The sequence below is a fragment of the Bidens hawaiensis genome, unplaced genomic scaffold (assembly GCF_021521415.1).
Source record: "Bidens hawaiensis isolate Kalapana, Puna unplaced genomic scaffold, B.hawaiensis_p1.1 tig00025779_1, whole genome shotgun sequence".
Taxonomy (NCBI): Eukaryota; Viridiplantae; Streptophyta; class Magnoliopsida; order Asterales; family Asteraceae; genus Bidens; species Bidens hawaiensis.
The window spans coordinates 816-72,904 of record NW_027494127.1 but is presented as its reverse complement, the minus strand read 5'-3'; the positions used below and the strand labels follow the sequence as shown (position 1 = coordinate 72,904).

General features: G+C 36.7%; 4 protein-coding genes across 4 annotated transcripts; 3 read left to right on the top strand and 1 right to left on the bottom strand.

Annotated features, from left to right (window-relative positions):
• Nucleotides 1-16,693: 16,693 nt before the first annotated feature.
• LOC143572222 (F-box protein At5g03100-like) lies at nucleotides 16,694-18,413 on the bottom strand. The gene is made up of 2 exons (XM_077057439.1): nucleotides 17,396-18,413; nucleotides 16,694-17,236 (listed from the first exon to the last, which is right to left on the bottom strand). Exons 1-2 carry the CDS (start codon nucleotides 18,147-18,149, stop codon nucleotides 16,839-16,841), a joined length of 1,152 nt encoding a protein of 383 aa, XP_076913554.1. The 5' UTR covers nucleotides 18,150-18,413; the 3' UTR covers nucleotides 16,694-16,838.
• Nucleotides 18,414-37,781: 19,368 nt separating this feature from the next.
• On the top strand, nucleotides 37,782-38,222 carry LOC143572230 (uncharacterized). The gene has a single exon (XM_077057448.1). The coding sequence runs from the start codon at nucleotides 37,782-37,784 to the stop codon at nucleotides 38,220-38,222; it is 441 nt and encodes a 146-aa protein (XP_076913563.1).
• A 710-nt stretch (nucleotides 38,223-38,932) lies between these two features.
• LOC143572229 (uncharacterized) lies at nucleotides 38,933-39,742 on the top strand. The gene has a single exon (XM_077057447.1). The coding sequence runs from the start codon at nucleotides 38,933-38,935 to the stop codon at nucleotides 39,740-39,742; it is 810 nt and encodes a 269-aa protein (XP_076913562.1).
• A 22,285-nt stretch (nucleotides 39,743-62,027) lies between these two features.
• LOC143572228 (uncharacterized) lies at nucleotides 62,028-65,903 on the top strand. The gene is made up of 2 exons (XM_077057446.1): nucleotides 62,028-62,112; nucleotides 64,795-65,903. Exons 1-2 carry the CDS (start codon nucleotides 62,028-62,030, stop codon nucleotides 65,721-65,723), a joined length of 1,014 nt encoding a protein of 337 aa, XP_076913561.1. The 3' UTR covers nucleotides 65,724-65,903.
• The last annotated feature ends 6,186 nt before the right edge of the window (nucleotides 65,904-72,089 follow it).

Here is a 72,089-nt window from a genome sequence, read left to right as displayed (position 1 = left end):
TAAGACTTGTTTAATCACCCCTATATTAAACTATATTGAAATAATTAATAAATAGTGCAAGAGTCATGTGCAATAAATATCTAATCTAACAATAAAAAAACAAACCATCAACTAAAACATTTCTCACCCTCTATATATACAACCAACCGTCGTAACAAACACCCTTGTGTCTGGTCATCTCTCCTCCACCTTAACCTTAACCTTAACCTTAACCTTAACCTTAGACTCCTTCAACTCACCATGAAACACGACCATATCCACCTAATATTCACCTTAATCCTAACCAACAAAATCACCATCTTATTCACAATAATCTCCATTATCATCCTTCACCGCATGCTCAAAACCCTCAACCACCGTCGCCAATTCCCCATATTCACCGCCACAAAACCCGTCTTTTGTACTGTCTGTCTTGACGATATCGATAAAGGACAACGGTACCGAAGGTTGCCGCAATGTCACCACTGTTTTCATGTTGGTTGTGTTGATACGTGGTTGCAGTTAAAAACTACGTGTCCGTTGTGTAGGAATGAGATCCCGGTTCATCTTTTGCCCAGGAAGCAAGAGAAGAAACCCGGGTTTTTGTATTTGTTCGTTTATTTTTCGATTAAAGCGGTTAGGACGAAGATTCGAAGTAAGATGATGATGGTTGATGCGGTTGAATTGTAGAAATGAATTTGTTATAAGAGTTAGTTCATGGTTTTGGTTTTCACTCAATTTGTAAATGATTTACGTGTTTATTTGAAAAGTTGTCGCGCTTTAAGTCATTTTCCGAGACTAGTGTTAGTATTTTTTGTTCGTTTATCTAAAGCGTGGTAACTTTTTATACAAAAGATTTTTTTTTAATTTACGTTAGTGTTCTGAAGTCATTTATAAGGAGAGAAATGAAGTGAAATATGACGGTGAAAAACTTTCATAGTTTTACGCTTTTTATAACAGAAATAATAGAAAAAATGAAATAAAATTGTTTAATAATTATTTTTTACATCAATGTTTCCTCATAACTTTCTTTAAAACTCTAGTTTTTATTTTTCTTTGATTCTTTCAATCAAACACAAACATGATGTTAAATTATATTAAAAATTTTCTATTTCCATCGCTTTTTTTTCTCTCCGTAGTTCTCTTTTGTTTGTTTTTTTTTTTAATTTTGGTTATTAAACTCAAGTGCTTACCGAACCTGCAGTTTTAGGTATTGCTTTTTTTTTTTTTTTGAAAAACCAATATAATAAAAGATGAAAAGGGACGACTTGTAAGTTACAAAGGCCAATACAAACAAAGAGACAACAAGAATAAGAAGAAACAAACATTTTTTTTTAGGTATTACTTAAATGACTATTTGTGTAGTTTAGTCTTTTTTTTTTTTTAAAAAAAAGTTGACTTAAACTTAATATTAATAAATTTTCCCAATTGCAAGACTAATTCTTATATATCTTTTAAAAATCTTCTAGAAAATATGTAATGATGTAATTGAACTTGGTAAACCTTCCAACGTAGACACTCAAAAGACTTCTAGAGAGGGTCAACGGTTGATTTTGACCATTAGTTTTCTACCAAAACATTAATTTGAAGCTGTTAATTTACACTTTGTAACTCCGTTGTGGAGGCTTGGAGAAGGCACCATACGCCATGTAACCATCCAAATTAAGCACCAATCCACAACGAAGGTAATAACAGTTAGGCGCCATCCTGATTTCCCCATCTAGCGCTATGGTGACAACGCGGTATCACAATAGAGGTGGGGTCCGTTCAACCGCTCCTTTTTTTCCTTTCTTTTTTTAAAAAAATCTCTTTAAACCTAATTAACTCGCAACGTTTAAATTAACGGATAACTATTATTGTCTAACCGCTTACGTGACAGTGACATGACGCGATAACTAGTTTTGCTAGTTATCCTACAGCAATCAGCCTAATAGAGAAATTGGGTGGTTTTGGCCAAAACTAATAGTATATTTGACCATGTGGAATTGTGGAATATGGTGTGACTGTGATCCGGACCCCATGTACTAATTAATTTATTAACGTTGTCTGTCCCTTATCAGCTCTGCATTGATTCAGATTTATCTCATCCGTCCATCGGCACATTTTTATATATGATCTCATACCAAGTGTCCTCAAATAATAGCAAGTAGTCTCTACCGAGACATATTTAATGTTGTCCACTATATATTCCTGCCCCTACGTATTCTTCAAGTTAGTACTTTGTATTCTTGTATATAAATATTTTATAATGAAATTTACAATGTCTTTGCATTAATATTCATGCCAGTTGCCATAGAATATTCATATTTCTGTATTGTTCTACACTTCTACGTGAAGATCTGTGCACAAAGATCTAAATATTTTATAAAAATAGACTTTTACGTTTTCTACAACTTTCATTATAATTTTTTCAGTCTAGATCTTGAAAGAGTGCTCTAAAGTATGAGTGTTTTTTAGGTTTTAAAGTTTTAAATCTAGACTCAAAACCCAACCTAAATCTCTCACGGTTTCTTCAGGTCGGGTAACTGGGTTCGGGTTTTTTCGGGTTGGATTAATCTAGTTTCAAGTATCATAGAAACAAAAACTACATTGTTAAATTTAATTGCAACACATTCTTCTTTACTCATAATATAAATAAACCAACAATAAAACAAAAATAAACCGATAAAACATCCTAAAAAGAGTAAAATTTAACAAAGTTCAACCATAATAAACAAGACCGACATAATCGTCTTCGGTATTGCGTGATTAGGGTGTTGGATTATAGTTGCTTTTTGTCATAAATTGAAATCTTAATAAACAATAACAATAAACAATCAATTTATAATAGGTTTAAGATCGGTTGATTTAGATCAAATTCTGATAACGTTAGCGGTTAAGACTAACCTATAATACCTAAAAAATATATATTGTTTTAAAACTAAATGTTTATTTGGGTTGACCCGAAACCTAGAATTTGGACACAAGAACCAACTCGAATTACTTCAGTTCGGGTTCGGGTTCAGGTTAGCCTTTTCTCGGGTTCGTGTTTCTCGGATCGGGTTAGTTTGGGTTCGGGTATGAGTTTTTTCGGGTTGGGTTTCAGGTAAAAATGACAGTCGTACTCTAAATTCTAAACTTCTCTTGGAGGCTTGATCTTCCAAAAATTGCCTAGAAAAATCCTAGATTATTAATAATGTGATCAGACGGGTCGTGCCATGCCATGTGACATGTCCCTCACCTAAATCCGCGTTGTCCATGTTTCTCTCCTTTTGGCAACTTTCTTGGTCAAGTCCTCCTTGTTTGCTCTTTCTTGGCCCATGCCCCGTACTCCGTGTGATTGCACTTCAGGATCACTTTAAGGACGATTTAAATGACTTTAGAGGGATGCAATATTATGTAACAAGAGAAAACTTTGTATTGATTTAGAGAATTTTACATGAGTTTTCCAAGAGTTTTTATAGTTGCACAAATTAACGCTTCTCTATCATACCAGCAGTTATGCTATCTAGAATGTTTGTTCATGATACATTCTACTTAAAGACCTATGCAAAACATCAAACATTTAAGTCTCTTTAAGGGTGGAAGGCTAAGGACTTGTAAGAGTTCTTTATTACTTTTCATGCCATCTTTAAGAGTTTACAAGGAACTTTAGATGTCCTTGCTATATGAAGAATCTTACACTTGAAAAGAAGATCGAGATCATAAGTTAAAATTTGTTCGAATGCGAAAGAAAAAGTGAAAGTGATGAATGTGAGTAACATCACCATCTGTTGGATGCCAAGAATCACCCCTAAAAGAAATGAGTGTAGTGCCTTCAAATAATGACAAATTGCATAGACTTTAAGCTTCATTTCTAGTTGTTATTTACTTCATAATTACTTAAATCGAGTTATCTTCCCTTTTTCTTCTTCCAAAGATTTAAATAGATAGAATATAATTAAAGCTATACAAACAAACATACTCACTATAATCTAACTCATAAGATAAAATATTAGTAGGGTCTGAAGAGAATGTGATGATAAGATATATTTGAATGTTTTTTTATTAAAAAAATCATTTATCTAAAATTTATATTAATTAATTAAATTACTAAAACCAAGGATTTAATTATTCACGTAATAACATAATTCTTATCATCCTTAACTAGCTATCAACTATCTATAAAACAAAAACAGACAAACATACCGAATATTATCTTGCTCAGTTTTTTTTTTTTTTTTTTTTTTTTTTTTTTTTTGAATGTCAATCTAACCCTAAGTTTTGTTCACGTTCACACATATTTTAGTTATTTATAAAAAAACAAAAAAAAATGGAATATTTTAATTATGTGTGATCATTCATCTTGTCTTCAAGAAAAGTAGTGTCACCTTCTAGATTAATGAATGGCTATCTTTTGTTACGTGAAGAAAAAGAGTGGTTTCCTTTTATTCTAACCTTACACTCGTCATTGACTTTGAGAAGATAGGTCTGCGTAAGCACCCAAATTTAAGTTATAAGTTAGTAAAAATAAGCAATCACAAACACCTCCTAAAACTAAAATATTTAAATACTTACATAACAACATAGTTCTTCTTTCTCATCTTTAACTCACTATATATAAAAAATAAAATAATAAAAAAAAAACCCTATTATTATTATAATAGCTTTTCTAATTAGTTCATTTAACACCTCTAACTTTTTATCAACATCCAAACAATTTTTATTTATAAAAAATTAAAAATTGAAATATTTGAATTATGTGTGACTGTGACCTTCTAGAACAATGAATACCTGACTTTTATGACGTGAAGAAAGTAGTGGTTTCCTTTTTTTCCAACCTACCACTACTCACTAACCCAAAGTAACTTAGTCCTCTTCTCTAGTCTTATCAATTTCATTATTCATAGACATATTATATTATTATTTATGAGAAACAAAACAAAACAAAACACGGGATCATGCAAAGAAGACAACCAAAGATGCTCAAATAGTTGAAGTAGACAAATGTCATTCATCTTGACATATAAATACACTAGGTTATAAACCCGTGTATTACACGGGTTTGAAAAATTAAATCTCATGCATTATCTTATTATATGATTCCGGCTCTTCAAATTACAATAATCATGTACAAAAACACATTAAAACTCTTGAAAAGTCATAAGAGCTGAAAAATGTAAAAAAGTTGTTTCTAATTATATTGTTGTGTTAGTTTCGACATATATTGTTACTGAACTTAAGTTGCAAGAGTTTTTATTGGTAAAAAAATTTACCGAAGGATTCAAATTGAGGTTTAATGATATTAAATTATTATTCATCCATAACCAACAAAAAATAAACTTTTGTGGCTGACTTCATATCTTTATTTCTAATCCATGCCTTAGGTTATAAAATTAGAAGCAAGAGCAACTGTATATTTGATAATATTGGCAAAGAAATTGTAATACTAATAAAGTTATAGGCATTTTATCACATTTTTTTCAATTTCAAACATGCCATGTTATTAACACATTTTACTCAATTACAACAACATACAAGAAACTAAACAGTTATAGTGAGTTTTATATCTATGTGTAAATGTAAAAAAAAGTGTAAAGAAAACATATTCGGAACCAAAACTAATAATTTTCTTAAAATAACCAATCATAACCCTAACTAGTACCGACAAAACCGGTTCTTGTGCATTGCGTTGAATGACACGAATCGTCCTTTTTGCCAGTTAATAGAGAACACAAGTATCAAATTTGACCAATTTAATTAAAAGGGTCAAATACAAGTTGAACTTGCCCGAAATGTTCTTAATCATACTAAAAGTGGGCATGTTTCAAATGAAACTTGTTGTGACCCTTTACATAAATCAGTGAAAAACAAAACCGTTGCAAAGATTTTATTCACAACAAATAAGTATCTCACTGAAAACCAAACCATCATTCCTCCCATATATCAAACAGTTTTGAGATTTTTGTATAGAATATAGAACACAAACAAATCATCAATAATAAACAACCAACTTAAAAGAAACAAATTAGTATCTCTAACACCATACTCGTGAACTTACTCTTTATAATGATTTTGTATAAAATCGGTTTGCAACGCCCATAATTACAACCATTTTCCTATCATTTATATTAGCCAATACACTTTATGGCCTTAACTTGTAAAATTTCAAAAAAAAGTGTGGTGTGCCTATAATAAACAACACAATGTCATCACCTGCGCCAGGATACTCTTCCGAGAACATATGAATTTTGTTTCACGAATATAAATGGATATCATCAAGGAAACAAAACTCACCATGACAATAGTGTATTTTAGGGATTAAAACAACTCATTTTCTATTTTAGTTTGGCCCGAAACTCTAGTTGATGCAAGTTTGTAACAATGAATAAGCACAATAAATATCACTATCAGTTAACATATGACAAAAAAATGCAAATAATTATTAGATCTGAAAGAAACAGTACCCGTATGCACTATCATCAATATATTATTCTCTTTCAGTACTGAATTATGTCACTTTAGCAAAAGTTGTCAATACGTATAAAAAGTTTATTATATAGAATTAATAGTAAAAAATAATCAAATGAGATGAACCATTTTCGTATTTCTTAGAGTAAAGATGAATCGTGACACATTCTGAATCGGTCACTAATAAACTCAAAACATATAACGCAAATTTACACACACTAAAATGAGTTTCAGAAGTTCTAATAGGTTATTTTATTTTTAATTTGTTTTTACTTTATTTACTACTATAAAATTATAGATAAATCATTAATATGCAATGTTTAAAATATTTATTAATTGTTTTAATTAGATAGTTATAACTTTTATTTTTAATTTATTTACTACTAGATATATATAGATAAATCATTAATATGGAATGTTTAAAACATTTATTAATTGTTTTAATTATATAGTTATTACTTTCAAAATTGAACAATAATGATGCCATTTGACAAAAATTTAGACAATTAGGTGTCATGTGGCATAATAATGATTTTTGTTTATTATAATAATAGATTAATCATGTAAGGTTTAAAATATATTGGTGTTGCATTTTCTTCGACAAATTTTTTTATGGTGGTTGACCCAAAACTTATTGACCGGGTTATAATAAAGTTAATTGAATTTTTTTATCGACTACAATAAAGTAACTTAATTTCATAAAAGATTGAACGAATTTAGTGGTAGGGTTAGTGGACCCTTTGGTTATGTTATATATATTATTGACAAAATGAGTTAAGCTGGCTATAATTTTGTATAAACCGTATATAATTATCTAAAGTCAAGTTATTCTAAAAAAAAGGTATAAAATGAGAAAAATGAGAATGATCTATAGCCACACAAAACCCCCTAAAAATAATAACTCAAAATTTAATAAAAAAAACAAAAACACAAAAATGTTTCTGCCGTCTACCTCGTTTTAAGAAAAAAGACATCATGTTGAGGGAAAAAGATCACTGTGTTTTTTGTGTATTTTCGTCATTGGTTGTTCTTTTTTTCCTTAACATTGCTTTTTTTGATATTATGTTATGTTACTCAACATTGTGTTATATTTTATTCGGCATTGTGTTAAATTTTACAATATATTGTATATTTTTTAGTTATAATTGCGTATTTTGTTCTTTTTCGTCATTGTGTCATTTTCATTGTTTTCTTGGAATGAGAATGACAGAGGAAATATTTGAGTTTTTAACTTGTTTTTCGTTTTTTGATTTATATTTTGAGTTATGATTTATTTTATTATTTTTTTTATTTTTCTTTTAAAAAGTTTTTTATGTAATTACAAATTCTTCTCACACTTCTCATTCTTGTCTTCTTTTATATTAAGCATTTCCCTTAAAGTCTAAGTATGTTTCTTTTAGTTTGAACTTTGTAAAGTGGGCATACATGGTTTATGACATTTGTGTGGTACATAATTGTTCCATTTTTGAAACACTAAACATCGAACCAGTAGCCATGGAACGTGCCATATGTAAACAATAGCTAGTGGAGAGCCCTACTCATTAACAAATAATTAAAAATTAGTTTTTGAGTCCATGGGATAATATTTCTAGTGTAGCAATACAACTCATAGATACAACATTTTGTGATATTTGTTAATATGTAATTCTCTTTATTAGGATTTCCATCCAAGAAAAGCCAACTCTCATTGTTGACAATTGACACCTTCTTAAGTTGAGGCCAACAATTAAAGCAAAAGCCTTTGTTTTTCTTTTATTTTTTTATTTAACAGCTAAAGTTTTTTGCCACCAATTTTACTTTATGTCTTAAAATGAGACTAGAACTCATAATTATTTTATTGTAATCCACCAATCTTTGCCAAGCTAGTGCTTGTCATTAGAAAAACTGCCCAAGACAATTAAGAGCCAATTTATATAAAAAAAAACCCAAGGTAATAATAATAATAATAATAATAATAATAATAATAAGTAGCTGAATATACAAATTTATTTATCTGAGCCAATTGTTTAATGTTACATGCATTTATCCTATTGTTACCTTCAAGTTCATGCTAACCACGTTGACACATTGTCACTTTTTACGGGGTCTCAAGTATCTAAACTCTTATCACTCTTGATTTAGTGTATAAATTTTAAAAGACGTTAAGCTAAAGGAGGAAAGGGTATAGATAGTTTAAAGAACTTTAACTTATTATATAAACATAAGTGAAGATTTGTTAATATTTATAATTCTTTGTGGGTGAAAGTCCTTAATAAAGCTATTTATGGGTTAAAACTTAATCAAGATGGCATGTCTCGGGTAATCAAAGGAAACGGAATTTGATCTCGAATAGCAAACTCAGTCAATAAACTTAATGATGAAGACTTGATTCTTGCTTCGGTCATTAGCAAAAAGTAGGAAATGGGAACAAAACTTTGTTTTTTTTGGAAAGATGTGTGGATTAGAGATACTAGCTTATGCTCATGGTTTCCTAGGTTCTTAAATTTGAAAGCGAACAAAATTGTTTAATGAAATAGGAGTTGATAAACTAAGTTTGGGAGTGGAACTCTTAAAGATGCCCTAGGGGTAGGGTGGAAGACATGTAACAAAATGAGATGATATCTCTTCTTGCTTCAGTTTCTTTGAGTGATTCAAATGATAAAGGATTTGAGATTTGGATCTCATGATGTGTTCTCGATCGAATGAGTCATATCTTACTTCGATCGTTAGGTTTAGCTAGAGGTCCCATTCCTACGAGATGTAACAAGCTTTTGCCAAGGAAGGTTAATATCATAATTTGGCGCTTGCTTTAGATTGTCTCTTGACTAGATTTAATTTAACTTTTAAAGGTTTCGATATTCTCTCCATCTTATGTATGAAATGTTTGAATTCGATGGCAATTTTGGATCATGTTTTTGAAGGGTATCACCTTGCTACAAAGATTTACAATGCTATCGGTCATTGATTAGAGGTGGTTTTTTAAGTTCATAAAGGGCCAAAGGTATTTTAGATTGTTTGGATTCGTCTGGATCGGTGAAAAAGAAAAATGATGTTATTGGCGCGAATGTCTATACTACGTGGTTGTTTATTTGGAGTGCCCGAATGAAACTATTTTTAATCAGCCCAATGCCAACCAATAAACTCTATTTGATTCGATAATTAGTTATTCTATAAAACACAATATTTCTAAAGAATATGTCCAACTTTATTTTTTCATTGTAAGTTTTGGAACCACTATTATGGACTATATACTCACTTGTTTTCATGTCAACGTCAACTCGTTCCACAATTTCAAATTCATGTCTAAAATTATCAACCAAAGAGGTTAGAAGAGTCACTATCTGAATTTGACTGGGTGAAAAGGTTCCATCCTTAATCTACTTCCTGAGTTCAATATGTTACATTAATTGTTATGCATGCTATGCCGCAGGATAAGATAAAGCATTATTGACTTTGAATGCATTGCATACAGTCTAACAAATTATATGTGAATTCAATATTCATGAATTATAAGAAAACTTATGTTATGTAATTTTATAAACTTACTAGCTTTTATCCCCCGTATTACAGGGTTGTTTTATATTATTCGTTTATAATATTTATATATTTTTTGGAATTTAAATTTATTTATTGTACAGAAGTTAATAATATACCTAGTATTTGATGATGAAATGGTTTCACATATAAATGAGATGTTATAACCCGGTTTAAAAGCTAGTTGAGTTTGGTAAGACCCATGACCTGCTTATAAAATTGTTTTTTTTATTTAACTTGTTTTTTAATTATAAATAATATATCTACTTTTTTTGAAGAAATAAAATAATAATTTTTAGTATATCATTATTTTATAGGATTTTCATATCAAATATCTGGTAAAATTAATTTTTTATTGAGTAAAGTGCCAAAACCGTCTCTGATGTTTGGTCAATTTTGCGACTTTCGTCCAAAAGAACTTAGTTTTTGCAACTGAACCATTGAGGTTTCCAACTTCTTGCTAATTACGTCCAAATCATTAACTCCATCTATTTTCACAGTTAAGTACAGGGGCAATTATGGAAAGTTAAGATTAATTTGAAACAAAAGTTAGCGGGACAAATTATAATATTTCAATGTAGAGGGGCTAGAAGGCAATATAAGTAAAACTCATTACATCTGCATCTGCGTCTGCGTCTCCTTCCAAATCTCTATCTTCCTGTGCCTAGTCCGGCCAAGTCTCCGGCTAACTCCAAAGCAAAACGAGACAACCAAATTAATGTTCTAGACCGACTCGTAACAGCTAAGGGAACAAGACCCACTTGTTTTCAAACTCTAATTCGTGCCATTAACTTCAATTAACCCGAACCAAAGATTGAGATGTTATAACTTGTTTTAAAAGCTACTTGGGTTTGGTGAGACCCAACACCCGTTTTTTAATATAAAATTGTTTTTTAATTATAAATAATTTTTTATTTAAATAAAAATCATGATATTAATTTTAAGTATATCCCTAATTTATAAGGATTTTTATATCAGATATTTGATGAGATTAATTGTTAGGGGGTGTTTGGGATTGCTTATTTTCACCAACTTATAACTTATAAACTTTTTGAAAAGTAATAAGGTGTTTGGGATTGCTTATATTGTGAGATGAAAAGTTCCATAAGTTACACTTTTGTAACTCATTATGTTATAACCCATTTAAGAACCATCTGGGCTTAGTAGGACCCATACCCGTGAATTCGGGTCAAATGTATGAGAAACATTCATTTACAAATAAAACAATCTGGTAGTTTGAAAGAATTTAGAAAGGTTTCGTTTATATATATATATATATATATATATATATATATATATATATTTAGATTTAAGATAGATATAGAAGATTATTATTTGTCAATCTGTTAAACGGCAACAAACAAAAAAGGTTGTAGGAAAAGGAAATAAGCTTGTTCACAATTTTTATCAGGCTATGCGTAGTGGAGATGCTATAAATTGGTGCGAATTGCGACACATGGCCCCCACTCAGCAAGGGTGGGAATTCGGTTTTGGGGTGTAATGGTGTAGGGGTTACAAATAGTATATATATATATATATATATATATATATATATATATATATATATATATATATATATATATACATAACACACACGCATAAGAATATAATATAATATTTCCTTTATTCCTTCCGGTGACAAAATCCTCGTGCCCCGCCCCATTTCGCCCCAAAATCGCCCCTAAATTTCGCCCATTACGAATGGCCTCACAACCCAACAAAAACCGTGTTGACATGTACTGAAGCAACAAGTTTCAACTCAATCTCGTTTTGACACTTGACACAAGATGGACACACAATTTTAGTCACGTCTACTCCATACGGTTTAACTAGCTTGATTGTTGAGAGTACCTACCAAGGATCTAGCCGCGTCGATACATCGATTATACAATACGAACATGAATACGTTAAATACGGTTTATTGATAAATAAGGATAAATACATTATGGAGAGAATATAATTTATACAAGGACCTCACGTCTCTCATATGTGTGATCTCACATAATTATGAACGGGAACAACCTATTTATAGGCCTTATGCTCCCATTCGTTAAGTTAAGTTTAATTCGGTATCTTCATAACGAACTAGGTTCCATTCGTTATGATTCCATAACGAATGATATTAACTTAACGAACTAGCCATTATTCGTTATGCCTTCATAACGAATGATGCCTTCATTCGTTATATTACATAACGAATGAGCTATATCTTAACGAACTAGTCTAGATAATAACGAACGGACCTCATTCGCTATACAAACCATAGCGAATGAGCCGTTTTACATTAAATAAACAACTTAAACTATATATAAGTTATTCGATCGCTATGGACACCAAAACTTTGCACTAACAATTGTCATTGATGGATAACATTTAGGATTGTAACTTTCAAAATCTAAAATGTGACTCAGAAGTGCTTTTCAAATCTATTTATTTATTTATTTTTATTGTTTAATTTCAAGAACGAACTGATATCTCACCAAAATGCCAACGAAAAATTTAATTTGAATAACTCTTAATCTAATATAACTAGAAAAATAAAACCAAAAAAATGATTACAAACTCATAAACCATAATCATAACTTTGATTTGGTTATCAGACAATTAGGTTATCACAACTCATAAATCTTGACTCAGTACGATTAGAGATTGACTCATACTCCTAATTAAATAATAAATAAAACCTATAGTTTATCTACTAATCTAACTAGCTATCATAAATTAAATATAAATTCTTTTAGTGTACCTTCGTTGATTTAATTAATTGACTCAATTTCAAATAACTAAATTATGTCCAACATAACTCATACAAGGTAATACACTAACACAATCTATAGACAATAATAGGGAATCTGTGACTGTGTGGACTCAAGAAGACCCATCAAAGAAATATTAAATGGGCCAATTGGGTCAAGTAGTTTAAGCCCCAGAAAAATGGGCTCTAAAGCCCTAAGCCTTATGGGTTTATCGCATTGGATAATTGGTGAAGTTTGTACGTACTGTTGTAATGCCTTGAGGTTTTAAGACAACTAGTAAACGTTCCTACGCTTTGCGCCGGGAGCGTTGATACAGGGTAGCCCGTGCCGTGAAGGTAACATTTATAAAACATAAAGTTAAGAGTTTGTTCGTGCATTACGGTGGCTCAGTTATAATAAAGTTTATATCGAAACATATGTAGAAACTATGTTGTCTTTGTAAAACACTAAGTTGCGGTGAAGAAAATAAAAATACATTATATCTGATACATGTGTTTTGGTCATGCATTGCATGAGCTCGCCATTGAATTAAATTTATATCAAGACATACATAGAAACATTGTCGTTTGTTTTAAATTTAAAGTAAAATTACGTTTTAAAAAATAAGTTAAGAATATATAATAGTTGACGACTGACATAGATCGATTTCGAACGAAGTAAGTCACATTACGTTGCGAAGAAAAGTTAAAAGATAAATATGCCAAAACAAATAAATATATAAATAAATCAGAATTTTAAAAATCTTATAAATATGGAGAGATTGTAACTACCCATTGAATCCAATAAAAAATTTTGCTTAGGTGTAAATAAGTAATTGGTTTATTATATAAATAGTAATTGTTGTGTGTTAACTAACATTTGGTTTTTAATATATATATAATTGTCCGTGGGCGTCCGTGGGGGTTGTCCTTGACATATGGTCTCACTATAACATTCGCTATGGAGTTCACCACTCGAAGTGCGCGCGGGACCAACTCACATCTATGGTACACAAGAGTTCGGTTGACTACACTAGAAGCTGTAGACGAGCGAACTACTATGTTTGATCTCAACGTCAATATTTCTCTATCTGCGCCTTATGGAATTTCTATTGATGATGATTTTCAATCGCTAACCCATCCAATGGGGAGGAACAAGGCTAATGCAAAGTCGAAGGCAAAATGAAAATCATCTCTCGAGAAAAATCAAAGCCGGGTTCAAAAATTAACCAACACGTTAAGACAAAATAAAATAAAAAAATGATTTGGAAATTTTGTAAAGCAAATGAAGGCTTTCGTGGAACTACAAGAAAATGAATTGCTTTTCATCGATACAAATGTGTGGATCTCGTCGCGCGCAGACAATGACGCTAAGTATAATGAAACATGAGTAGTTAGTCTTTGTGATTTCTTATTTATGTAATGTTAGTTGTCTGCAATTTCTAGTTTATGTAATGTTTTTCTGTAGCATTTGGCTAAATGTGTAATTTCCGGAAAATATATCAAATCTGTATGTTTAATTTCCGGACTAATGTATCAAATCCGTAACACATGTAAATCAGAAAGACCAATTGTGTAATTCGTTCTAAAACCGATTACAGTTAATATTTATAGGAAGATTAACTGGATTTAAAACCAAAGAAAAAAATTGTTTACATAATCACATATCCATACTACATTCACTTGCTAGTTTGTCTCCACATAATATAACAGCAAACAATGTTGGTCCACGATGAAATGACGAGTAACATAACAACAAAGTCGTGGGAGATTTGGGGGGGGGGGGGGTTGGTCATCAAGACTACATGAATATAAGCGAATGGGTCATATCTATAGTCGGGTTGAAAAAGTAATTAAGCCGTACGAATTTGGTGCTTAATTATAGTTACCCCAAACCGAAGGGGTGTAACGCCTAGAAGCGCTGTTTCATTATGCATTTAAGGGTCGATATGATTGAAAACATAAGCAATGTAATTGTGTTTTATATATTAGTGGCTGTTTCAATACATCTCATTCGCAATTATAAACCTGTGAATATATTGTATCAAGTTGAGCACGTAACTTGGTTTACATGGAATAAATTATTTGGTGAACAAGTCGAGCAAATGACTTGGACAACAAGAAATTTATTTATTAATTATTAATTAGATTTGTTTTTACCAATTAGTATTTGAATATGATTATGGTATTTGTATTCTAGTCTAGTTGGGTTTTGAAATCTAAATTAGTATATATACTCGAGCTTATTATGAGTTTTCAGTATGTAATTTTCGAGCTAATGAGAATTACAAAGCTCAAGCTTATGATCTAAAACTTTTTTTTTATCGATCCTGGTTACCAAACTTCAATTAAGACTACATGAATATAAGCGACATTAATGTATGGGTCATATCTATAGTCGGGTCGCAAAAGTAATTATGCAGTATGAATTTGGTGGTTAATTATAATTACACCAAACTGAAGGGGTGTAACGCCTAGACGTACTGCTTCATTATGCATTTAAGGGTCGATATGATTGAAAACATAAGCAATGTAATTGTGTTTTATATATTAGTGGCTGTTTATCATCCCGAATACATCTCATTCGCATTTATAAACCTGTGAATATATTGCTTTGTGATCCTTAAACCAATAATAATAATAATATCAAGCCGCTACTAGATCTGTGACAAAAAATTCTTCCACAAACAACATATGTAGCATTTATGGAAATAAAACGAGTACACAATAGCAACAAAGATAAGTTTTATGGGAAATCCAAACGACAACAGAAATCACTGTGCTAACAAGCATATCACAAAATGCAATACGACAACATAACTCTTGCCTAATCCGGCCATCCCGAGTGAGTTTGGGCCTGCCTCTACCCCTCCCCTCTACATTGAGGGTATCCACTGTTTTAACGGGCACCGTCTCCTAGTTCCTCTTCACATGCTCAAACCATCCCAATCTTCCATCCCTTATCCTCTATGATATGTTAGCCTCCCATAGCGTAAAAACCCCGTTTCTTATCCGGCCTAACTTTGTGTGCCCACACATTCAACTCAACATCCTCATCTTTGCTACCTCCATTTTGTGCGTTTGATGGCCCATCAGTTGCTCGAACTGCAACCCTATAAAATTTCCCATTTAGTTCAGTTGGAAAATTCTTGTCAAACAACACCCCTAAGGCCACCCTCCACCTACACCAGCTAAAGCCGATGTAATACGACATTATCTATACCCCCATCACTCTGAAGAAGTTATCCTAGATACTTGAACATGGTTGTTAGAAGAAATGATCCTAGATACATGAAGTTGGTTGTTTGCGGAATCACATGCCCCTCAATGGTGATTTGGATACTTCGACAATACCACTGAAATCGCAATGAAGATACTTCGTCTTGGAACGGCTAATCCTTGGACCATTTCCCTCTAAGAAGCCATGAATAAATTTCAAAGCAAGGGGTCATCACTATACACTGTATTCTTGTCCACAACATGGTTACCAGTCAGGTATCAAAATACCAAGTAGCCTGGAGAGAAAATTTATCCATGTAAAAAAGATAAAAGAACATATGAACTTAAATGAACTCGAGCTTATTATATTAAACGAGCCGAACTCAAGCTTAGCTTGTTTACATGTACCCATTACAGCTTATTGACGAAATTTATTTAGGTACACATAACATTTCAATTATTAAGTTTTGCGCTTGGTATTTTGTATTAGCTTCATGTCACCACAAAGTAGTCCGACCGAGATGTTATATAAATTATATAACCGAAAGGCCAGAAAAAAAAATCATTACTTGTATACATTTTCATTTAAATATAAATTTATTAAAATTGAATTTTTGAAAAAAAAAGTTGTCCACTAGTTCTTACAAAATATTTTGCAAGAACTAGTGTACATAGTTTTGTACATTGAACGAGCGCGCGCACACACACACATATATACAATTATATATACGTATATACACATATAGAAAATATAGAAAATACTTGGCACCTTGTTAGTCTCCCTGTTCCTTTATCTATTGCTACTAGCCTACTACAACTATCTCACCATTTTGTGTTATCAGTTGTCTAATGCTACTATTTTTTTGTACACTTTTGGTTTAGTAATAGCATAAAATATATTTATCAAGAATAAGCAGAAGAATTCAGATTGAGCTTACCAATATGCAGTCAAATGATGAAATCATCACAGCCAGATACGCCATGGTGTTGGGTCATGTTCAATGTGAATCTTTATATGTCTAGAGCTGCACATGAAATAATCGATAACCGAAGGAGACACTGTGGAGGGTAGAGGTAACTGCGATGAAAGCACAGTTAAACTTTGCAGCCTCGTGAATGGGCGATTTTGTAATCCATGCGATCTTAGGAATATGGAAAGAACCTCCAAGGTGTCTAAGTTTATAGCAAGAGACTCTGTATTGTGGAATTGATTGAAGGAGTTGATCATCAAATCAATAGCCTCGTTCGAAACAAATCTATCATAGATTGTCTGAAATTTTACTGTCTTCAAGGAAACAAGATTTTTTGCTGATAATGGGAAATGACACACGCCGCTATAGGTGAAAGATGAGAGCTTTGGTGCTGAGACCATAAACTTACATGATGGAGAATAAAGTTTTAAGGACAGAGTCTCTAACTCACTTGAGTTGATGATGAAGGTATCAATATTAAATAAGAAACAAGCATCCAAGGCAAGGGTTTTCAGATTTGGAAACTGGGAAAACAAATCAATAGACTTACTAGCATCATCCAATGTAATTTTAGCGCGGCTAATACTCAAGGTGGTCAGAGCTGGAAAATCCCATATCAGAGGAGGACGTACTTTGAGACCAAACCCAATGCGCAAAAAGAGTTGTTCAAGATGCTGGGATCTAAGCACAGATGAATCAAGTTCACCCCGTATGGTTTGCCTATCACCCGAGAATTCAATCCTTAACTTTCGGGTCTTATGCGACATTGCATAGCTAATGATCTCCCTAACAAGCAGAAAGCCAATGAAATTGGATCGGAAGTCAATGGTGGAAAGTTTTGCAACGGCATCACGCCTAGTTAGAAACTTGTGCACAAAATCTGGAAATTTAGAGCCACTTGCCCGATTGGGAGATCGAATGATCTCGGTGCTCAATTGGGACTGGGATTTCCAGGTATCTCTCCAGTTTCTTGACAGAGCACTAGATTGAACAACATGTTTAGTATCGATGAACGAGAAAATGTGTTGAATCAAATCATCTGGCAATCGGCTTAGTCGATCATCATCATTCAACGCTTCGCTACCCCTACGACTAATTTTCTTTGATTTTCTCTGCGCCATTTTTAGGGACAAGTGGACGGACCCTAGCGGAATTCTTTGTTCACCAAAAGAAGTGACGATAAAGGAATTGAAAGGAATCGATTTGGAGTGTGTGTGCCTTTGTGTTGGATAAAGGAATTGAAAGGAAGCGATTTGGAGTCCTAACTCTGTATAAGCCCTCGAGTTTTGATTTTGGGGATGCATATTGCCGCTTACCAAATTTATTTATTTGCGTTTATAGCTCTAGGTTCGCTGAACTTGGACAAATATGGATGCCGACAGAATTAATGCGGTATTCAACTGTTAATCAACACGCACATTAATGAATAATGTAACACGAAAAAGATTTTAAAGTGGGACTCTTATACAAAGATCACAACTTCTATAGAATGTAAAAAATGACATCCAATGTAAAAGATATACCTGATTTACATTACGATAGTGCAGCATGCTTTAAAGAGAATTTTGCTGACAACATTATAGTATCCTGAATTGATTTAGCAAAGCCAAAAGTGCAATTGTCATACACAATCTGAAAATGTTTTGGATGCATATTCAGAAAGTATACATGCCAATCAAGATTCAATCTTTTTTGTGCAAAGTAATGATCCCAAATGTAATTTTCAACTTGAAGTTCAGGGTATGCATAAACTCTTTGATATAAGATAGAAAACCAATCAAGATCCAATCTTTTTGTATGCATGCTCATGCCACCAATTGTAATTTTCAGTTCAAGATTCAAAATATTCAATTTTTTTCTTGAAATCCTAACATGGGTATGTATAATTCCTGAAAAGGAGGTCAAAAAACCAATCTAGCTTTCAACTGAAAAATCAAATTTCCCTATATTTTATCATGAAAATCTGATATGCATGTGTACAGTTGTTGTACATCATATCAAAATACCAACTAAGATTCAGTTTGTTTGGTTGCAGACTTGCAGTGTTATTGGACAGTTTCCAAACAGCAAGAACAATATAACAAATAATGGACATAATGGAAAGACTAATGGAGGAAGTGGCTCATGTGGATCACAAGGTGAACTGCAAGCAGTCACAGCTATATGTAACTGCATCCACATAGTCCCATCTTGGCCTTTGATGCCCCTGTTTCCAGTTTTCCAGGGTCAGCAAGTTATCCGGTCTTCAATATAAAATGCCACCATATGTGAATCCATGATCAAATTATTTTTTTAATATAAATAGCTGTAACAAACATATTCTCTAAGATGAAGATCACTCCATTGATATTTTGTGTGTATGTCAGCAGTGGCTGCAATTTATCTTCTTCACTAATAATCAGCCAAAGCTACAAGATCCATTCTTGAACAAATGAAAGCGTCAAATTAACCGATGCACATCTTTAACCAAAAACTCCCCTTGAACAATCGTACAAACCCGTAAATTATTTATTACCTGAGACAATGTTCTAGGTTTATCATTTTACAATCCAAATGAAATTGCAAGTCTTTCATTATGCCCACAAAAATATCTTTCTTTCTTTTTTTTTCATTTTCATTGACCTCATAAAACACAGATCTAAAGTTAGCAGCATACCCTTCTTTAGCTATTAAACCATAGAGAACCTCAAAAAATTTCTTAACCTCTTCATATTGTTCAAAAACCTTATATCTGCTACTAAAAGCATTAATATTTTTATCAATATCTACCCAACTTTTATGAGCATCTTTTCTTGTAGACAGAAATGACAATAAAATAAATCGAGTGGGACTGGCTGAACACTTGGCAGAAAATTAAAAAGCCCGTGGGACGAGCTCCAAATAGGATGCAAACTAAATTGGACAAATGGGTCAAATGGGTCAAAAGTGGCAAGCAGCCATCACCTGCATATCGGTTTATCATTTTTAAATGCGATAAACACGGGAAAGAGGAAATACATTTGAAACCCGCCAGGCTTAAAACAGTGGATTCCAACTTTTCTTTTAGGCCCGTTAATGCAAACGTCCAAGATGTCAAATCTTCATGCGCACTTTGACCAAATCATAGGCAATTGGAAGAGTAAAGTCACATAAATCAAATGATAAAATAAAAGAAAATTTTGCTATTGTGTCAGTATAGCAAGTTCTTTATCATCCATATATTAAACACCAATCTGACCAAATCAACTGATCATCATAAAACAATCTGTTATCAAAGAGTTTATGCACCCTACATAATTATATATCTTCTGGTAACTGTGAAAGTAATTCATTACCACCTTAGCAAGGGCGCTAAACTTTCAAATTCCATGACTCTAAATTCATTCCTAAATGACGTGGTGCGTATTTCAGTTAGCTATCAATAACTCTCTTCAAATTATTCATCAACGCTTGAAATTCAAAATTTCATATTCCTTCTCTAGTCATCAGCATATCTAGAGGTATACTGTTTTGATACGTCATCTAGTTTTGTTCTTAATCGAATTATATTAATTGCTTCCATCCACCAACACATGTGTCACGACTACGAACTCGTCATAATGTGAGAATCGTGGTCGACTTTTTCAGATCTTGTTCCTCCTTCAAATACCTGGACTTCTAAATGGGTTAACATTCCCATTCACTTGAATATTGATACACCTACGCGTCACGGATCATGAAAACTTTCTAACTTGAATTTATGAAGATTGATGATCGAGGGGTCAGAGTCGATACAAGATATGGAAAAATGTTGAATATCCCAATATTGATAGCCTTTGTGGACCTGATCATACATGCTATCAAAACCTTAAACTTCCTGAGATGGGTAATAATAATATGATCATAGGGATAGAAGCAACCTAGAAATCATTGAACATTAATACAGTTAAAGAATTCTAAAATAATTCAACTGGAAATCTAGGGGTTTGTAAGAATATTCGTCATACAATATGATGATTTAAAATCCAAATCAAACCAATTTTAGCTGGTATGGAACTATATCAACATCCAATTCTATAATCAAATTGTGGTCTTATTAAATACTTATGATCAGGGTGTTCATATCGGTTTATTGAGAGCTTGAATAAATCGAGCTTTCGTTTGTTAAACTTCATTAATATTTAAGAATCATTTTGATGATTTATGAGGGTCTAAATGTGAACTTTAGATATGGTTGCATGGAGTGCCAACGGGGTGGGCTCGGGCTTGGTCTCGGGACCGCGGGGAGCACCACCCCTGGATCCTCGGTACGTAAAAAAATTCCACCCGTGCGGCACAGTGAATCCGACATCCCGAAATGTTTGCTAAGAAAATGGAAAAATCAGAATAGATGCTTGGTTATACTTTTGGCATTGACCCAAAAACACCATTTCGAACCTCACGGTACTAACGCAAAACTTATCCCGAACCACCCCTTCCAGAATCACTCCCATCACCCTTAGGGGTTTCGAAAATGTTAAGTAATTTTGCGAGTTATCGCTAGAATTTAAACTATTGGGCATATCTTGATACTTTTTTTTTAGATAAATGCATCACCTTAGGTGTATATGAACTGTTAGAATTAATTTGACGTCTTTATGAAGACAAATTCAAGATTTCATTATATGGGCTTTGGAATTTTTGACCCAAATTGATGATTTTGGAAAGTTTAAGGTTAAACAAATTAGTGGGTGCGAAATGTCATGATTGTAAACATAAATGGGTGAGTTTCAGTGGATTGATCACCAAATGAATCAATGGGTCAAGAAAAGAGGGAAATGGTGATGAATGAGCTAATATTGGCGCTGAGGTGTTGATAATCAAGTTCTAGTAATGAACTTAAGTGATCATATGTTGTAGTAGTGTTTTATGCCTTTGAATTGCTTTTAAACATGTAAAAGTCAACAATTAGGGGAGATATTGTGCTATAAAAGGGTCATCAAGCAAATATGAGTGTTTACTCAATGCAAACATGCAATAAGAAAGTATTTTTGTTTAAAATATGTGGAATGGACCAATTTGTTTTCACTTGTGAAATGGGTGTGAATGTAGGTAAAAAAGATTTTGAACGATGATGACTATTCAAGATGTTTACCTAGAGCAGGTCATCTTATGATGGCTGTGAAACTAGGCAAATAATGTGCCATTGAGACTACGGATTCACAATAGGTATATGGTCTAACAGGGAATTTTGTTTCACAAGAGAGTTGTGGTAAATGGGTGAAATGTGTTCCACACGAATAGATCAACACAAAATTTAGCACCTGTGGGAGATGTGATTCGGGTCACATGGAAATGTGCCCCAACACTGAACATGAGAGAAGGGTATTGTACGCCTGTACGGTGATTGTTTATGGCATGGTGGGATGGCTTGAACTTAGTAAATTACTTAACATGTGTATGGTTGATGTGTGTGTACACACACAAATAAAGGTAGTGGTGGTGGTGTCGTGTGATGTTCGACAAAGAAGCCACGTGGGTTGGTGGTGGCGGTTATTTGGTTCTTGAGGACGGCACAAATAGACTTTGCCAGAGTATGTCCTCGCCATCGAATATCACAAAATAATCACTACTAAGTACTAACTGACAATTAATTCAGTCAGCTGCATGTTTTTTCAGGTTGCTAATAATGTTGTGCAGTAATGTAGCCGGCTTACTTGGTAGCACAAAGTCTTCCACGATTAACAAATATGCATTTCTGAAAAGAAAATAATGTGTAGACAATAACCAAGTAGAAATATTCACAACCCAGAGGGTCTTTGACCTAGTGGTAATAAGGCTTAACCTTTCCGAGCGGTGAGGGATCAAATCTCATGGGTGACATAGATATAAAAAAAACATTTAAAGAAAAAGGGAAAATCTTCCACAAGTAACAAATAGAGCATTTCTTTCTGAAAACAAAAAGAATATCTGCTAAAATGCATATCACAGTGCTGCAGTATTAAAAGTAATGCAAACTAATAAGCTAGCCAACATAAAAATATTCCACAAACAGAAAACTTAAAATATCTGAAAACTAAACATTGTGTGCAGACAATAACAAAGATAATTTTTAAGCAGGGGAACACCCTTGTATTCTTGTCCACAGTACGGCTTCATATCCGGTATCAAAATATTAAGCAACCTGGAAAATAAAAAAAATACATAAAAGAGTGGGTAAGTCCAAAATATGAACATATGAAATTGATCTATTAGTTTATACTCCCTACATCCATATTGGGAAAATTGCTACCATTTGGCATATTCTTGTATATGCGCATGTTCATAATATGTGTCGTAATCTATTGTGAAAAATACACTAGCTTACATTCTATGCAAATCACATGATCATAACATATTTTTTCTAAAATTTACAAGTCACTTTGTATCAGCTTCATGTCACTGGAAAATAGACCGGCCGAAATGTTATATAAATATTTTAATAGAGAGGATAGAAAACAGTCACGACAACTTTCCCTATACCAAACATTCAGTTACGTTGACATGTTGTACCTGTTCAAGAATATGTAAGTGAGAAAATATAGACCAAAAAACAGAGTGATTATTTCAAATACGAACAAATTTAGTGATTATTTTAAAAGCCAAGATCATAACAAATAATACGGCATGCTTACTCATAATAGACGACAATAGCAGTTGTAAGTTTAATAACAGTACAACCAATATTTAGCAAAAATAAAATAATTTATACTGAGCATACCAGACGATGATTTCTTCAAGCTGCAGGTAAATGATCAATAACTAGAATACAAATGATTCCTCCATCCATGGCGGTGTTAGTTGAGTTTTAACACGAAACTTTAAACCTGGAGAGCCGCGACAGAAATAATTGATGACAACAGCAAACTCAGCTGGGGAAATATGTACCCAGCGTGCAACAATAGTCATATTTTGCAGACTCGTGAAAGGGCAACTTTGTAATTCTGGGAACTCAGAAAGAACCCTCAAGGTGCCTGAGTTTAAAGTAAGAGAGTCTGCCTTATACAGTTGCCTGAAAGTTTTGATAATCATCTTAAGAACCTTTGGTTGCTTCTTAAGAGATCTACGATAGATTATCTGAAAGTTTACTGTCTTTAATGAAAGAAGATCATTGACAGATAATGAGAACTGAGCCATGCCAATATAGGTGAAATATGAGAGATTTGGTGTTGAGACCACAAACTCACATGAATTAGGAAGATTTATTAATGACAGACTCTCTAACACACTTGAATTGATGATAAAAGTATCAATATTAGCAGACATAATACAATTTTCCAAGATAAGAGTTTTTAGATTTGGAAACTGGGAAAACAAATCGATAGACTGTAACTCACTGGTATCATCCAATTTGAATGTGACGCGGCTGATACCCAAAGAGGTTAGAGCCGGAAGATCCCAAGTCGGAGGTGGACTTACTTTTAGCCCAAAGTCAATTCTCAAAAAGAGATGCTTGAGATGTTGAGAACTAAACAAAGTTGAGTCAATTCCACCACGTCTTGTTCGCTTCTCACCCGAGAATTCAATCATTAGCTTCCGGGTACTATGCGACATTGCATATATAATGATCTTTTTGAGAAGCGGAAGACTGATGGAATTTGATCGAAATTTTATGGTGGAAAGTTCGGGAACGTCGTCACGCTTAGATAGAAAACTGCGAACATATTTGGAAAATTTGGAGCCGCTTGCCTCATAGGAAGGTCGATTGATATCAAAGTTCAAATAGGGGTGGAATTTCCATATATTTCTCCACCTACTTGATAGGCGACCACTTTGAGCAATAGATCTGGTATCTAAGAAAGAGAAAATACGATGAACAACACCGTCTGGCAATTGGCTGATTCGATCATCGTCATTCACAATTTCCATAGCACAGCAGCTAACTCTTGATGATTGCTAGAGACAAATGAAAGGTACACAATGTAGAATGGGTTGGAGTTTCTGTTGGATAAAAGAATCGAAAGGAAGCGATCTGAAGCTTTAATACGGTATAAGCCCTAGAGTTTTGATTTTGGGGCTGCCTTTTAAGGATTAGCAATTTTGTTTACTGCACTTGTAGCCTAGGTTCATTGAACTTGGACAAATAAGGATACCGTCGGAAATGTGCATATACTCAATACACACGCTAAGAAGTTAATAGATCATCATATATATGAGGATGGTTAGCCTTTGCTTACTAATACATAACTCCTATGAATGATAATGAAGTAATGGACAGTAGATCAAACTTCAAAGAGAATCTTGGAGAGGTGAGAACCAATGTAATTAGCACTACAAAATAATCTGTCATGAATGCAGCACTACGAAACACAAAACTACCACAAATGACTATTTTAATTTAACAGAACACTACTTATGCATGTTCTTAATGAGGCAATATGCTAAGATCGACTAATGAATAATGTAAAAATATTTATAGTGGGATTATTCTTTTAAAAAAATTCCATAGAATGTAAACAGTCACTTCCAAAGAGAAAGAAATACCTAAATTTCATTAGCAAAATGCAGAGCATGCTTCAAAGAGAATTTTGACAATGGCAATATAAATATCCCGAAATGATTTGGCAACGTAGAAGGGCAACCACCTTCCACACCTGGAAGATTTTTTTGGTACTATGCTACATTACGGAATGCCATATCAAAAAACTTCAACTTGTGAATAAATATGACTATATAATGGTTTGAGATTGTTAAAAATAAAAAATGATTCAAAATACAATGGTTAATGAGCTGAAGATTACCAAGTAACAAGGATTGCTGAGTCTTGCTTCTTTTCAAGAGATACTTATTAATGCATCTTGATTGAGGTCGCTAATGATCTGTTCCATCTTTTTCCTGTGAAGCTGATGGGAACATTGCAATCTCATGAAGAGAGAATTAATAGTCGATTAACTAAAAAGCATGAAGGTGAAGGTGTTGTGAAGTTTGAAGGAAGTCATGTGGATCATAAATTCGTATCTGATGTTTATATGCCCCCACAACTAAAATATAATCTAAATTAGTGTCCGACAACAAACGAGGAAGGGGTATGCCCTGCAATTTGATAATGATGCTTGTGTGATTAAGAATAAACAAACATGTGTTGCACTTACGAAAATTTGGATTGGTGCTAAGAACATGTTCATGCATGTTTGATGCGTCCAAGCGCACCTGTATGCTCTAAGGCCCCGAGACAATTAATAAGAAAGAACAGAAGCACAAAACGCAAGATGCATTTGTCCTCGTAGCAAGATTTGAAACAATTCGATTGTTTTTGGCGATTACAGAACACACTGGTTTGATAGTGCATCAACTAGATGCTAAATCAGCATTTCTGAATGGAATGTTACAGGAAAAGATTTATGTTGAACAGCCACAGTGATATGAAGTTAAAGGAGAAGATGGTAAGGTCTATAAGCTAACAAAAGCCTTGTATGGGATTAAACAAGCCCTTCGGACTTGATATGCTAAGATTTACAGAAGTCAGAATGAACGAACGGCCAAAGGCTTATGCAAAAGAAATTATGAGTACGATAGCATTGCTATTGGTGGGATATACTGAGTACGATAGAGGTAAGGCTGTCTACATCTTACCCTCCTCAGACCCTACCATAGCATTGCTATTGGTGGGATATACTGAGTACGATGATGATGATGATGATGATGATGAGAATGAACGAACGGCCAAAGGCTTATGCAAATAAGTAAATTCTGAAATTATTTATGTATGCTTAATACGAATCATGTTAATATTGTTGCAGATTGATCAAGCTAATGGAAATCAAACTTGCAAGAACTATAGCAGAGGGTTGAATATATGATGAATGGTCAGTTGGTCACATATAAAGCATTAAAAAGATATATGATGGTCCGAGGTTTCTAATGTTCTGAACTACTTGTTTCTATATAAATTTGCAATTTGACCACATCACAGCTAATTGAAATTTAAAAGTGTAAAGTAACAGAAATCATTCAATACTAAAAAAAATGATTTTGCAGGTGTGTCAGTTAGGTCACATCTGTGGTTATCCATATATGATTCAAGTAGGTATCACTGCAAAATTAACAACAATCTTAGAAACACGAAACATTAAAATGCAGAAGAAATTATGAGTAATTTACAACTGACTGTGAAATCTGCAGTAAGATCATAGTTTTAGAATAAGATTAGCAATTCCGAGTCAAAAATGAAAACACAATGACCTCAACTGATTTCCTCACATCAACAGAGATATCGAACTCAATTTAGCTTCTGAAACCACACAGAGCAATGCAGTAAAAAGGATCCGAAAATAACATAACTGGAAACCTAGGGCTTATTAGAATTGTCATACAATCCTTATGATGATCTTAAATCCAAATCAAACCAGTCGATAAAAAAAACTTACTGGAACGAAGGTTGTTTCCGGAAAATGTTAATTGGCTGCGGTTAGGGTTAGTTATCTGTCATATCGGTTAATTAAACTTTAAATTGAAGATTCATTTCGATGATTTATGAGGGACTATAGGTGTTTAAGAATATATATGGGATGGAACTAGTAACTAGAAAATCACTTGCCCTTCTTAAGGCATCAACAAAGGCCATGTCCAAGATAAAAATGAGGGAATAAGATATCAAGGAGGATGATTGAAGGTTTTTAATAAAAGTAAATATGGAAATCAAAGAGCTAAGATGAATGAATCATCTTCAAGTGAAGAAAAGCTAGGTAAGTGATTTTCTAACTTAAAAGGCTAAGCGCGCGTCTGGATCATGGAATTCGATGAAAGTGAAATTTAAGTTCGTTTTCTTGATGTTTGGTTCGTAAAGTTCGTTGAAATTGGATTTCAGTTTCATTTTCAATGTGTTTAGTTCGTAAATAATTGGAATTTAAATTTAATTCCAGCGAATTCCTTCGGATTTCATAAATCCTTCCAACATGTTCATGATTACACCCAAAGTAAATGGGATCCCCTCCGATGCATATCAGCCTGGATACATTGGCAGCGATAAAAATAAGCGCCCAACTCCGGGAATGCGTTCGGCCCGGTAATGCGTTTGGCGCGTGTTAACACGTTTGGCATCCTTTACGCGTTCGGCACTGGTTACACGTCCAACACCAGTCTGGTTTCCCAGGCTGTTTCGTGTCTGGTGCTGGTAACGTGTCTGATGCCAGTTAACACTTAAGAAATCAGTTACACGTCCGACATAGGTTAAAGAAGCAAGCGTTCGTTGTTGATTACGCATCCGACACAGTACCTGTTTATGCGTTCGATACTGGTAACCGGTTAAGCGCCCAACACCGGTTTCACGTCTAACGTCAGTTACTCGTTCAACAATGGTAACGTGTCTAGCAACGGCCGGTTATGCACCCGGCGCCTGCCAGTTCCATGTCCAATAACAGTAACCGCCTACTCAACGTTAAGATAAATCAAACAGACTCAACCAGCCTAAAAATTAAAGACAGAAAACATTGAAATGCGGATGAGATGATATGAATAATTATTTTACAACTGAATCTGAAATCTGAAGTAAGATCATATTTCATAAACAAGATAGCAATTCTGAGTCTAAAATGAAAACACACTTACCTTCAATTGATTTCCTCACATCTATTTAGCTTATGAAACCTGCATACAGCAATACAGTTAAAAAGATCCTTATTGAAAATCTAGGGTTTGTAAGAATCGTCATACAATCATTTCAAATTCAAATAGAAACCACCATATAGAACAAAGAAAATAAAATCACAAGAAATTAGGTGGTTTGGCGGATGATATAATATAATATAATCTATATCTATATCTATAATATCTATCTATTCTAATAAAAGACTACTCATTCTTGCCACTTGTCAATCTCTTAGCCATCCTCACATTTTTTTCAACAATTTCAATATATGGTTATTAGCTTTTAAATCATTTCAATATATGAATTCAACTTTTATTAAATGTAAATCTTAACTCATTTATTCATTAACATTACTTGTGAAATAAGAAAATGAGAAAATATCAAAATTAAGGTTGTAAGCCTAATAGAATAAAAATTTTAAAGTCACAGGTAATTGCAAATTAAATAAAATAAAGGTGCATCATTGTCGAAGAATTCATATTTGTATGGAAACTACAAATTGTTTTTAAACTGAGATTCGGATCACAATGCATAAATTTTTTTATATAAGGTTGGTTTTAAATTTGGATTTAAAATTTTCTCATATGCATTTGAACTCTAGAATTTATGTATTTTTCTTAATTTTCTTCGAACATTTTGTATAAATATCGCAAACATGAAAATACCTATTATATATATCTTTAACATTATAATTATAATCCATATGTATAAAGATTAACTATATGAATGATTTGTCATTTATTTATATGATTTTTTTCGGTAGTATAAATGGTTTTAGCGATAAGAAGATCAATATTTAGTTTTCAATATTTTCTTCCATAACTCAGACCGAGATGCTTCAAAAATATATATTTTATGGTTTGATTAATACTTTTTTAATATATTTAATTTAATATGTCTTATAAGACAAATTAGTTAACAAAAAACATTTAAAATGTCAAACCAAAAAATTTGTTTCAATCTCATTCCACTGTTTTCGTTTGCCAACAGCAATTTATCATGGTTAATCAATTTCAAATTCTTAAGATTCTAAGGATGATTATCTCATCAAAGTTAAGGTAATGTGGCTTTTGAGATAATCATGATTTTTGGATAAATATGAGTAGATGATCTCGAATAACATCATATTAAATGATTAAAAGATATGATATTTTATGTGTGTGAATATTTTTTTATTAGTTTCATTTATTTATGGTTGGTATGTACTTGAAGAACCTTACTTATCACATGGAATAGTTATAAGCAGAGCTATATGTTACCTTATCTTACAAACAGACATGTACTAAAGATTTTGATTTTTAATAAACAATGTATATCGGCCAATACAATCACAAATGTAGTGTACAAAGAAGGTTTTACTTATTTGTAACATAATTGTATAATCTTAGTTATGTAAAATATTTCATTTTAATGTAAATTTTAATTTTATTAGCAATATATGATCATGTTGTTGATTGTATTTCACTTAATGGTTGACGTTTAAAATTTTCATTAATTACCCTACCCGTGTAATACACGGGCCTCAAACTAATATATAAATGACAACATAAAAATCATATGTGTCGCGATGTGGTCGCTCCCCTTTTTTTTTGTAGTCACCATATTTGCTTGACTTTTAATTGGAGGCTTCTCATGCATTTGACCCGAATTCACGGGTATGGGTCTCATCAAACCCAAATATTTCTTAAACGAGTTATAACATCCCATTAAACTAAAAACTAATCTCACCAAATATTTGATATAAAAATCCTATAAAGTAGTGATATACTAGAAAGTAATATATTTTCCCTTTACTGATGTATTATATATAATATAGATATGAATATTATATTGACATAATTACAAATTTTGTCCTTTAAAAAAAGCCAAAATTACGGTTCGTGTCCTTTTTTTTAGTTTTTTTGTAGGCGGTGTCCTATAAATATTTTTTTCCTACACGTTATGTCCTTTACGCTAACTAGGTTACAAAACCTCAATTATAAAACCCTCACGTGAGACGCATGTGAGGGCATATTGGTCTTTTCAAAACAAATTTATAAACTCATATTAATAATAATAAAATAAATTCACATACACAAACACACACACACACCACTCTCCCTATCCAAATCTTCTTCACCCTTCTCTTCTTCACATCCAATCTACCAAACAACAATAAGAACAACAAGATGACCAGAAGAACAATAATAATAATAATCGACCACCAATCACCGGAGAAGATAATGCCGGAAAAGAACCCACAAACCCAGATCCAAACGGCTACGGACCCACAAACCCAGATCCAAACTCCGACGGCGGAATCTAGTTTTTCGGTCAAACTCGCTGGAGAAGACCGAACGAAATCCGACGGCGGTCACGACCGGCTGAAGAGTGTGTGTGTGTGTGTGTGTGTGTGTTTGTGTTTGTGTTTGTGTATGGATAGGGAGAGTGGTGTTTGTGTGTGATGGAATTAGGGTTTGGAAACCATAATTCGGAAACTAGTGGTGGAAATTTTGGGGTTTTAGGTTTGATCTGGAAGATGGAATTGGGTTTTGGAGGGGAGGTTGGTGGGCGGAGGTGGTGGTTGCTTGAGGTTGAATGGTGGTGTGAAGGTGGGTGTTGATGGTGGGTTTGATGGTGGTGGATGAGTTCTGGAAGAAAGAGATAGTTTTATATAAACTTTTTGCAGGTGTAGACGAAAAGACCAGTATACCCTCACATGCGCCTCACGTGAGGGTATTTAACTGAGTTTTTCTAACCCAGTTAGCGTAAAAGGATATAACGTGTAGGAAAAAATGTTTAAAGGACACCACCTGCAAAAAAACTAAAAAAAGGACACGAACCGTAATTTGAATTTTTTTAAAGGACAAAATTTGTAATTCTTTCTATTATATTAACTATATTATGCTTTAAATGTAAACATATATTAGTAATTGTTGTTACAACAAGATATACAAGATATAATTGTTATACGTAACTATGAAAACCAAGATTGTATAAATTACTTGCAAATTCATATAATTTCATTATAAAATATTTTAATTTATAGTTTAGCTTTTATGTTTTTTTTATTATTATGTGTATCAATCTATTTTTCTTTGTTCACGAGTCATGTTTATGGTGATGAATTTTGACAATACAATAAACTGAAAATTTAATTAACTAACATCTACCTATACCGAACATTTGAATATATAAAGATTATTAATCTATCCATCTATAATATATATAAACGAAACCTTTAAAAGTTCTCTGCTTGCTCCTTAAATTCTCTTAAGCCATCAGATTGCATTATTTATATAAAACTAACGACTTGGTGTTTCCCACTTGTTATACGCAGAAGACACCCTTATTATTGACAAGTAAGGTGCTTAATTTGGGTCGTTTGTTAACTTAAGGTGTTTCATTTGGTCTTGGGACTTAAGGGGTGTTTGGGATTCCTTATTTTCATCAACTTATAACTTATAAACTTTTTGAAAAGTTAATAGAGTGTATAAGGTGTTTGGCAAACCATAAGGCCTTATGAATATTAACTTATGAAGAATGCAAAATAAAGGGGTTTTGAAAAGTTAGGAATCTCTAACTTATTAACTTAATGGTTTGATTTACCTATTACACCCCTATAACCCTTAAAAGTTAAAACCCATTACACTTCTTTTTAAAAAAATGTCATTTTGGTTTTCCCCAACACATAAACTAATCCAAACATATTTTTAAAAACTTCTTTTAAAAAATCATTAGTTAATAAGTACTTTTAACAAAAGTCCTTTTTTCACTTAAATAAGCAATCCTAAACACACACTTAATATCAATTTCAACAAGTCTAGTTTATTTTGTATAAAAGTGGGCCTTAAGTGTATTCTGCAGCAACGAACTCTATTGACGAACTCTATTGGTTGTTCTGTAGCCTCGTTGTTCAAATATCTCGATCTTATGGTAGGAGTCAATATGAACCGAACCAAACCTCGAATTGGGATGATATTTGGGATACGTTTGATGCTAGGCTTTCTGGATGGAAATCCTCTACTCGGTTGGGGTACGTAGCCTAACATTGTTGAAGTCGATTATGGAGACTCTTCCTACACACTTTTTCTCACTTTATAAGGCTCTATTAATATTATCAAGAAGTTGGAGGCTAATGGCATGAAGTATTATTATTATTATTATTATTATTATATATATTTTTTAAAGGGGGGGGGGGTGCGGAGAACAATAAATATACCTTGGGTAGTTGGAGTAAAATTACGACTTCGAACTAAGCTGATTTGTAGGTCTCGACACCAAATCCGAAAAACGAATGGATTTTGTTCTTAATAAACGATCAAGATGGGTGCGGTGAAATCAAACGAATGTTGGATAACATAGAGATAATATAGATAACGAATGATACCGTTATCGGTAAAATGGTTAAATATATTAAAGGAATACTGACCCCACCCAAGGTGAGCTCCAAGGTGAGCTCCCTTGGGTGGGTGATTAATTACACCATACAACACACACATACATATGACTATTTATAGCTAAACACAAATATTCCAACATTCCCTATTTATAGTTAAACACAAATATTCCAACATTCTAGAAGATCTCCTCCTCGTTGAAACTAAATGTGCGCACCAAAGCTCTCGTCTCGTATTAGGATGTCTCTCCCACTTTAATTGTTAATTTGACCATAAATATATTATGAGTTTCGCATTTTGATATCGCAAGTCAAAAATTATTGGCCTTACAATCACCCCTTGACTTGTAATATCAAAACTTTGTCAAATCGTATCTCGCATCTTCACAAATCACCCGATAAACAGAAGACTCTTCTTCTCAATTCACCCCTCAAGGTATGACCCGTCTAATTTCATCCATGAAGGAATTCTCGCTTATTTATCCATTCTCTTGAATCTTAAGCAATATAGGTTGAGATGGCTCGAATATCCACAAATCGTTCTCTAAATACCGGTTTCAATGGTCGAATGACAAAGCTTATTAATTTGTTTGAAGTTCACATTTTCCAACTTCTCAAACGTAATATAGAAATAGCAACCTTTGAACATAGTCAAACAATGACAAAACTCGAACAAGTTTAACTTTCTTCGGTTTGATCATCCCGAATAATAATTCTAAAAAAAGCATTTCACATAACTGGCCCAAGCTCTTAAATATTAGCTTTAGAAGAGAATCACATCATAGCCCATCATATTATATAGACCAGGTCCAATAAATAAAGAAAACTCATTCAACCCAAAATGGCACAAGCCCCAAAACAACCCAAAAATTATTACCCCGCTGGCCTAGATGTCGTGACAGCCTGGTTTGTTTCTCATTTGAAAGAAGCAAACCCTAGATTCCAGCAGCCAACATCATCATCACATCACACCAGAAAATCTGGTCACCGGCAGCCGTAAAGTCATTCACAAAAAAATTCCGGTTCTCAGCCCCCGTAACCTCCTCCTTCTTCCACCGTGGTTCATAACCACCAACAAACTGAAAAAAGAGTCGGGTCTTCGTGAAACAAACGTGCACCACCGTCACAGATTATCTGAACCAGGGGCAGATCTAGTATGTAAGTTTTGTGGGTTTACGGGAACCCACTGAGTTTCGGTTTTTTAGTAAAATGTCTATATAAAATATTGGTATAAAATGGTAAATAAAACAATTAACAAAGTGAGTTGTGGGTTAGTGGGAAAGACTCTTACTCCTTACAAATTGACAACCTGGGTTCGAAACCCCTCAGACACGTACGTGGTTATTTTTTTCCTTGTTTTCTTTTTTGTTTATCCATCAAGTCAGAGGTAATTAAATCCAAAACTCATATGCATTCTTTACCTTCCTATCTTTCACTATAATTCCTTCAAGTCATTAAGAAAAGGCTCGAACCATTCTTCTTTATCACTTTCATTTTCATCTATCAATTTTCTGTATTTCATATATATTGATTTGTACTCTGTTAATGAACTTTTTTTTTTCCAAATATTATGATTTTCATAGAAATTTGTTTACAAAAAATCGACAAAATTAACTTTAATTAGGGCGATTCAGCTATAATATTATTTTGGTTTTGATTTGAATCATTAGCGTATATGGTCAAATCATATGTAGTTTTTTTTAGTTCAAAAGAATCGATTTTATGTTATGTGTTTTTTTTTTATTTCTAATGACGATGTTTGTTTTTTTGTTATTGTATATTTATATTACGTGATGAACCTTACCCGACCCGAACCGTTGAACCAACGTGAAAATTTTTATGTCCGGTCATATAAAGTTAAAGCAACCAAAACATTGAACCCACTGAAAAAAAATTCTAGATCCGCCACTGATCTGAACCACCATTTCCGACAATCCATCCTTACCACTATAAAAACATTCTCCGGCTAGCTCACTATCCAACAACCGGTAACATCTCTCAACACCATCCAGACGTTACGCCACCGCCGTGTAATCATGACGCCACCTAATCACCTAGTCAGAACCGTGAAAAGAGATCTCCATACCGGAATCGTAGCATTGACACTCACAACAATCAGAGATATTGACACTCACCAAACGAATATCGGAGTTTGATTTGTAGATCCCCAATCTCTGTAATCGTCGCCGGAGAAGAACCCTAAGCTATCCGGGATTTTGGAGCATGATGGATGTGTATCCAACCACTTGTAGCTCCCGAAACACCGGATCTACAAAGACGAGCTTCTAGCACAATTATTTCCAACTTTATTTCCAAGTTCTTCAAACTTTATTTTCAAAACTTCAACGAGTCTTAAAAAAATTAACGTCTCGGTTAGGTTAATATCGGAATTAGAACCCGAATATCAAGAACAAAGTTGAATAAGTTGATTCGACCCGCTGCGATACCATTTGTAGGTCCCGTAATGTCAGATCCGACAAACAGTTTTTTTTTTTTTACGAAAAACCCGATTAACATTGACTTTCTTTGGTCGACCAAAAAAGATCATTTTCTGCCTAAAAATAACATCCCTCACAACTAGCAGAAATATCAACTCTAGGATATGTTGTCCAACAAAGTTAACAACCCAAAACTCATGGTCCATTACCCCATATCAGATCTAGATCATTTTTATGCCCAAACCGGATCTCATAAAGCCTAGTTGTGACCCAACATGTAATAACCAAAAATAAACCTAGGAGATGAAGAACACAAACCCTAACGGCATATGGATAGCCGCCACTCCAATCTGACCAGCTGGAACTAGTCGGAGTTCACAGCCGCTGATTCGACTCAAATTTCAAACTCAAATCTCCAGAAAGTACACTTTCCACCTTTCGTGTATGGAGCCTTTTCCAAACACTTTCTTACCCAAATTTCAACTTCCAACACCTTAAGAAACCCGGAGAACAACACAACACCCTTAAACACAACTTTTAACCACTTTGCAAGCTTGCACAAACACGTTGTAAACCCGAAACCCACTTACAACACTTGAATACTCTTTGTTTCATAAGAAACCACATAACGAACACTTAAATAAGATCAAAATCCAAGGTTGTGACCCAATAACCTCAACTAGCAGAGCCGAAATTGTAGGTCCCGACACCGGATCCGACAAACAAAAATATTTAGTTTTTGATAAGCGATCGATACGGGTGCAGTGAAATCAAACGATCGATGAATACTATAGAGATAATATATATATAAAAACGATCTCGTAATCGGTAAAATGGATATATATATATATATATATATATATATATATATATATATATATATTAGAGGAATACAAGGTGAGCTCACCTTGGTTGGGTGATTACACTATATAACACACAAATACATACGACTAGAAGTCCCTGTTTATAGCTAAACACAAATACTATAACATTCTAGAAGATCTCCTCCTCATTAAAGCTAAATGCATGCACCAAAGCTCTCGTCTCGTATCCGGATTTCTCGCCCACTTTAATTATTAACTTGACCATAAATATATTACGAGTTTCGCGTTTTGATATCGCAAGTCACAAATTATTGGCCTTACATGGTTTGATTGCTCACACCCTTATGGGATGCGGATATCTCCCTCCTTATATAAATGATTGTGTGGGTTTAAAATCGAGCAAACACATTATGGAAAATTCATTTAATTAGTGATACGTGGATCAAATCGAACTTGGCCTATTTTGCCTCATTCCAAGCGTCTCAATGTAGTTTGGGACACCGTTGTAAGTTGGAGAATTCTCTAGTTTTTAAAAGTTAAAATCTTTCAGTTAATCTCGCAATAGGTAAAAATGGAGATGGCTAAAACATCCAATTTCAGGCCGATTCTTGGATCTCACTACAACCTCTCAGAGTCCAGTTCCCGAATTTGTTTTCCATTTAATATTTTAACGTCATAAGAATATAATGGCTGCAAAGTATTTTAACTGGAAAAACCGACCATGGGTTTGGAAGTGCATGGAAAAGGCGAAACCTAATCATTATTGAAACCGCTGGATTCACATATTTGAAGAACCTTTTATCGCATGTGAAGCTATCGAAAAATAGTGACAAATGGGCTAGACTATGGTTATTCCGATTCCTTTGTATTGCCTTGGAACAATTGGGTGCCAAAATATTAGATATCTTCATTTGGAAGGTGGAAATGGATAGGTTGGCTGCTAAAGATGCCTTTTTCCCCATAAACATGCATGTTAATTTGACTAGTTATCGCTTATGTGGTGATAGTGTTGATACCTCATACCATCTCTTTACTGTGTGTCCCTTGCAATTGCGGTTCGGGATGCTATAAGGTTTTGCTGTCGGATACCCTGATCTATGCCTACTTTGTTCGAGACCTTCTTAATCTTTAGACCATGACCACATTGTGTTACAAAAAAGAAGAAAATGTTTTGCTCTATATCGTTGTCAGATCTTGTTGGCGCAATTTGAAGATAAGGAACAAGGTGGTTTTCTCCGGTATCTCAAATAATGTAAGGCCCTGTTTCCGATACCTTACTTTTGACGTTGGATTTACTCATAAACACAGTTCTAAATATCAGAGTTATTTAAAACTTTCACGGAATAATAATAATAGTCAACCATTTATTACAAACATTCGTATATTGTCTTTTTAAAACAAAAATAAAACATAGTATCAAAACATCATGACAAATTTTCAGATGCCAGCCTCTTCAATCATGCCATGTGTCCCGCTCAAACCAGCTGTCTCAGTCGATTAACCTGCGTGCATACTAAAAGTCAGCTACGCTCCATGTCTCGTCGACGTACTCAAGAATCACAAGGGACTCGCATATGGGCGTTCAATCATGCAACAAAACCGGGACTTTTTTGTAAATTGGATTATATCGAGTAGTAAACGACTCTTGTTTCCAAGATCCTTGTACATTGTCTCGTACTCTATGCCTTTTATTTTGAGGGCCTACACAACCCTTTGAGCATATGGGCTTGACCATGTCTTCTAAGACTCCCGAGTTTGTTGAATTGGATGATCTTCCTTCGGATCCCGCCGATAGAAAACCGATCTCTAGTTATAACGTGAATCAACGAGATGCAATAAGAAGAACATATCTACTAAGAGGACCATGTCAACCAAGCAGTGTGGCATTTCCATATAGAATGATCGGTAATGATTCAAGACGTTTTCCGGTTAGTTGGTATACTAATTTTAAGGGGTGGTTAGAGTATAGTATAAAAAACGATCGTGTTTATTGCTTACATTGCTACTTGTTCAAGGATCAAGTTAGAAATCTCCAAGAAGCTTTCATTAGCGAGGGGTTTAACGGTTGGACTAGACAAGATAAAGTTCAACGTCATCAAGGGGAGTTTAATAGTTTTCATAATAAAGCCTTTAAAATGGGTGAAGATTTGCTTAACCAAGATCAATCGCTATAAACTTTTGTTGATAAAAAGAGTGAGAAGGAAAAGTCCAATTATCGACTTAGATTAGGTGCTTCTAGTAGTCTTACAAAAAGACTAGTGAAGGCAGGGGCACCATTCCGTGGTCATGATGAATCAAAAGATTCATTAAATAAAGGGCTTTTCTTGGAAATTTAGAATTAATGGGAGAACAAAACGAAGAGCTTGGCAAGGTTATTTTAGGTAATGCGCCCGGGAATAGCCAAATGACAAGTCCAACAATTCAACAAGATCTTAAACATTGCTTTGCTCAAGAGGTATTAAAACAAATTTTTGAAGATCTTGGTGAAGATTATTTCTCTTTGTTAGTTGATGAATCATGTGATGTATCCAACAAGGAACAAATGTCCGTGGTTATTCGATACGTGGATAAATATGGGGTGGTTAAGGAAAGGCTTATTGGGCTTGTTCATGTCTTGGAGACGTCGCGTTAACTCTCAAATCCGCTATTGATGATTTATTTAGCCGACATGGACTTAGTTTGGGCAAGATTAGAGGCCAAGGTTATGATGGCGCAAGTAATATGTCGGGTGAGTTCAACGGGTTAAGGGCTTTAATTTTAAAAGAAAATGTTTCGGCTTTTCATATACATTGTTTTGCTCACCAACTTCAACTTGTTGTTGTGGGTGTTGCGAACAAACATAAGCCTATTTGGAGATTTTTTGAAATGGTTGCATCTATAGCAAATGTCGTTTGCGCATATAGCAAACGACAAGATAAGCTTCGAGAAAGTAAAAAAAAAACACTTGAGAGGTGTCTTGGTTACCGGAAGTGGGTTGAATCAAGAGCTATCTCTTACAAGGCCCGGAGATACACGTTGGAATTCCCACTATAAAACACTTGATCGTTTGGTTACTTTATATCCAATGATCATGGATGTGCTTAAATATGTTGAAGAAATGGGTAAGACGAAAGCTATCATGAGCCAAGCGCAAGGACTTCAATTGGAAATGAAAAAATACGACTTTGTATTTTACTTGCACTTGATGATGCATATTCTAGACGTCACAAACTCATTGTCTCAATGTCTTCAAAGAAAAGAACAAGATTTGGTGAACGCGAGTTCATTGGTTTCTTCAACCAAGCGGCAACTTGAAGACTTTAGGTTGGAGGGGTATAACAAGTTTGTGGAGAAGGTTAGCTCTTTTTGTGAAAAACATGATATTCTAGAGGTAAAGACGGATTATGACTACATTAACATACTAACGCCAAGAAAAAAGACAAACATGAAAAATCGCCACTATTATGAGTATGATTGCTTCAATGCGGTTCTAGATTTGCAAATCCAAGAGTTTGGGGACCGTTTTAACGAGGTAACATCCGACTTACTTCTTTCTTTGAGTTGTTTAACTTCTTGTGATAATTTTCGGGCATTTTCTATTCCAAAAATATTACAATTAGTCGAGTTATACCCATATGATTTTAATGAAAGTGATAAAAGAAGACTCCCGGTTGAACTCGCGACATACATCGATAATTTGAAAGGAGATAAATGATTTGAAAACTTGAATGGTTTAGCAAGTCTTGTTCAATTGATGGTTCAAACAAAGAAACACCATTCATTTGCATTGGTGTATCGTTTATTAAAGTTAGCTCTCGTATTACCCGTCGCAACCGCAACCGTTGAAAGATCCTTTTCGGAGATGAAGTATGTGAAGTCTGATTTGCATAATCGAATGGGTGATGAAAATTTAAGCGATAGTTGTATTTGTTAAATTGAGAAAGACTTGCTTATCAATGTTAAAGTCGATGATGTAATGGTTAGATTTCAAAAAATGAAAACTCGTAGAGAACAACTTTGATATATTTGTTATCTAATATTTTGTTTGGTAATCCTTTTTTTATATATATTTGACCCGACTCGACCCGACAGTTGTATTAGTACCGACCATAAAAATTCCCGACCCTTGTGAGAAAAATTCCTGGATCCGCCACTGGTTACACCGGGACAACTGGCAAAACCCCAATGTTGAAATTCAGCCGTTGGTAAACCCTAACATTACGACAATGAATCGACACGAATTCGGTCACGACCTGCTGCGTTCATTACGATATAAACACCATTGATAGAATTTGACGGTTAAAACTTAAAACCCAAAAAAATTAATTCTTCAATTAACATATAAGAAAGCAAAATATTTAAGACGGTGTTTATTTGTTTGGCAAACCCGTGCGGTGGTAAAACCAAGTGTTGTCGGTCCCGAGCGTTGAAGCGGTAACTTGACACGAATTCGATCGTTTTGATGACGTACCTTACGGTACCGGAGCTAAAAAACGAAAATAATATAAAAAATGAAGTAGACCAACGCCCAAGGGGGGGGGGGATCGCTAGCGTTGTCGTTCATGGGCTTTAAATAAGGCCACGGGTTTGCGCGAACTCGGTCGGATACCGGCTAGTTCAGTCAGATACCGGCTAAGCAACCTCTAAAGCAGTGGTTTCATTACATTTATTATGTTAACTTAACCAAAAAAAATCACCCACACGTTACCACCAAGTGACGTAATAGGCCACTTGCGACGCCAAACTTGTTAATTATATATAGTAGTGGTAGTAGTAATTGCCATGTATAATTCACACAAATGAAACGCTTTACACCATTATCCACCAAATATATAAAAAACTAAAAAACTACAAGTAAGCCGGACTCGAACTTGCGTTCCAATTAATTTGTAAGTAGTTACGATAACAGTATGACCACTTGACTTTCACAGAACATACGTTTAAAGTCAACAATAATATATAATACACCGAAAATTAAGTCCATAATTCTCTTGCTTTCAGCGGCGCCAACATTCACATTTACTATATATAGTGATTTACCCTCGTGTTGCGCGGTGAAATTGTCGGTTAATCCGGGTGTGATACCGAAGTGTCAACGCGAATTCAGTCGGTATTGGCAACATTAGTTACGATACCAGAACTAAACCTAAAAAATAAAATCGTCAAGTTAACATGTTTAAACTAAAAACAAAAAAAGAAATAGCGACACTTATATAGCGTATCAATTAGCATATTTATTCGGTCGATAAACCGGTCCGTTGGTTTCCTGGCATTGGTAAAATCCGAGTGTTATGACGGTGAGTCAACATGAATTCGGTCATCGTTCGTTGGTTACGTTCGTTATGGTATAGACGATGTTGGTAAATCCCAATCGTTGAAACCCAACTAAATTAATCAAATTAACATATAAGATTAACTATTTAAAACAACATCTGTTCGGTCGGTAAAACCGGGCGGTGGTAAAACCCAAGCTTTGTTGTTCCCGAGCGTCGAGGCGTAATTCTGCGTGAGTTCGTTCGGTTTCGGTTACGCTCGTTACGATATCGGAACTAAATCAAAAACAAAAAAAAGTATAGAAACTGAGGTGGACAAATGGGGTAACGTTGGTCGATATCCATCACGTTTGTCACAGTTTTGGTCGGTTTAAGTTACGTTAGTTACGATACTGAAACTAAAACAAAAGAAATAAAATTGGTGTTCGGTTGGTTACCATTACGTTTCTTATGGAATTAAAAAAAAATCACACAAATCAAAAAAAGAATTGTAAAAGACATTTACTTTTGCGAAGAAGAATCACACAAATCAAAAAAAGAAGAGACATTTACCTTTTTCCCAAGAAGAATCGAACCCGGGTCAATCAAAAGTAAACACCTATCAACTTCACAACAACCAACACAACACAACCAACTTAGTTGATTTTGTTGCACAAATATCTGTTATATATGGAAATGTTGGAACCCATTTTAGCACCAACTTTCTCTTTTACTCTATACTAGTTAATTACTCGCGCGTTGTGCGCCGAAATTAGCCGTTAAAACCTAAGCATAGTAGTTGATAAAACTCGAGCATTGAAACCGGGCATTGGTAAAACGTCATCATTGGTAAAACCCAAGCGTTACGACGGATAGTTGACGTGAATTTATTCGGTTTCGGTTACGTTCGTTATGGTATAAACAATGTTGGTTAAACCGAAAGTAAAAACCCAAAAATTTCGTCAAATTAAGTTTTAAAAAATAAAACTTTTAAATAGACGATTATTTGAACGATAAAACATGGGTGTGACGTTGTCGTGTTGGTAAAACAAAGCTTTGTGGTTCTTGGGTGCTGACATGTCAATTGGTTTTGATAACGTTTGTTACTTTTCGGGACTAAAATAGGAAAAAAAAAGTTTGAGATGACCAATGGGGTGACATCAGTCAATGATACTCGGGTGTTGGTAAAACCCGAGCATCATTGAGGCGATGAGGCTACGCGACATCGGTTAGTTGCCATACATTAGTTGTAGTGCTAGATCTAAAAAAACAGAAAATAGTGTTAGTGAAACCCGAGCATTTTCGGGCCAAGACATTAAGGATATTAGTTTACGTAACATCGATGGTAAAAAAAAAAATACAATCCCAAAGTCAAATTACAGAAATAGAAAAAGACAATAAAAAACCTTAAAATGATTTGTGGCATCGGATGTCTCATTTAATCAATATAAATAGATATATACGCAGAAAGTGAAAAAAACAATAAAAAGATCAATTTGAAAAAAAAAACAAAACAAACAATATAAAACTCAAAATTCTTCAGTGTGGCGCCGACACTCTCTCTTACTTATATTAGAAGATAGATAATAGATAATAGTTCTCTCTTACTTATATTAGAAGATAGATAATAGATAATATAATAACTAGTGATTAGTACCCGCGCGTTGCGCTGGATTTTTAAGAGTGTATTAAACAGTTTTTTCAACTCAAGCTATAAAAATACACGTTTCTACAAATGAACCGACAACGAAACCAAATCGGACGCGTTGTGGCGGATCAACTACATGAACAATATAACAGTTGATATATATCATAGGTTTATGCATCTTACAAAAGATAATTAAGTTGACATAGGTTTATGCCATTGGTCTCATAGTTACAAAATATTGGTTTGTGGGCATCAATCAACTCCACAGTTACAAAAAAAATGGCATTCAGTAATAAAAGAGGAATGCATTCTTGCTTTCCATTTCTTGTTTTAACATAAAAGAGGAATACATTCTTGCTTTCCATTTCTTGTTTAACCTTGTATGTTGACTTTTCTTGCAGGTTTTTTCATACCTGTATTTCGAACAAAACTTTACAATATAAGAGCAAAGAAAATATTTTGCACCAAAAGCAATAGCAAATTTACAATATAATAAACGCAGAGTTTTTGGTCGGCATAGGTAATCGATAATGATTTAAAAGGACACTAACACAAAATACAAATAGGAAAAAGAAACTTATTAATTTCATTTTTCCTTTTTCATTACAACTCTAGTGTCCCTTTTAATTGATCCAAACCACCCGACATGAACTCGATTACTGAGTCTGACACAAAGTTGAACTTGATTACTGAGTTTAACCCAAAGTCACATGAAACATGAGTACACAACACCTGAATTACCCTATTCAATAAGTGAACCCAATCTGAAGCAAACCAAAACTCAACTAAGCAAAACCCCACATACCCGAACCTGATTAAACACACCAAACTTATCCGATTCTTCAAATCCAGTCATCACAGTGTTCTCATTCTTTTTGAGAACGCAAGGCAACTAATTCGTAATCGGTTACGATTAAAAACTAAAACTGGTTAACTAAAAAAGTCACAAAGAATGTCATAGCTTGGGTTTGGGTCGGGCAGGTCAAAACTTTTATACTAAAGCTATTTTCTTTTTCCTTTTTTTAATATCGATTACCGGAAATGACCCGAATCCACCTGAACAAAAGAAATAAAACATGAAAATGATAATACCTTTCTGTAGGCCTTTTCAAAGGTTGCCACCATCTCCAAAACAGATGTTCCTCGACCGGCTCCCAAGTTCTAGACCTCACAACCCAAAAAATTACAGTAGGTGTAGCAAGGTGTGAATACCAGAAGAAGAAAACTTTGTTTCCTGCTCGACACGTCAAATTTTTAATGATATACTTTGGATTTAAATAAAGAAAAACCAATGAAAAACATACCCAAAAACACAACTTTGCTTTGTAAAGAAGTAAAGAAGGCAAAACGTAACGGAAGGAACTTGCTGCAGTTTTGGTTCCTTGCGCGTTGCGCCAGGGTTGAGCTAACAAAAAACAGAAACGTGATTATAAATAAAACACTCAGTTATGACATACAAATATAGCATATATTGCCATGTCATGACCTGTAGTATTATCATAGCGTCGCCAACTGTTACTGTAAATTCGTTATGTTGGCAGTGGCTCAGGTCCAGTATACGGCTGCAAACAAATTGCCACGCCATAAACTGGAATATCATCACAACCAAAGACCGAACACAATTCACTAATTAAACAATAGTTGTGGCTAAGAGGCAACCATGAGAGATATGAGCGACAATTAACGAAGCTAACTGTTGCGCATGGAGCCCCCAAGCCACAAAGAGAAGGAGGTTAACAAAGAGGTATTGTCACACATTCTTATGTCCGGGGAGGGGAGGCTCAGATATCACTCGTGAAGGTATGATCTACATTAATTATCATAATTAATGCCCCGCCAAGATACAACAAAGGGACAAACATATGTGTTCGTGTCAAGGCTGCATATAATACAAATTCAGATTTCCATATGATCATAGCCTCTATTAAAACAAACATGAAATTAGGCATAAATACGAAAGAGGATTCCAACAAAGGTGTCAAGGCCCCTAATATTTAAAACCACAACCGACTTTATGTAACCGTGATACCGATAAGCTCAATGCTCAGTCACAAAATCATTGCATCACAGACACAACTTATCTTTTGTCAAATGTAGTTTGCACCTTTCAGTTTGCTTGTTGTACCATCTGAATTGGACAGGGTACTCGTAAACAACCACAATCAACCAATTCAAAGGTCAAACTTGAAAGTCAAAGCAAAACAATATATATCAAACAAAAAGACATTAAAAATCACAACTATCATCCATACCTTGAACAATATTTGACAGCCAGCAACAAATTCGAAGGCAACAATGGTTATTAGGCGCAAAGTAATGACATCAACAACACCGATACCGCCGTCTCTTAGGATTCCAAAACGGAATCCGGCAACAACGGTGATTGCAAGAGAACTACAAATGCAAGATGAAGATGGTGGTGACACAAATGCAAGATGATCTGGGTGAGTCTTCTGATCATCTGATGAAAGAGAGTAAATGTTATCATAAGGAACCGAGACAGGTGTAAAGCAACATCACACGTGTAGAGATAACAAACAAAAGAATAATATACAATTGACTAAGCACGCAGTACACACCATTTTGTCTAGAAAAGTTCAAAATTAATATATATATATATATAAATACCACATGGTTATGTTGAATGTACTTTTTGATTTGTTTTTTTCCCTGAATGTATGATGAAGATCAGATGTTGCAAATGAGTTGGGTTGGGTTGGGTTGGGTTGGGTTGGGTTGAGTTAAATGGGTTATGGATTAAAACGAGTTACTTGTTGAAACGGGTTTGATTCAGAATGAGTTGGGTTAGAGCACATCAATTTAAGAAAATGTTGTTTTGGTTTGAGTCGTAACAGATTCGGGGGGTTTATTTATGGAACGAGAACAACGACGGAAACATTTTAGTTTTTTTAATGGTGAGTTTCCTCTTTGATAGTGTTCATGGACGAATAAGGTTTGCAGCGTCAAAATCAGTATAGACGGTTAACATGACGTCTCAAAAAAACTCACTCGAGTATATGAGATAGTTCCAGATGTTATTAAAAAACAGAGAGAGCCACATAATGTTTGGCCAACTCGAATACTAAATTATTCAAATACTACATAAAACACCAAGAGCTACATGCTTGTAAGGGAAAAAAGACTTAAAATCAAGAAAATTTTAACTTCATTCAAACAAAGAATATGACAACAATTACCAAATGCAAATGCACATTAGGATATAAAAAGGAACATAATGTGTATTGTAACAAATAAAGTTTTTAATTGTATTAGTAACTTTTTAATTGAAATAAAAGTATAAACATCAAAAGTAATCTTTTAAAACCACGAAGCAATGGAGGTACGATACATGTGAAAACCATACGCTTTACTTTTGAATCAGCACAAAATACGCAATTTTATTTTATACTGTCACACCCGGCCCTGACTGGCGGAAACAGCCGGGCGCGCGCGAGTGGGGATTGATAGTTAAGCATGGGTCATTACAAACCTTCAAAATAAAATTTCCATTGCGCATGAAATGTCTAGTACAAATACATTACATTGTTTAAAAATTACATAAAAACATCCAAGTATAAAATCGTTGAAGATTTCCGCGCCATATCCCCTTACGCGGCGAAGGGATAGAACTAAAATCTTCCAAAAAGCTAATTTTAGATGTTCTGCGTGAGGTGCTCTATATGTGACTCCTTGCGTTATCTAGTTGTCTCCTGAAAGACACGTAAAAGCATTTGAATCAGTATAAACTGAGTGAGTTCACAAGTTTTAGTAACTTGATAAAACCATACTGAAACATATTATTGATAACATCATTAAAACACATGCTTAGTGAAACCGTATTGAAACATAGTTCTGATGACATATTTCTGATAAAAACCGTTCCGCGTGTTACGCGCGAACATTTCTTGAAACCGTTCTCGTCTGTGTAAGTGGCGCTGCCACTACGAGCGAATAATGCCGTCCCGCGGGTTACGCGCGAACGTTGTGCCGGAAAACAAGGCGCTCGTCTGTGTAAGAGGCGCGACCTCTACGAGCGGGCTCAATCCCATAGTACTGCCCCATGACCATTCTAGGCACTCGTCTAAGCAAGGGGTGCGACCCCTACGAGCGGGTTGATCAAACACAGCAGTCCCTATCCTTAGAGTTCCAAGGGTAAAGTGATCACTTACTCGTTTCTAGCGCACTCATATCGAAAACCATAGTCAATCGTTTGCATTGCTCGAAAGTGTACCATGATAAAATATAATTTCAACACGTGTCCCTCGCCCCGAAAACAGTTAAAAAAAATGAAAATAGTGAAAATAGGGGCTGTGAGACTCACCTGTGGTTCTTGTCAAGGGATTAATCGAGATTTCGGGTTTCTTGGTGTTAGCCTCGGAATTGAGAGTCTAGTGATGGAAACGGAGATGAAAATTACAGATTTAAGGGAGTTTGGAGTGTGTTTTCTTGTGTGATATTTTTATTCAAGAATTGTTACATATTTATAGGCAAATTTAAGGGATCACAATCCCTTGATTTATGGGATTTAAATCTTATCTTATAGGATGTAATGATGACAAAGTATGGGATTTATTATTATTCATTTAGAAATGGGGGTGATAGTCCTAGGGAGTGGTTAAAGGATTCTGATTGATTTTGACAGGACATGCAGGACTGTGGTTGCTGGGAGTAGGTACGGCTGACAGTTGACTTTTCGTGTTGCAGTATACTTTTCCTGGTACTGTTGTCAGTGTGCACTCAAAAGGTAAAAATCTCTGAAACATGCAATTGGTTCCTTCTGGGCGGGGGCAATCCCCTTACACTTGAGAAATATACTAAGTGTTTGTGCGTGCAGCCTTGCGCGTATAGCCTTCTGTGTGTAGGCTTCTGCGTGTAGCCTTCTACGTGTAGGCTTCTGCGTGTAGGCTGTTTCTTTGCTGCGGGTAGGTGCTTAACCTTCTCGCAGCCAGGGACGTTGGGTTTCATTTGTAGATTCTCCATGAGGTCTTGGTATTTCAACATAGTGATCAGTTATGTTGAAGTCAATTCCATCTTGGAGCTTCAGACAAACTAGCTCTCAATGTTCCCGCCATGCGGGGAGGTTAGTTCCCTTTCCGCATGCGCATAAATGATTTGGGATGCACCCGCCTTAGCATCAAGCGGGGTGGTCAACCCATTAGACACGATATAAAGTTAAAGTTATGAAAACATTAGCCAAAACATTCGCGCAGGGCGCATATAACATATGCCCGCGCTGATTCTAATATAGCGCGCTCGCGCAGGGCGCATAATATTCACAATCACCTAATTATTAGGTTGATTACTTAGTTTATAGGATTGGGAAATTACCGGGTGTCACATTCTCCCCCTGTTAAGAGAATTTCGTCCCGAAATTTAGGAGACGTCGCTGGCAGGAGCCATGCTTTGAAAGAGGTGTGGGTATTTCTTGCGCATTTGGTCTTCTCTTTCCCAAGTGAATTCAGGCCCACGCCTCGAGTTCCATTGAACCTTTACTAACTTGATTCGACTTCTTCGCAACTTTTGTTCTTTCCAATCGGTTACAGCTAACGGTTCCTCCACTAAGTGTAGTTGTTTGTCGATATGGATCTCGTCCAATGGCAAAATCAACGTTTCATCAGATAAACACTTCTTGAGGTTGGACACATGAAACGTATCATGAACTCCACTAAGTTCGGCGGGTAATTGGAGTTTATAAGCAACCGGACCGATCCTTTCCAGGATCTCAAATGGTCCAATGTAGCGCGGATTTAACTTTCCTCGCTTGCCGAAACGGGGGACTCCTTTCCATGGCGAGACCTTCAAAAGCACTCTATCCCCTACTTGAAACTCCAACGGCTTCCTTCGCACATCTGCATAGCTTTTCTGTCTGTCGTGCGCTGCCTTAAGGCGATCCCGTATCTGAAAAATCTTGTCCGTTGTTTCTTGGATTAATTCTGGACCAGTCATTTGCTTGTCACCCACTTCAGCCCAACACAGTGGGGATCTACACTTGCGCCCATACAAAGCTTCAAACGGCGCAGCCTTGAGGCTTGTGTGATAACTGTTGTTGTAAGAGAATTCAACCAATGGGAGATGAGTATCCCAGCTACCTTCGAAATCGATTGCGCACGCGCGCAACATATCTTCTAATGTCTGAATTGTTCGCTCGCTTTGTCCATCCTTTTGGGGATGATAAGCCGTACTCATGTCAAAACGAGTACCTAAAGCCCCTTGTAACGATCTCCAAAACCTTGAGGTGAACCGACTATCTCTATCAGAAATGATGGACACCGGGACTCCATGTTTTGAAACTACTTCTCGGATATACAATCGGGCTAACTTTTCCATCTTATCGGTTTCCTTAATTGGCAGGAAGTGCGCTGACTTAGTTAGCCGGTCTACAATAACCCAGATCGTGTTGTAACCCCTAGGTGTCCTTGGCAATTTAGTGATGAAGTCCATGGAGATTTTTTCCCACTTCCACATGGGAATTTCTGGCTGTTGAAGCAACCCCGACGGTTTCTGGTATTCAGCCTTCACCTTCGAACATGTCATGCACTTACTGACATACGTCGCGATGGCGCCCTTAAGATTGGGCCACCAATACAGCGCTTTAACATCTTGGTACATCTTGTCTGCGCCAGGATGTATGGAATACCGCGTCTTGTGAGCTTCGTTTAATACTTGCTCGCGCAATCCTCCCTTGAGAGGGACCCATATGCGGTTAGCAAAATATCGAGTGTCGTTCTCCTTGAGCTCCAAACCCTTAATCATACCCCTAAGGGATTCGTCTTTGATAAACTCTGGTTTCAAGGCTTCTTGTTGAGCTTCTCGGATGCGGGTAGAGAGATCTGCGCGAATGGTCAACCTTAGCGCCTTGACTCGAAGCGTTTTTATTCGCTCTTTCCTACTTAGGGCGTCTGCTACTACATTCGCCTTTCCCGGATGATACTTTATTTCGCAATCATAATCATTCAACAACTCCACCCACCTTCGTTGCCTCATGTTTAAATCTTTTTGATCAAATATATGTTGAAGGCTCTTGTGATCCGTAAAGATTATACACTTTGTACCATAGAGATAATGGCGCCAAATCTTTAGCGCGAAGACAACTGCTCCAAGTTCCAGATCATGCGTTGTGTAGTTCTTTTCATTGGCCTTGAGTTGGCGTGAGGCATACGCTATGACTTTGTCTCGCTGCATAAGGACACATCCGAGTCCTTGATGCGAAGCGTCGCAGTAAACGAAGATGTCATCCGTCCCCTCGGGCAGAGACAAAATTGGCGCACTACATAACTTTTGCTTTAACATTTGAAACGCCGCTTCCTGGTTTGCGCCCCAAACAAACTTCTTGTCTTTCTGAGTTAGCGCGGTCAGAGGTAAAGCTATCTTGGAGAAGTTCTCAATGAAACGTCGATAGTAGCCAGCTAGTCCTAGGAATTGCCTCACCTCAGTTGGGGTTTTTGGCGCTTCCCAGTTTTCGATGGCCTTGACCTTGGAAGGATCGACGTGTATCCCTTTCTCGTTTACAACGTGACCGAGAAAGTGAACCTCTCTAAGCCAAAACTCACATTTGGAAAACTTCGCATACAACTTTTCTTTCCTCAGCAGTTCCAAAATCAATCTCAGGTGCTGCTCATGCTCAACTCCGGTTCGAGAGTAAATCAGAATATCATCTATAAACACAATCACAAACTTATCCAAGTATGGTTTGCACACACGGTTCATCAAATCCATGAATACAGCCGGCGCATTAGTTAGCCCGAAAGGCATCACTAAGAACTCATAATGGCCATATCTAGTTCGGAAGGCTGTCTTCGGCACGTCTTCCTCATGGACCCTAAGTTGGTGGTATCCTGACCGTAGATCTATCTTCGAATAATAGCTGGATCCCTGTAACTGGTCAAATAAGTCGTCAATCCTCGGTAAGGGGTACCGATTCTTGACTGTCAGCTTGTTCAGCTCCCTGTAGTCAATACACATTCTGAAAGAACCATCCTTCTTCTTTACAAACAGTACTAGAGCTCCCCAAGGTGAAAAGCTTGGGCGTATGAAACCCTTATCCAATAGTTCCTGTAACTGATTGGATAGCTCTTGCATCTCAGATGGAGCTAGTCGATAAGGCGCTCGAGCTACTGGCGCAGCTCCTGGGACCAAATCAATTCGAAACTCGACTTGTCGCGGCGGCGGTAATCCGGGCAAATCTTCAGGAAAAACTTCTTGAAATTCGCGCACTACTGGTAAGTCTTCAATCTTTCGTTCTTCTTTCTTCTCTACTACATGCGCCAGGAAGGCGTAGCATCCTTTCCTTAGGCACTTGCGCGCCTTAAGACACGAAATGAGTTTCGTCGCAACTCTACTTCTTTCCCCTTGAATTACCAAGATTTCTCCGTTCAACAGTGGGATCCGAACCTGCTTCTCATGGCAAATAACCTCCGCGTGGTTCTCGACTAACCAATCCATACCTACCACAATGTCAAAACTTCCCAAGTCTATTGGCAATAAGTTAATATTGAACCCGTGACCTCCCATGACTAATACACATTGCTCAGTTCTTTCGTTCGCGCATAACTGCCTACCATTGGCTAGTTCTATGGTATAAGGCGTGTCTAGCCTACTGGTCGCTAAGCCTAGGGAGTTTTTAAACTCAGCGGATATAAAACTTAGGTCAGCGCCAGTATCAAATAAGACAGATGCAAAATGGCCGTTAAGTAAAAACGTACCGGTTACCACATTCGGCTCTTCTTTCGCTTCGCCCGCGCCGATCACAAAAGCTCTCCCGCGAGCTTGGTTTCCCTTTTGCGGGCAATCCCGACTGAAATGCCCTGGCTTCCCGCATGCATAGCAGTTGTCGCTTGCTCCAGCTTCCTTAGCATGGCAATTCACCGTCTTGTGGCCTGGCCTGTTACATTTGGCGCACATGACGCTCGCGCATTCACCCTGGTGGTGAAACTTGCATCTGCTGCACCATGGGTAAGGCCCGCTGTAACCTTTTCGCGGTGGCTCCGCGGCTTGAATCGCGTAAGCCCTTGCGCCCTCTTGTCTTTTGAACGGTGGCTGCTTGGAGTCGGTCCCTCGGTGGTGAGAGTTCCATTTCCTCTTGGGATCAGAGGTTCGTTGCTCGTTTCCGCGCGCAGTCAACATGCCCGCACGGACCGTATCCCTGGTAAGGGTGATGGCCCGCGCTACCGCCTCATCAAAGGTTGTAGGCGCTGCGGCGTTGAGCGGAACCCTAACAACAGGAGGTAACCCAAAGATATACCTCTCGATCTTCTTTTCCTCCGTGTTTGCCATGTCTGGCACCAACTGGCAAAGCTCGTTGAACCGGTTGTTGTAGGCGTCGATATCCGTTCCTACCATGGTGTGGTTCCAAAATTCCTGCTGCAGACTCTGAATTTCGGCGCGAGAGCAGAACTTCTTCATCATCATTTCCTTCAGCTCCTCCCAAGTCTTGTGGAGAGCAACTTCTCGTCCCAAAGTCCTCACTTGAAGCTTCCACCAAGACGAAGCTGCTTCTTGGAACATGCAGGTTGCGTAAAGGACCTTCTGGTTCTCACTACATCCGCTAATGGAGAGAACTGTCTCCATCTTGTCAATCCAGTTGTAGAGCCCAATGGCCCCTTCTGTACCCTTGAATGGTCAAGGCTTACAGGCCATAAACGTTTTATAGGAGCATCCTTTATCCAAGGCTCCTGATTCGGGTTCTGGGGTCTCGTTTTCCTGACGGCCCTGACTTGATTCGGCCTTGCTGGCCTCATGCGTTGCGATCGCCTGCGCGATTATTTCCGCGAGTTCCTCGGGTGTCATGGTAATTCCCTTGGCTCTAGTTGGAGGCATTCTCGCTTTAAAAGAGTGAAAATATATCAAACTTAGCGCATGTACCCTGAGCACATAATGTTCTTATTCACTAGACATTGTGTGACCCGTGTTCCTAAGTGTGCGTGTAGTTTTCTTTGGAAAATATTTTATTTGAAAAATATTTCATGCGATTCCCCTAGGGTTATAGTCTAGGTTAAAACTTCTTTTCCTAGTTCGCTATAACCAGTGCTCTGATACCAATCTGTCACACCCGGCCCTGACTGGCAGAAACAGCCGGGCGCGCGCGAGTGGGGATTGATAGTTAAGCATGGGTCATTACAAACCTTCAAAATAAAATTTCCATTGCGCATGAAATGTCTAGTACAAATACATTACATTGTTTAAAAATTACATAAAAACATCCAAGTATAAAATCGTTGAAGATTTCCGCGCCATATCCCCTTACGCGGCGGGAACAACCGTGCGCGTCGAAGGGATAGAACTAAAATCTTCCAAAAAGCTAATTTTAGATGTTCTGCGTGAGGTGCTCTATATGTGACTCCTTGCGTTATCTAGTTGTCTCCTGAAAGACACGTAAAAGCATTTGAATCAGTATAAACTGAGTGAGTTCACAAGTTTTAGTAACTTGATAAAACCATACTGAAACATATTATTGATAACATCATTAAAACACATGCTTAGTGAAACCGTATTGAAACATAGTTCTGATGACATATTTCTGATAAAAACCGTTCCGCGGGTTACGCGCGAACATTTCTTGAAACCGTTCTCGTCTGTGTAAGTGGCGCTGCCACTACGAGCGAATAATGCCGTCCCGCGGGTTACGCGCGAACGTTGTGCCGGAAAACAAGGCGCTCGTCTGTGTAAGAGGCGCGACCTCTACGAGCGGGCTCAATCCCATAGTACTGCCCCATGACCATGCTAGGCACTCGTCTAAGCAAGGGGTGCGACCCCTACGAGCGGGTTGATCAAACACAGCAGTCCCTATCCTTAGAGTTCCAAGGGTAAAGTGATCACTTACTCGTTTCTAGCGCACTCATATCGAAAACCATAGTCAATCGTTTGCATTGCTCGAAAGTGTACCATGATAAAATATAATTTCAACACGTGTCCCTCACCCCGAAAACAGTTAAAAAAAAATGAAAATAGTGAAAATAGGGGCTGTGAGACTCACCTGTGGTTCTTGTTAAGGGATTAATCGAGATTTCGGGTTTCTTGGTGTTAGCCTCGGAATTGAGAGTCTAGTGATGGAAACGGAGATGAAAATTACAGATTTAAGGGAGTTTGGAGTGTGTTTTCTTGTGTGATATTTTTATTCAAGAATTGTTACATATTTATAGGCAAATTTAAGGGATCACAATCCCTTGATTTATGGGATTTAAATCTTATCTTATAGGGTGTAATGATGACAAAGTATGGGATTTATTATTATTCATTTAGAAATGGGGGTGATAGTCCTAGGGAGTGGTTAAAGGATTCTGATTGATTTTGACAGGACATGCAGGACTGTGGTTGGTGGGAGTAGGTACGGCTGACAGTTGACTTTTCGTGTTGCAGTATACTTTTCCTGGTACTGTTGTCAGTGTGCACTCAAAAGGTAAAAATCTCTGAAACATGCAATTGGTTCCTTCTGGGCGGGGGCAATCCCCTTACACTTGAGAAATATACTAAGTGTTTGTGTGTGCAGCCTTGCGCGTATAGCCTTCTGTGTGTAGGCTTCTGCGTGTAGCCTTCTACGTGTAGGCTTCTGCGTGTAGGCTGTTTTTTTGCTGCGGGTAGGTGCTTAACCTTCTCGCAGCCAGGGACGTTGGGTTTCATTTGTAGATTCTCCATGAGGTCTTGGTATTTCAACATAGTGATCAGTTATGTTGAAGTCAATTCCATCTTGGAGCTTCAGACAAACTAGCTCTCAATGTTCCCGCCATGCGGGGAGGTTAGTTCCCTTTCCGCATGCGCATAAATGATTTGGGATGCACCCACCTTAGCATCAAGCGGGGTGGTCAACCCATTAGACACGATATAAAGTTAAAGTTATGAAAACATTAGCCAAAACATTCGCGCAGGGCGCATATAACATATGCCCGCGCTGATTCTAATATAGCGCGCTCGCGCAGGGCGCATAATATTCACAATCACCTAATTATTAGGTTGATTACTTAGTTTATAGGATTGGAAAATTACCGGGTGTCACATATACTATGTAAACATTATGTGGTTTTAATTAAGGGGTTTCTAGATACACTATATGGTATTTTCAAAACACCCACTTAATTCGCCACGGATTGGTGAGGTGTTTTAGAAAAATATGTTTTTTTTGTCTTTTTTATTACTTTATTGTTCTTTTTGTCTTTTTGCTGTCTTTTATTTTCTTTTATTTCTTTTCTTTTGTTTGTTTTTTACTTTTGTATTAGTAATATTTTAAAAATACTACTTTTTAAATATTTTTCATTTTAAACCAAGTTTTGGGTAAAACCAAGGAAAGTCGAACTTCTCGTTTTAACGAGCTAGTCACTGTTCAAATCACCAAAAATATTTTCTAACATTTTTAAATTATGTTTCGTTTTATAATATTTAAATTTCTAAGTTTGTGGTATGTTAGAACAAAACTTGGTTTAATATCAAGATCGAGTGGATTTACATTCGCTTAAACCCGAGTTTGGTACTTTAATTAATAAAATTTCTCAAATTTGTTTAAGCTACTGATTTTATTGAAGTAATTCATAAATATAAATATAGAATTGTTTGACGAGCTGAATAACACGAGGATATAAAATGAATTAAACAAAATGAAATACTCATAAATACGAAAAATTGAAACGAAACAACATAAACAAAACAAAATTTATATATAATATTAAATAAATAACAACGAGTTCGAAAAAAAGAAACAAAACACAAAAACAAATCTAAACTGCAGCACTACCCGCGTCGTCGTCTCGTCTGCGTGTAGTGGGCTTATCCCCAACATCATCACCGTCGTCGTTCTACTGTCATTGTAACATCTCGGATTTTCGTATTTGTATTCGTTTATGTTAACCTGACTCGGAAATGTAATTCGGAACTTTCTTATTAATAAAAACTTGTATTTATGATTATTTAATTTTGTTTAATTCATTTTATATCCTCGTATTATTCAAACTCGTCAAACAATTCTATATAAATATATGAATTACTTCAATAAAATCAGTAGCTAAAAAAAGTTTGAGAAATTTTATTAATTAAAGTCCCAAACTCGAGTTTAAGCGAATGTTAATCCACTTGATAGTGGTATTAAACCAAGTTTGGTTCCAACACATCACAAACTTAGAAATTTAAATAATATAAAATGAAACACGAGTTAAAAATGTTAGGAAATATTTTTGGTGATTTGAACAATGACTAGCTCGTTAAAACGAGAATTTCGAATTTTACTCGGTTTTACCTGAAACATGGTTTAAAATGAAAAATATTTAAAACACATTTTTTTAAAGATTATTAATACAAAAGCAAAAACAAACAAAATAAAAGAAATAAAAGAAAAGAAATAAAATAAATGAAAAGAAAAAAAAACAAAAAAATAAAAAAAAGGACAACAAAAGGACAAAAAACACATTTTTCCAAAAGACCTCACCAATATGCCATGGATTGCCCAATCCGTGGCGGATTGGGTGGGTGTTTTAAATTTGGGGTGATGTCTCTAGTAAGACCCTTAATTAATAACACAGAATTTTTGCAAAAGCTAATACGGAGTACTTTCATGATATTAGTGTTGCATTGAGTGCGTAAAAGAGGCTATAGAAACCCAACATACCGTATTTTCTTGTTTTTTTAAACCTCGTGAGTAGTGAGACTTGAGGTGATGATGCATCATCCTTGTCAACCAAAAACAAAAACAAATTCGTTAGCTCTTCGTGGGCAGAGCGGACAATATTGGTGGTGCGAGGGGCCGGATATTACTGGTGGTATTAGATCTACTCTTGTGCCATTCGGGATGATGGGACACGCGTCATCGAGGACGATGACGGCAGTGAGTCAAAGTCAACGGTCGTCAACAAGTCAAAGTCAAAGTCAACGGGTTAAACTCAAACTCGATTAGTTTGAGTCAAACTCAAACTTGATCACTTTGACTCGATTATTTTGACAACACTTTGACTCGATTAATTTGACTCGAACACTTTGACTTGATCACTTTGACTCGATTACTTTGACTCTAACACTTTGACACGACACGACCACTTTGACTCGACTCGAACACTTTGACTCGACTCGATCACTTTGACTCGACTCGATCACATTGACTCGACTCGAACACTTTGACTCGATCACTTTGACTCAATTCGATGACTTTGACTCGACTCGAACACTTTGACTTGTTGAAGGGTATATCAAAGATGTAAAGCACTTCAAAACTAATGAGTAACAAGTAAAACAACCTCAAATCTACCAAAAACTAAGATCAAAACCTGAAAAGTTTGATCCGAAAACCACAAAAGTTGAGCCGAAAGCTCTGATACCAGTTGTAGGTCCTCTTTGGATGGATCTAACAACTTTACTCGGATCAATCCGTGCTGTTAGCTAGCGGAAATCACTAAGAACACTCGGATCTCGGATCTTAGTTTGTATGAACACAAAAGATGGAAAGATAAAGTTGGGTGTTTGGTCGAGAGAAAACTCTCTTTATTTCCAAGGTGTTGTTTATTTCAAATGAGATGTGTGGAGTTGGTTGTGGAGAAATGGGTTAAATGACCCTTTATATAGGGTCTCCATTTCTCCAACTTTTACATTTCGGTCCGTATAAAATAAACGTACTTAGGTACGTAATACACTGAATATTAGCAAATTTAAAGAAATACACAATCCTAATACTTATATAGAATATTAGCCCTACAAAACCCGACCCCACTAACCTCGTTAAGTTTGATTATTAAACCCATCAGCGTGCCATTTACGTGAGGTGCAATTTTGTCCTTTTCCCCCTCAAATACACCTCAGCCCCTCACGCGAGTGGTTTGTAAATTAGGGTTGGGTTTTATTTGGGTAGAAAAAGAACAAAGATGTCTCTCACGTGAGGGGCACACTGATGAGTTTAACGACCAGACTTGACGGGGTTAGTGTGGTCGGGTTTTAATTGCAAGTAAAATAAAACCACATGGACGAAAATCTCAGATTTAAAACTATTGGACTACTACCGTAGATTTGGACAAACTAAAACTACAGGGACGAAAACCGCAGTTTACTCAATTTTTAATACAACTACACTACTACACATGACAAAAAAAAGTACATTGACTGAATTTGCCACAGATTCAGTAGAGACGGTTTTGTGAACCACGTAGACTCGTATAAGAAAAGACAACCCAACCCCCTCCCCTATCTTATGAAACATACTCCAATAAGTCCATCCTCGCAATCAAGAACCGAACACCATGACCACCTTTTGTCTCCGTAACTTTACAAAAACTCATTACTTACTTATGACATGACATTCCCTCGTTGGTCTATTTCTTTTAATAATTTTCCATAATTCTTCATAAACCTGTTTAAATCTTAATAGTCTTAAGGTTTTTTTTCCCGAACTTTTAATAAAGCTATATACTATTTACACTTTACACCCTTGATCATAAACACATTTATTTTCGAAAGTAATAAATATTTCCACTCTTTTAACAAAATGAGAACGATGGTTTGGTCATATTTTCTAACCGAAGGAGTTACTCTCTGGTGAGTTAATCTACATTTTTCAAACTCTAGCTTTTGGCATCGATTATAGAACAATTAGATACTAATATTCTTGGCTTCCATTGGTTTGATTTGATTTGGAGTTGAATTCATCATATTGTATGTCGATTCTTACAAAACCCAGATTTCCAATTGGGTTATATTAGGATCCTTTTAACTGCATTGTTCTATGACTTCTGGATTGCTTCTAAAAGATAATCAGATTTGAGTCCAAATCTCAATTGTATTATTAATTGTTATGATTAACTTGGTTACAAATAACCCCTGTTTATAACCTTTTAAACTTTAACCCATACAATTCCTCGTTAGACTCACTACGTCAACTAGGTCTCCGTACTTACGCAAGATCACACTAACAACATATATCCAGATTATATTATTATTATTATTATTATTTATATACCAATAGGGCAGTACTCATCTCTGGAAGTTTAAGGTTTTGATAGCATGTATCAACTCCACATAGGCCATCAATATTGGGATATTCAACATTTTTCCATGTCTTGTATCAACCGACACTGTTGTGTTATGGGGTTTTAACACAATATGGAGTTAATAGAATAAGAAATTATCGGCTGCTTTATATTGGTTCAGTTTAAAATCAGATTACAGAGAGGCAGATGGGAAGAAGATCACACAGTCATATCATATTTGTTGCCCTTATTCTCTCTATTTGTCATATTAGACACGCGTTGGTGGATGACAGTGATTGTGTCTGGTTTCCACAGCTGCTATGAGACGAGGCTGATGCTTTTGTCAATACACCAGAGTTGATAAATCTAATATTTTCAGGGCTTTGGTATAAATCGATTAAGAACAAAAGTAGGTGACATATTAAAACAGTATGCCTCTAGATAAGCTTAATGTCTAGATGAATAAAAAAAGTTTTTGTTATCCAACTGAAATATGCGCCACGTCATTTGAGGATGTTTGAAAGAAGAACCGGCTACGTCAGGGCCAGAAGGGGGATTGCTTGACACCAAGCACTAGATTTCATCTTCAATTCGTGGACGTCAGAAGGGGGATGTATCTTGAGTCATGGAATTTGAAAGTTTAGTGAACTTGCTAAGGTGGTAGTGAATTACTTTCACTGTTAATAAGCTAATTTTACTAGTGTGATTTCAGTAATGATGAAGGGTGCATATACTCTTTGATAACAGATTGTTTTATAGTGAGTTATGTTGGTAATTCTTGGGCTTGAAAATTCCTGTATAACCAAACTGACATAATAGCAAAATATTATTTTCTTTTATAATTGATTTATGTGACTTTATCCTTCCAGTTGGCTACTATGGTCAAATTGCACAATTATAATAAAACAAGTAGTTCAGAACATCAAATAATAATAAAGGGGTGAATGAAATTTTTATGGACAAAACACAGTACCAAGAAGGCAAGAACATTAAAAGATAGTACGGCAGATCTGTTAGAAAGAACAGAGTTGCAATGTAGATTATCATAGTTGATAACAAAGATTCTACAAATGAGGGAATGCTTGCAAAATTGGTGTTTTTATAACTTCAAACACATGGGATTTATTTCACTAGGCACATGAAGTACTTGAACAATTGTATCAGTTAATCTAGGTGCAGGTTTTGGAGTACAATAAGCATGGTAGTTATCTCCTGATGTTTATGTAAGCTATATAAAACATTCTCATGTTCTATATTGTAAGTATTTTTGTTTGTGAAGTGTTCTGTTTGTGTTCATATATTTCTGACCAGTTCTTTATCATATGACTTTTTAATGCTTTATATGTGACCATTCAAGGTGATTATTAGTTTATATGCTGACTTGCACATAAACTGAAACTTTTGGGAGAAAATCTTTTTATACAGTTATCTCTTTGTTTGAATTCTGATTTTTAATCTTTTAGTATTTTATGTTTATCTCGTTTCTTAGTTTATCTTTTTCCTTGTTTAGTATAAACAGGATCCATGGTTGTTTGGTTTCTTCGTGTTTGATTAAGTTTGACATTGAACATTGTTCTTAGGACCGTTGGTTCGATTTATCGTCTTTGATTATCATGAGTTTCTTGAGCCATTGATTGCTTCTAAAACTGCATTAGAAGCAAGTTTAAAGTATTTGATATTATAGTATTATAGTATTTAAGGTTTATTAGTATTGGGCCCACGAGCCCGATTAATCTCTATATATTGTCATTTCTATTTACAAGTTGAAATATTTTGATATGGCATCCTATAATTTATTGTATAAGTTTTCTGAAATGCACACAATCTCACATATTAGAGTTTTAGTAATTTTATTCAAAAGATTTCACTTGAATTAGATGCCTTTGCCTTATATCATAGGCATTTTGAGTGTGCACAAGCCGTTGGAATCGGACAGGGGAGGCTCACAAGGTGCTTGCTGTTGCAAAATTGATTATATGAATATTTTTCGCATCAAGTAGTGCAAATCAGTTTCATTTGTTCAAGAATGGATCTTGTACCTGTGGTGAAGAAGTTGAAGTTGGATCTGTCAGAGAATTTGTTTGTTAGTTATTTTACTAAACAAATAAATTTATTATGTGTTTTTAGATGGTGGCTTTATATATTTAAGACCGGATAACTTGCTGATCCTGGAAACAGAGGCCAAGATGGTACTATATGGTATCAGCAGCATGGAAGCTAATACCTTGATTGGGTATGTATAATTCCTGAATATGGCATCCGTAAACGTCTCAGGATTTAGATGCTAGTTATCCTTTCTGCTTTGCCAAGTGTCATTTCAGGATATTTATAATGCTGCTGTCAAAATTCTCTTTTAACTCATGCTGTTAATGAAACTCAGCTGTTGTTTTTCTTTCTTTTTTTGCATTGGAAGTCACTGTTTACATGCTATGATAGTTGTGATCTTTAAATATCTTCTTCATGTTACATTATTAATTATAGGAAATTTCCTCAATGAGAACATGCATAAACAGGGTTCTGTTTGATTAATTTGTATCTCTGCATTCATGACTGATTATTTTGATTCTTTTTACTCAGAGCTATATTATTCGTTATTTACATAGATTTTTTGCCGTTACATCGCTTGATTCCTTTTAATAGCTAATTACATTGGAGGTGTATACACAATTGAATTTTTTCTTTCTTCTTCATTTGATTAAAAACTTGACTTCACTGTGATCTTACCTCTCTGAAATTCGATCTTCTGTACATTACATCATAATCATTCACAGGAGTTCTGAGTTATAGTTCAAGGAGTAATGAGTACAATAATACTTGCAAATTTAGTCAAGTAAAAACTAACGATCCTCGTATATTTGATGATGTATTGACCGCTTAGTGGCGTATTGAGTATCGACCGAATAGAACATTTCTGACGGTATCCGTATTTGTCCAAGTTCAATGAACCTAGAGCTACAAGCGCAAGCATATAAACCGCTAATCGTCAATACAAAGCCCCAAAATCACAACACTAGGGCTTATACAGATTTGGGGCTCCAATTCACTTCCTTTCAATTCCTTTATCCAACACAAAGGTACACACACTCCAAATCGCTTCCTTTCAATTCCTTTATCGCCACTTCTTTTGGTGAACAAAGAATTCCGTTAGGATTCATCCACTTGTCCCTAAAAATGGCTCAGAGAAAATCAAAGAAAATTAGGCGTAGGGCTAGCGAAGCATTGAATGATGACGATCGACTAAGCCGGTTGCCGGATGGTTTGATTCATCACATTTTCTCTTTCATGGATACTAGATATGCTGTTCAATCTAGTATTCTATCAAGAAACCGGAGAGATACTGTGACAATCGTCAATTTCAGGTTAACTCCGTTAACTCAACTCCGTCAATTCAAACTTTAGATCACTGAACCTATAACGCACACCTCATTACATTTAAACTAGGGTTTAAATGACGCTTGACACTTACTACATGTGTAGTCTTTCGGGAATTGCACCGAAACGCAAACGAGTTGACGCAAACAATTGGTGAATAAACGAAAAACGTCAAAACAATAATTATGTGATAATTATGTGTTAGACTTATGTGTTATGTGATAACATGTTATATAACGTTAACTCAATGTGCAAACTAAGTTAATTAAGCTAGAAAAGTAACATTTGGAAGTGGAGGGACCTAGATGTAACTTGATTATTATTAATAATATTATAAAACCCTAAACTCCTCTTCCTTTCTCTCACAAAAACCGACGGCAGCCCCTTGCTCCCCCTCTCCTCACAATCGGCTCACATACACACACATATCACTTGGTTTTGATCTTGGTTTTTCACAATTGAAGCATCCTACATCCGTTTCTAGCCATCTCCTACCTTCCTCTTGCTTGTATTGGTGTTTTGAAGGTATAAATTACAAACCCTAGGTCCGATTTTTCCTATGTATGGTGTTCATATGATTGTTGTTGATTTGATGGTGTATTAATGATGATTTGATAACTAGTTTTGATATTATTGCATGTTAATTGTTGTGTCTTTGAGTTTGAGATCAAATAAAACCCTAACTATGCATGTATGTTGTAATTGATATGCGTAGATAGTAGTTATGGTGTCTAGAATGTTATATGAATGATTTGTGGTCCATAAATAGTTAAATTGTTGAGTTTGGATGCAAACAGTTTCTGGACAGATTGTGTTGTTGATGTTTCATTGACTGTAACGGGGTGTAAAAGTAAAAATTGATTGAGATAATTGATACTACAGTAAACTAGGTTGAGTCTAGTTTCTAAATAATGTAAATTTGCAATTTTTGGACGTGTAAAAGTTAACCTTTATGATCTTACAAAAACGTTGTGCAAAGCTGAGTTGTTAGACCTGCTGTTGGGTTGTTTTGTAAATGTTATATCTCATGAACTACGAGACCAATTGGGTTGGTTCCACTTCTGGAAGTTGACTTATTGAGTTAGGAACCTAACCCAAGTGGTCTTGCATTTATTGGATTTTTCGTTTAACGGGAATTTCAAATAACATTCTATTGCGCATGAATTGACTGTTATGAGTTTGCTGTAATGATTTGATTATTGTGAGAAACCTATGTGGAATAAAAATATAATAAAATATTTTCTGGAAACCTAGGACATATATGCTTTTGTGATGATTTTTGGTAAATTAATTGTGATGCTATGATCGGTGGAATAGGACAATCTTTCAAGTATAATTTCTGTCTCGGTGAAACTAGCTGCTGAATTTTGTGAAAATGCATGAAACATGATAATTGCTAGTTGATTGCTATGTTTTGACCAAATTGACCATATGGGGAATAATTGCTAGTTAATTGTTATGTGTGACCAAATTGCCCTTACGGGGAGTAATTGCTAGTGATGTACATTTTTAATACATGACACGTAAATAATTGCTCACGCACGTATTGTATCACAAATGTACTTGTTAAGTCACACACGATTCACAAACAAACACGAAACGTATCTTGTGCTTAGGAATTATGTGCCGGGTCTAGAGACTCGATATTAGTTCCGATACTTAGAAAATCTCTTTGTTGTTTTAGAACGCTAGAGAGAGTTTTCTGCGACACGCAACACTTGGTGATTTATTTTTGGGAATACTTCGCAAACAGTGAGTTCACTTACCCCTTTTAAACTGTTTTCAAACTCTTTTCACTTGGGGAGATAACTCCGAAAAACGCATTTAAGATTTTGTTAGTATAAATTATATATCACGTGTAAAGACTAAGTGGCAAACGCGTTAACTAAAGTCCTTCATTCACATCGAACCGTTTAATATTGGATAATAGCGAGTCATTGTTGAGTAGTACTACTGGGTTTGACAAACCCCACCCAACGCTAAACTCGACTGGAGGTCGAGTGGGTGTAATCTTGGCTAAACACATACCATGGTCGGGATAGACCTGGTGGCAAGACAAATGATAAACAGTGAGCTTCGGTGTCGAACACTTAGTAATACTTGTTTATAGGCTAGCTACCTATAGATATATAATTGACATAACACTATCTGGTAACGCAAAACGCTTAACGCAAAACGCTGAACGCAAAACGCTTAACGCAAAACGCTGAACGCAAAACGCTGAACGCTGAACGCAAACGCTAAACGCTTTATTTTATATAAACTTGTGAACTCACCAACCCCGTGTTGACACTTTTAGTATGTTATTCTCAGGTAGCCGAGGCGGGCGCGCGGTTTAGGGTCATGCATTGCTTGAAACACTTTTAATTATGCAAACTTATTTTAAACTGTTATCATTGGGTTTTAAGTCGTCCTGCGTGACGCAACATTGGTTTCTATGGTTTTACGCTTCCGCATTTAATTACTCGTAAACGTTTTATGGTTTGATTATAACTAATGAATCCGATCCTGTTAGTTCACACCCTCTGACGGTAAACCCCGTTAGTGGGTTTTGAGGGTGTGACAGATACCTGGAAATCCCAGCCCCAATTGAGCACCGAGATCATTCGATCTCCCAATCGGGCAAGTGGCTCTAAATTTCCAGATTTTGTGCATAAGTTTCTATCTAGGCGTGAATTCCAATCCAATTTCATTGGCCTTCCGCTCCTCAGAGAGATCATTGTCTATGCAATGTCTCATAAGACCCGGAAGCTAAGGATTGAATTCTCAGGTGATAAGAAAACCAGACGGGGTGAACTGGATGCATCTTTATTTAGATCCCGGCATCTTGAACAACTCTTCTTGAGCATTAAATTCGATCTCAAACTTAGTCCTCCTCTGATAGTGGATTTTCCATCTCTAACCACTTTGAACATAAACCATGTTAACTTTATATTGAATGACGTTAGTAAGTCTAATGATTTTTGTTCCCAGTTTCCCAATCTAAAAACTCTTGCCTTGGATGGTTGTTGGTTATTTTTTGACACTTTCATCATCAAGTCTAGTAAGTTAGAGACTCTGTCCTTTATAAATCTTCATTATATATCATGTAAGTTCGTGGTCTCAGCACCAAAGCTCTCATCTTTCACCTATAAAGGCTTTGCTAAGTTCTCATTATCTGCAAAAGATCTTGTTTCCTTAAAGACAGTATGTTTTCAGACAATCAACGAACCACAGGTTACTGATTGGATGCACACCTTCAGTCAACTCTGTACGGCAGAGTCTCTTACATTAAACTTAAATGTCTTTAAGGGTCTTTCTGAGTTCCCCGAATTGCTCGAAACACGAAATTGTCCTTTCACGAGCCTGCAAAGTCTGACTTTGCTTTCAAGCCAGTTCCCTCTATCCTTGGCTGCATTTGATGGTGTTCTCAATTATTTCCGTCGCAGCTCTCCAGATTTAAAGATTCATATTGAACATGATCCAATACCACAGGGTCTCCTGTACACCTTGTGATCTAATCATTTGTCTGCAGCATGAATATATCATTGTGTGGTTGCTGGTAAGCTCAGTCTAAATTTTTCTACTCAGTCTTGATAAATATATATATATATATATTTTTGAGCTATTATTAAGTTTGCAACTGCTATTGTCGTCTACTATGAGTTTGCATGTTTTAAAATTTGAAATATCCACTATTTTTTATATTTTAATATTTTCTCACTTATATGTTTTATAATATATATACAGCATTTAACTGAATGTCTATAGTGAAAACTGTAGTTTGGGCTTTGGGAAATGGGCACCTAACTCAATATGAATATAAAAGAAGAGATTAAAAATCAAATTGGGTAAAGGTGTTAAAACACAGTTTTGGTTGGACTCGTGGGCTTGTGAGCAATAACGAGAAGTCGGCGGTTAATTTTCAATATTGGCAGAGATGGTTTTGCAGGTTAAGGCTAAAGAACTGCATATTTTGGAGTTTCTGGTTAGGCTAAAGATTATCAAGAAGAAGAGTGAAGCTGTTCAGGCAATTATGGGGGTGTGATTGTAACATCCCGATTTTTCGAAATCCTAAAATTTAATATCTTTAATTAGTTAATTAATTTGAAGAAGCTTAATATGTGACAATTGAAACCTATTTTATTGTGCACTGGGTTTAAGTTTCTTTTTTTACAGTTTACGATGATTAGCATAGTAAAAGGGTTGCTTTGGCTATTGTTAAAAGTTTAAACATAAACTTTGAAACTCCTTAAAAACTTAAGGGGGTGAAGAAACACTAGGTGACCCGGAACAGGTTACTGGTAACCTGGGGGTTAAGTAGATGTTTCCCACGAGGGGTTAGACCCAGCAAAGATGGTTCTTCTGATAACCTGCAAAACAGACACCGTGAGCTCGTCACTGAGAAGGGGGGGGGGGGTTCCTCCTTGTGACCACCCTCCGGCGTGAGAATCAGACTAGATTGCTCTTTAAATATAAATGTATATTAAGAGATTGCTAGAGCAGATATCAGGTATAATATGATGATATAAGATAGTATATGATGTGATAATAATATGTTGAGATGATCATACCATTGGGGTATTTATAGCCGAAGGTAGGTTTCCAAGGAGGTGTGGCCGGCTGAATAGTATTCCTGTTCTACCAACAGTGGACTATGCACAAGCCATGCTGGTTGGTGGATAGGTTACGGCCAACAGTAACCAAGTCGGTTGCACTATTCCACCAACTGTAGATTGTGCACGTCCCACCAACTGTGGACCATACGCAGGCCATGCTGGTTGGTGAGTAGGTTACGGCCAACAGTAACACTATTCCACCAACTGTAGGCTGCGCACGTCCTACAGTAAGGGTTGGTGAGTAGGCAGCGGCTAATAGTGACACAGTACAGGAGCATGCTGCTCGCCATACTGTATCAATGAGCTGTCGTATCTCTGATCAGATCTTTCGCCCATACCTCGTCAGATACAGTAAAAGATCCTTCAGTATACGGACTGGCTTTTGGGCGGGAGTATTCCCCCTCCCGCCTATGTGCGGGATTGTTCCCGGCTTTGCTCATTCCTTCAGGTGACACTGAGTGATGGAGAGTTAAGCCTTGTGCGTGTAGCCTTGCTGCGAGGGTGGCCTTCCCTGATGGCTTGTATCCGCAGCTGCGGGAACAGGCAGAGTCCTTCACCATAGGGAGGCATTTCCTGCGGGACCAGCTTGCGTACTGCGCGTAAGGACGTCACGTCTCTGAGCATGGTTGGTCCTGCGGATCCAGTTGGTTTCTGCGCAGACGTCCCTGTTTAAGGTGAGTCTTGCGGGTCCAACTGGGCTCTGCTGGGACCTACCTCTTCAAGTCCCCCAGTCCAATGTTCTTCTCATGCGTGTTTAATAAAGTGAGGTGAACTTTTGGACTTAAGCAAAGGGTTTTGAAAAGGGGTTTTTTAAGGTTTTCCATGGGGATTCTTCCCGCGGAAGTCCTTGTCACTTGCAGAAATTCCCGAGTTTCCTGCTTGGTCTTTGGGTATGATGCGGGTAGGTCTGTAACCTCCTCGCAAGTCAGGAGCGTTGAGTCCCACTTGTGTGGATTCTCCATGAGGTTTTGGTAGTTTTGAACATAGTGATCAATTATGTTAAAACCACCAATTCCATCCTGGAGCTTCAGACAACATAGTTCTCGACGTTCCCGCTATGCGGGGATGTTATTTCCGTTTCCGCAAGCATTGCCCAGAAGATCCTTCTTGGTTTCAATTCCCAGCGGAGCGCTAGGTATGTGAAGGGTTTTGCCTTAACACTGTACCAGCGCTCGTCTTACGGTTACTTTACTTCCAAGGTATTCCTGGCGTCAATTCCTTGCGGGTGCTAGGTATGTGAAGGGTTTTGCCTTTACACTGTACCCGCACCCGTCTTATAGTTACTTGGTTGCCGAGGAATATTTGGCTTCAATTCCCTGCGAGTGCTAGGTATGTGAAGGGTTTTGCCTTTACACTGTACCCGCATCCGTCTTACGGTTACTTGTTCGCCAAAGTTTACTTGGCTTCAATTCCCCGCGGGTGCTAGGTATGTGAAGGGTTTTGCCTTTACACTGTACCCGCATCCGTCTTACGGTTACTTGTTTGCCAAGGGGTAAGGGGTATTTTCCCGCTTACCTTTTGATATTTTTAAATTTTGAATTTTGAAATTTGAAGAGTTGGTGAAAGGATAAGAACAGTCCAAACCTCTGAAACGTCGTGCGACGGTTTCTTCTGTGTCAGGACATGCAGGAAGTTATGGCGACGTGACAGTACATGGTCATTCCAGTCGCTTTTTCAGGCGCGTGGGCGCGAGTTTTCGGGGCGCGTGGCCGCGAAATTACTGGCACGCGTCCTTTCAACAGCTGTTGCCAGCTTGCTTTTTGCCATGTGTCATATTTTCATTGCACCTTCGATTTCTCTCTCCTCCGCATTAAATTCATCGCATTAATTGCGATTAGTATATAAAGGGGGAGAGGCCTCTTTATAATCCACACTTTCACCCTTCTCTTCTTCTTCTTAGCGATTTCCGGCAAATACTCACCTTTTCAGGCAAGCATTTTCCCGAAATCGTTTTCTTCTTTCTGCAAGATGTCTTCACGTGATCTCGAGTCTACAGCCGAGGAGGCTGTGTATGCCGAGATCTCGTCGTCCGTTGCTGACAAGGACGACAAGAGCACGGCTGGTGAGTGCCAGTGTGCTCTTCCCTCCGATCTTTACCGGTACGTGGTCCGGAAGTTCATGCTCGAGTCTCTCGAGCCTGAGTTTCCGGAACCCCACCAAACCGTGTATGATGCCCCCAGAGGCAAGATCGGGGTGTATGCTGCATTCTTTGTCTACGGGAATCTTAGGTTCCCGTTGACAAAGTTTGTTTACCGTGTCCTTGAGAGGCACGGTGTGCACCTGACCGAGGTGCACCCGATGGCGATTGCCAAGGTCCGGCACTTCGAGTGGGTGTGCCGGATTCTGGGCATTGAGCCCTACGTTGACCGCCTGATGACCTTCTACACTTGGAGGTGCATCCAGGGGTGGTATACTCTTACAACCCGGATTAAGGGTTTAAAGATTTGTACCACCGAGCGGAGTCTTCGCTCATGGAGGCGGGAGTTCTTCTTCATATTAGCTCGCGCCATCCCCATTGCCATGAAGTTCAAGAATGGCCAAGCACTTCCGAGCCTTCACGCCTCCAACTACCAGGAGGCGGAATGGTTTTCGAGGATATCCCGGGTCCAATCTCCGGTTTACCGGTTTGCAGAGTCCGGGATGGTAATGTTGGGGATGAGTCGGGTATGGAAGGAGGCGGACGCGCGGAAGATCCCAATCGTCCTCGAATACGGTTCGAACTCTGTTCCCTACGGTATGCTACGTTTATTTTTGTTAATTCAAAATTTCTTCTAACTTTTTTCCTGTTTATTTCAGAGGGGAACGATTTGGAGTCGCTCCTGTCCCCGCGGGAAGCTGACGGTCCCGCGCGGATGGGTACTCGTGCTCTAGACGAGAACGAGTTGCCCATCCTGGAACAAATGGCGGATCTGTTCGTGGAGGTCTATCCCTTAGGCCACGAGATCCTGAGCGCCAGGCGGCCAGGTAAGGCGCTTTTTAATCCTCGCCCCCTCAATGTTGAAACCTCTGCTGGAATTCCTCTATTCATGTGTTCTGATGAGGAATCCGCAGATGGTCCTCCGTTGGTGCGGAAGAAGAAGGCCGCCGGCGGGAAAGGAAAGGAGAAGGTGGCCTCCACAGCCGATCCAGTGCTTCTGTCGGACTCTGAGGCAGAGAGCGAAGAGGTGGCGGGGAAGCCCGGTGGTGACAAGACCACTGCTCCGGAGGCTACTACTGTTACCTCCGGAGAGCTCATGAAGACGACGGTGACCGGCGTGAAGAGGCCGGCTCCATCGGGTTCATCCCCGCCCGTCCGTACGTTCAGGCTCAAGAAAACCCGTAAGTACAACTTTAACTTTTATCTTCATAGTTTAATATCATATAACATTTATCTTCTTTACGCAGGCGTGGATGTTGACGCATTCCAGGGTGGAGCTGGGTCGAGTACCTCCCCGCCAATGACGGGTCAGCCTACCTGAGGCGACGACCCAGGCGGCTGCTCCTGCGCCTGCATCCACTGGTTCAGTTGCTCACTCATTTGAGCCGACTGTTCCAGTTGTGATGACGTCATCGCCGGCGGTGAGTGCGATTTTTACAGCATCCTTCACCGAGCCGGCGGTTACAATTGCTGCGGATCTCGCGGCGGCGACCGCGGCGGCGACCACGGCGGCGACCACAACGGCTGCTACAATGCCCTCGCCACCGGCAACGACAGCCGGTCCATCAGGTACGCGCGGGGCTTCTCGCCAATCTTTGTCACCTTCCCATCTGCCTGACCTCTTGGACGGATTTCCTTTAGGTTCAGGTGATGGGTTTGGTGGCTATCGGCCTGTCATTGACCCTACAGGTGCGTAGGGTTCTTTTGGCCCTTATGTTTTTTATCATCTTTTCCTAACTGCTTTGTTTCTTTTGCAGTGTCAGATTCCAATGAAGTGTATGTTCCGCGATGGAACATCCGCCGAGGAACAACCCTTCGTACCCCTGTGGAGTGCGTGGAATGGGCTCGCCACGCTGCTCCCCATGGTGCGTTGGGGGAAGCCATGGCTAGCTACTAGGAGGGTAGGCTAACCAATGAGCTTCGAGTTCTCCAGGCCCTGATGCAGCCGCGCGTCGAGCTGCTTTGTCGTGAAAACGACAAGTTAAAAGCAGCTCACGCTAAAGAAGTATCTCAGGCGCGTGCTCTTCGGGAGGAGAATCAAAAACTAACCGCAGTGGCTGCGGAAAAGGAGAAGGCCTTCAAGGCCCTCGAGGTTGAGGTTCAAGCGCGACTCGAGGCCCGCTCCAAGGCTGCCCAAGCTGTTAACGAACAGCTTCGGCTGGCTAAGGATACTGCGAGGAACGCGACCGTGAGGGCCACCAAGGCTGAAGCTGTTGCTGAGCCTCTCCGCCTGGAGAATGAAGAACTTAAAGCCAAATTAGAGGCTCTTCAACAGGCTCATGATGCCTTGGCGATGGAAGATGCCAAGAAACTCCAGGAAATCTTGGACCAGAGGGGGGTGCTTGACCACACCGAGCGGAAGCTTAAGGGCGTCGAAGAGGCTGCCGCAAAGGAAGTTCTACTTGCCAATCTTAATAAGAGCGAAGCCGAACGCGCCTGCAAAGAAGCTCAAGCTACCCTCCAGGAGGCTCTGGTTGCCAAGGAATGGCTTCTTCGAGAAGCGTTGTCTCAGGTATGTTTTCGTGTCTTTACGCTTTTCTCTGCAAACAGAAAAGGTTTTGACACTTGTACTTTTTCTTTGTAGGTTGTGCATCGGGTCTTCTCCGAGACTACATACGATGATGCTATGAGCGCAGCCCTCAACGCTTCTCACGAGGATGGGGAAAGGGCCGGCTTCCTGCTTGGTCTAGGGTTCGTTGAGAAAGGCATCCCGCCTTCCAACTTCCCTTTGTATAATGTAGATACTGAGGCTATTTACGACCAAGCAGTGAATCAATACGCCGCCTTCCCGCATCCGGTGGTGGAGAAGGTGAACGAAGTCGCTGCTGCTGATGATGGACTTGCTATCCTTAGAGCTTTTCTTGAACCGCCACGTTCTACTGATGGAGCGGGTCCAAGTGGAAGTGGTCCTGAAGCTTGATTCTGAAGATCCCTTCCCGCTGCTTAGAATAGACTTAGCTTTGTATAGATTTATTTTCTTGTAGGCGGGTAATTACCCGGCCATTTGTAATATATCATTGTGAAATATAAATCTTTATGCGGATAAGACTGTTATCTTCTGTGGATTCCTTGCTTATAAATGTTATATGACTTGCATACTTAGTTTAAATTAGCAATTTTCCAAGT

What these genes read in the sequence shown, in the direction of transcription:
- LOC143572222 (XM_077057439.1), bottom strand. Translation starts at nt 18,149, where the DNA reads ATGCATCCCCAAAATCAAAACTCGAGGGCTTATACAGAGTTAGGACTC. An exon ending in AATTACATTGGATGATGCTA is followed by an intron (nt 17,237 to 17,395) that starts GTAAGTCTATTG and finishes TTATGGTCTCAG; the next exon opens with CACCAAAGCTCTCATCTTTC.
- LOC143572230 (XM_077057448.1), top strand. Translation starts at nt 37,782, where the DNA reads ATGTCTTCTAAGACTCCCGAGTTTGTTGAATTGGATGATCTTCCTTCG.
- LOC143572229 (XM_077057447.1), top strand. Translation starts at nt 38,933, where the DNA reads ATGTCGTTTGCGCATATAGCAAACGACAAGATAAGCTTCGAGAAAGTA.
- LOC143572228 (XM_077057446.1), top strand. Translation starts at nt 62,028, where the DNA reads ATGGCTCAGAGAAAATCAAAGAAAATTAGGCGTAGGGCTAGCGAAGCA. An exon ending in ACTAAGCCGGTTGCCGGATG is followed by an intron (nt 62,113 to 64,794) that starts GTTTGATTCATC and finishes AGGGTGTGACAG; the next exon opens with ATACCTGGAAATCCCAGCCC.